The sequence below is a fragment of the Lathyrus oleraceus genome, chromosome 4 (assembly GCF_024323335.1).
Source record: "Lathyrus oleraceus cultivar Zhongwan6 chromosome 4, CAAS_Psat_ZW6_1.0, whole genome shotgun sequence".
Taxonomy (NCBI): Eukaryota; Viridiplantae; Streptophyta; class Magnoliopsida; order Fabales; family Fabaceae; genus Lathyrus; species Lathyrus oleraceus.
In genome coordinates this window covers 51,747,531-51,819,619 of record NC_066582.1, presented here as the reverse complement: position 1 = coordinate 51,819,619, position 72,089 = coordinate 51,747,531, and the positions used below count along the sequence as shown (strand labels likewise).

The 72,089-nt window shown below is 36.1% G+C and overlaps 3 protein-coding genes and 1 long non-coding RNA gene across 4 annotated transcripts; 3 read left to right on the top strand and 1 right to left on the bottom strand.

The window, feature by feature from the left end:
- The first annotated feature begins 15,012 nt into the window (after positions 1–15,012).
- LOC127073225 (uncharacterized) lies at positions 15,013–17,598 on the top strand. Its single transcript, XR_007785699.1, has 3 exons — positions 15,013–15,471; positions 16,529–16,599; positions 17,216–17,598. It is a non-coding gene; the product is annotated as an uncharacterized LOC127073225 (long non-coding RNA).
- A 1,156-nt stretch (positions 17,599–18,754) lies between these two features.
- On the top strand, positions 18,755–21,893 carry LOC127073219 (calmodulin-binding transcription activator 5). Its single transcript, XM_051014350.1, has 5 exons — positions 18,755–19,084; positions 19,627–20,321; positions 20,492–21,038; positions 21,270–21,578; positions 21,675–21,893. The coding sequence occupies exons 1-5, from the start codon at positions 18,785–18,787 to the stop codon at positions 21,735–21,737; spliced, it is 1,914 nt and encodes a 637-aa protein (XP_050870307.1). The 5' UTR covers positions 18,755–18,784; the 3' UTR covers positions 21,738–21,893.
- A 343-nt stretch (positions 21,894–22,236) lies between these two features.
- On the top strand, positions 22,237–22,569 carry LOC127135972 (cytochrome f-like). Its single transcript, XM_051062589.1, has one exon. It carries the CDS (start codon positions 22,237–22,239, stop codon positions 22,567–22,569), a length of 333 nt encoding a protein of 110 aa, XP_050918546.1.
- Positions 22,570–55,832: 33,263 nt separating this feature from the next.
- On the bottom strand, positions 55,833–57,905 carry LOC127073218 (GTP-binding protein SAR1A). Its single transcript, XM_051014349.1, has 3 exons — positions 57,668–57,905; positions 57,456–57,587; positions 55,833–56,356 (listed from the first exon to the last, which is right to left on the bottom strand). Exons 1-3 carry the CDS (start codon positions 57,794–57,796, stop codon positions 56,036–56,038), a joined length of 582 nt encoding a protein of 193 aa, XP_050870306.1. The 5' UTR covers positions 57,797–57,905; the 3' UTR covers positions 55,833–56,035.
- Positions 57,906–72,089: the final 14,184 nt, after the last annotated feature.

Below are 72,089 nucleotides of genomic sequence, written 5' to 3'. Positions count from 1 at the left end.
TTGTTTACTATAAGCTATATCAATAGAAACCACCTCAAACATTGATTATTTTTGGAGTTGGATTCAATTGTCCTTTGTTAATATTTGATGTTGTTTTATAAATCATTTCAAACTGATCGAACACCACATCTCTACTTAAAGTGTAATTCCTAATTTCCTATGGCCATCTTCCAAATACCATGACTTATAGTATTTCACTCATTTCACTCGACCCATTTCCTTGTTTACATAGCTCCACCCGACCTATTTCACTCACACACTTTAACTTTATATGTCACAACTTAGTTCTTGACATGTCTCTTATAGAAGATGAAGTTACTGGCCTAACTACTATCTCTCCTTCCGATGAGTACAACTCATGCTTCCTTACACCCCCCATAACAATCCTTTAGTCCTTCATAACCTCCAATATGACATTTCACCTCTAAATAGATAACCTTTTATATCTAGTTCACCAAGAGAAATTATATTTATCTTAAGGTCGTGAACAAATCTCACCTCTTGGATAATCCTTTCAATCATATCATAAAATTTGAACCCTTTTTATTAAATACCTTGAATCTTACATGACTAATGGTTTCCAATTAACATTTGTTGGACTTGAGACTTCACACACAAGAGAGGGAGTGGGGGGAATTGTGTGGATTGGAAAAACTTGGTTTTGAAAAATATTTCAAAAATAAAATCAGAGTTTGAAAACATTTTTAAAAACTTAGCAGCGGAAAATAAAATGCAGAAGATAAATTGCATAAATAAAATGAGTTAAGGGAAAAGAGGAACACCGAGAATTATAGAGGTTCGTTCAAAAACAAAATGACCTACTCCTCTCCCCAAGAAATGGCCTTGAGAGTTTGCAATAATACTTTGGGAGTTTTTAGCAAGAAAGACTCATGAATCCTCTTATACATAGAAATGGTGATTGATCTTTAATCATAATATACAAGATGATGGATGTGTGCGTTTGCGTCTTTTCTTCATAATTAGCTTGGGATTGAAGGGGTCAATCTTCCTTCTCAAATGGTGGATTAAAGTGGTTAGTCTTCTCTCCATAAACACAAACTTTAGAGCGGTTAGTTTTTAAGTTCCATAACCTTTGAGCTCAATACCTTGGCTTTAACCGGGATAACCAAAAACATGTGAGATTTTAACATTGGGCTGATCTCGAACCTGCGGAACTTTTAAGTATTGGGCTAAGCTTCAACCTATCTTGGTTTTAAAATTGGGCTGACCAAGAACCTAAGAGATTTTATACAGGTTGATCTCCAATCTAAACTAGGAATGAAATACCCAATCCCACACAAAAGCTTTTTACAAATTTAGATTTAACTCATACAAATCCCTAATTGGATAGTATTCAACCAAGGTATATGCAAAAGGTTCCTTTCGTGAATTTTACAATTCTACTCATTCTAGAATTACAAAAATAATCTCAGTCACAAAAGCACTTAGGCTAAAAACATAGTAAGAGAAAGTTAAAGAAATGTTTAGAGAGAGAGAGAGAGAGATAGTGAGAGATGAAAGTGTCAACACATGATTCTGGATGCTTTGAAACAAGAAATGGAACCTCTATTTATAGGCCTGAGGTTGGTTTAAGAAGGAAATTTCATTTAACGCATTTTGTAACAATCTAATCGATTATCACATATTCTTTATCGATTAGAAGATATAAATAATCATTTGTAAGTTCCTAAAAAGGAAGTTTAATATTTATAGTCGTTGTACAGAATTAAGGCGCCTTCAAGATAACTTGGGTCTTATGTTTGAACATTTCTAATCGATTAGATAATTGCTCTAATCAGTTAACTAAGTCAAACAATTGCATGTAACTGTTTTGACTGCTCCCTAATTCATCTTACACAACATCCAAATGTTTTTCAAAGTATTCTATTTTGGTTTGAAAAATATTTTGTGTGTGTGTGTGTACGTTTTAGCCTCATACTTTTATGATAAATTTGGTTTGAAAAATACTTTTATGACCAAAGTCATATATAGGTAAAAAAATTGGTTTTTTTGTATGTATTTTCTAGATTTGGATGTTGTAACATGGTTTGGTATTTATGTAATGAGAATGACTCTTTTGAAATGAATTGTAACTTATGTCCAAGCAAACCGTTTTCCTTCCACAAATTGAATTCAAATGAATGTCTGAATCTTGCATTTGAATGAATCTTCATGAATTTTGAACTTTAAACTGCAATGCCTTGAATCTAAATAAGAAAACCGGACAAACAAAGCCACGTGGGACATTCATAAAGACCAGTCAACAGAAAATCTACCTTAGAGTTGACCTTAATTGCCCAAAACAAAATTTGATAATTGCTTCCAAAGATCAATATCTTGATGCAAACCCTGGTGACCAAAGACCATATTCCGAGAATTAGGGTTCCAACAATCCATCCCAAGATCAAGATGCAAACCGCATGATCCACAAGCGTCAAAAATCAATAATTAGAGTTTCATGAATCTTGGTTCACAATGTAAGCTTCTCCACTTGAATACACCACCCAAGACACCTAGGGTTAGTTCTTGGGAAAACCCTAATCTCCAGTCAACTACAAGTAACATGAGCTTGAATCCATAATACTTGTTGACACAATGAATGATATAAATGTATTTTTCATGAATGTATGCATGGTTGTATCTAGATGAATGATTAATAAGAGAACTGTGTATGCATAGGAATGCAACAATAAGTCGGATAAAAAGTAAAAATATGGGGCAAATTTTGGAGTAATGCAATTGCCCCTATTTATTCTTCTTGAACTTGAATGCACGAATTGTGACAGCTTTTTGAATATTCAAGATAGAAGAGGATTAAATACAAGAATATTCAAAAATTTGTCCGTTGAGAATTGTGATATATTGAAATGAAGGTAAGTGTATTTATGGGATTAGTTTATTGGGGATATGGTCTGACAAACAACTTGTAGGTTGAATTGTTGGGAAATAGATTGACACGAACAAGCGTTGGAAAAATGATTAACACAGACGAGTGTCGGAAGTCAATACAAACGAGTATTGAAAATGTGAGATTAGCATGAGTGAATATTAAGAATCGGTACGAATGAGTACGAATGAGTCAACTTTAGATAACATTCCATTTTCCCAAGCAAAAGATGCCCTGTTTGGATATGCATTGAAAAACAGATTAAAGGAATGGCTTTCGGAAAAAAATGTTTTAGGATGTAAGACTACTACTGAATATGACGCACAAGGCCAAAGTGTCATCCATTTGTGTGCAATTTTGGGATATACATGGGCGGTTACTTTATTTTCATGTTCTATCCTTACTGTATTTGATACAAAAGTTGTGTCTTCAGTGAGAAAATGGTTGCAACTTTATTGTCAGTTGGGGCGAAGCCAAATTTGGTCACAGATCCAACTCACCAAAACCCTGGTGGATATACTGCCGCTGATCTTGCTCACACGAGGGGTTATCATGGCTTAGCAGCTTATCTTTCGGAAAAGTTTCTAGTTGAGCAGTTCAATGACATGAGCTTAGCTGGAAATACCAGTGGCTCACTGGATAGTAGTAAAATAAATTTGATTAATAATATGTAAAATATTAGATAATGAAGTTATGAAGTTAGTTAAATACTTTTAATTTTAAAAAACAAATTTAAAAATATTAAAAAGAAAAATTTATTATTATAATATTTCACTGTTTATTGTATTGGTGGACAATGTTTACGATAATGGTAGGTGTAATTTTTGTGTCAAAATAATGTTTTTGCTACACATTTATCGGTTATGGGTATGTAAGAAGTGAGGGATATTAGGGATACAAATGAATATTATTTAATAAATTAGTCATGGGTATGTATGATGTGAGGAATACAACGAATATTATTTAATAAATTAAGTATTTGAGGATGTGTTTATAATTTTTTTTCCCAACATCTCTTAACAATTTTTGTTTTTGGTGTGGGGGTAACAATCATTACAATTAAAATTAAAATCTAAAATAATTTTTTTCTATTTTGTGTTGACTTGAAACTTTAGAAATGTAATGAGTATGATGTTAACGATTTCTAGACTACCAAGTCAACAACACTTATTATTGATCTCTATTTTGCGTTGATTTGATAGTTTGGTTATTTAAAAACACCAACATTAATATCTAACTTTCCATTTTAAAAACATACTCTTAGAAGATAATCTAGAGAATTAATGTGTATGATTGTTTAATGTATCTTTATAGAACGGATGATATGATTTGGGCAATTAAAAAGATACCACAATGTTGTTGTTTTTTTTACATGTTATTGTGTAATGAATCTTTGATAAAAACACAATTGATCAAACACTTTAAGATCAAAAAAAATAAAATTTTAACAATACAGACTTAAAGAATAGAAGATAGAAAAAGAAAAATTTGAATGCAATAGTCACTTTCTTTTTTAATTGATGACAGGTATTAATACCACAAATTACAAAACTAATATAATATGAGATCGACATTAAAGAATTTATATACAAAGTAAATGATATTTACTAATCTTATTATAAATAGTAAACATTTAAGTGGTTAAAAAAAATGAACATGTCATCATAGTTTATTGGACCAATCCCTACAAATCTTTACCTTGGTTCAGTAACTATGACAATAAAAGATCAATAGTGATTGTTGTTTATCACACAGTGGACATAGGATCACTTAAGCTGAATCAAGTCCAAACACTTGATATAACTTGTTGCTTGGTAAAACTTTAATGATCATGTCAGTTAGATTATCTTCAATAGCAACTTTCTGAATAGTCACAACTTTCTGAATAGTCACAACTTCTTCTGAGGTGACTTATAAAAAAAGAATAGTTTGGTGTCCATATGTTTAGTTCTCTCATGATAGGCTAGATTTCCAGTCAAGTGTATTGAACTCTAGTTATCACAATGTATTGTGATAATCTGATCTTAAAGCTTGAGTTTTCGAGTTTTTCTTTTCACTAAAAGAACTTCATTTACAACCTTTGTTAGTGTAATATACTCTTCCTCTGTAGTGGATAAAGCAAATATCTTTTGCAGGATTTCTTTATAACGGATAGACGTATCAAATGTAGTAAAGATATACCTTATGAGTGACTTCCCGATGTCAAGGCAACCAACATAATTAGGGTCCACAAATCCCTTTATGGAAGATGAGATGTCACATTTCTTATCACCCCCACCATAAACAAGATCCTTCCCAAATGAATATTTGATTTATCTCATAATCCACTTCAAGACTTGTCAATCTACCTTATCTGAATTTGACATGAACCTGCTTACCAAACTTACTGAGTATGTTATACCAGGTAAAGTATATACCATGACATATATCATAAAGCATATTGCATTTGCATAAGGAATTTCATCCATAAATTATGTGTCTTCTTCTGAACTAAGTACTTGATCGTTACTCAAAGTAAACAGTTGGGATATAGGTATGGTTGGTGGCTTAGCTTCATACATTTTAAAATGTACAATACTTTATTTAAATGTGTCTCTTGAGATAGGAACAAGTACTTCTTGTTTCTGCCCCTTTTTATCTCAATTCCCAAAATCTTATTGGCAACGCTAAATGTAACACCCCAATTAAAATAAGATAATTATTTAATTTAAATTAATATTTTTTTTATTAATTTAATTGAATAATTGGAATTTTGGATTATTATTACTATTATTTTGGAATAATAATTATTGGGATAATTATTTATTGGAAATATATAAGTTGGAATTAAGGAAAAAATCCCATTTGGAGTAAAAAGGTTTTTACGTGAAAAACAGAGAAGCGATCGTGAAAGAGGAAAAGGGCAAAGGCAGAGCAAGAGGAAGAAGGTTGGAGAAGGGAAGAGCTTGAAGCTTGAGATTCGCCGGATTATTCAGGTAAGGGGGGTTTATCATCGGTTAAAGGGTATTATATGATAATATGTACTGGGTAGTGATAACCATTGTTTTATCTCTGATTAGATTGATGTATGATAAAATTGTGAAATAGTGGATGAATGAAATTGGATGATAATTGAAAAGGAATTCGTAGAAATTTAACATCTATGCACATAACAGCCAAATGACGTTCGCCATTATGCCTTCGGCGTTCGCCGTTTGGGTTTTTTTTTTCAGAATAAGAGCGTTTAACGCTAATGGCGTTCGCCATTAGCCTAATGGCGTTTGCCATATCAGTTTGACAGACAGTTTTTCCAGAATGAGAGCGTTTAACGCTAATGGCGTTCGCCATTAGCCTAATGGCGTTCGCCATATCAGTTTGAAGGACAGATTTCGCGTTTTAAACTCCCAGATGTGATATCGTGGTAATGTTGTTGTTGTTTTGTTGGGTCTTGAGTAGTATAGATATTAGTAGAGTGTGCTAATACTGTTTTTGATTATGTGGCATGATATGATATGCCGTTGTGATAAAATGTGTTAATGATGTGTGATGCTATGCATGATGCTGTGAATGTATCAATTATGTATGCATTGTGAATAGACTGCTTTGTGGCTTAGAGTGTGAGCATGTGTCTATTCTTGAAATTGTTGTTGATGTTGCATTTGCTAGGTAGCTAATTCCCATGGTGAGGAATTAGTGAGTTAGTCATTATTGGACTGTTGTTGATTGTTTGCATGCTAGGTGATTAGCGTGCATAGCATGGCCCTTGAGGGGTGGTAGCTAATTCCCGTGGTGAGGAATTAGTGAGTGAGTCACTAGGTCTCAAATGAGTGGGACTAGTTGGACTTGGTAGCCGTGCCTGGATTTGGACGGTGAGGTGAACTATATGTTCACAAATAGTCGGTACCGCATGCATAGAGTCTCATTGCATAATGAATGTATGGCATATAATATGAATGGATGTATTCCAGTATTATATGTGTGTTGTGTGTTGTGTTGTTGATGTTGAGTATGGTTGAGGTTATACATACGTTATATGTTACTGTTGAATATGATGTTTGAATGGATACTGCCGTTGCTGAGCGTGTAGTCTGGTTAGGGTGAATTAATGTGTTAATTACTTAACGTTACATGCTGTTGTATAATACTTATTATATTGATTGAGGAACTCACCCTTACAACTATTTTTCAGGTAACGAGCAGTGAGTTGAATAGAAGCTAGTGCTATGGAGTCTAGTGTAGTCTCCTTAGTGGGTCATGCTCTGGTAGATGTAACATCGGGAGGGAATGTTTTAATTGTTTTGTGGTTGGTTGTTGAACCATTTTACATGTAATATGCTACATGTTTTGCATGATTGAGTTGACCTCTATCCGCTGCGTTTTGTGCAAGTATTTTACGTTTTGAATTAAATAATGAGCATGACTAAGTATTTTGGTGCGAATTATTGTGTGACACCCTTGGTGCATAATTACTCTGATTAATATGTTGTTATTTTAATTGAAATATTTTGGGGTATTTAGAAGGGTGTTACATTAGTGGTATCAGAGCATAGTCGGTCGTGTCGAGTCGTAATTATTTTGTTTCCCCTGTACGGGATAGGTGTTGTGTAACCCTATCAGTACTTATTGTTTCATCTTGTTAGGTTCTCAGAATAGAGATGGCCGGAAGAAGTAGAGACGATGCTGTGATTGCTGAGGCTCTGGGTATGCTAGCTGGAGTACTTGGGGGAAATCCGAATGTTGTGGGAATGGGAGCTGCTCGTCAACTGAGTGAGTTCCAGAAGAACAATCCTCCAATGTTCAAGGGAGCATACGATCCAGATGGTGCTCAGAAGTGGTTGAAGGAGATCGAGAGGATCTTCCGAGTGACTGAGTGTGCCGATAACCAGAAGGTCAGGCTCGGTACGCATATGCTGACAGAGGAAGCAGATGATTGGTGGGTTGCTACCCGCACTGAGTTGGAAGCTGCCGGAAGTGCTGAGGTCACTTGGGCGGTGTTCAGAGAGAGATTTCTGAGGAAGTACCTTCCAGAGGAGGTCAGAGGAAGGAGAGAGAAAGAGTTCGTAGAATTGAAGCAGGGCAATCGGTCTGTTACTGAGTATGCTGCTAAGTTCACAGAGCTGTCGAAGTATTACATTCCCTATGATGAGGCTACTGGAGAATTTTCAAAATGCGTGAGGTTTGAGAACGGGTTACGTCCCGAGATCAAGCAGGCTATTGGGTATCAGCGGATTAGAGTGTTTTCTAATTTGGTCGACTGTTGCAGAATGTTTGAACGGGATACCAAGGCCAGAGCGGAAAGCTATCAGCAGAGGGTTGATAGGAAAGGCAAGAATCAGAATGATCGTGGGAAACCGTATGCAGCTGGCAAAGGTTTCCAGAGACAGAGTGGGATGAGGAGACCTAGTGGGGGAGACTCCAGTGTCCCTGCCAAATGTTATAGATGTGGTCAGGCTGGACATCGTTTCTATGAGTGTACCAGTGCTGAGAAGAAGTGTTTCAAGTGTGGAAAAGGTGGTCACTTGGCGGCAGAGTGCCGGTTGAAGACTGCGACTTGTTTCAACTGTGGAGAGGTGGGTCATATCAGTCCACGGTGTCCTAAGCCGAAGAAAGAGAATCAGTCGGAAGGCAAGGTCTTTGCTTTATCGGGTTCTGAGACTTCTGCAGATGATCGTTTGACCCGAGGTACGTGTTATATTAATGGCTTTTCTTTCGTAGCTATTATTGACACTGGTGAGACCCATTCCTTTATATCTTTGGATTGTGCTGTGCAACTTAAATTAGAGATATCTGAATGCATGGAAGTATGGTGATTGATACTCCTGCGAAGGGTTCAGTGACTACTACTTCAGTTTGTTTAAATTGTCCTTTGCGTATTTTTGGTAGAGACTTTGGATTGGACCTAGTGTGTCTTCCAATAGTGCAAATTGATGTTATCCTGGGTATGAACTGGTTGGTGTCTAACCGAGTTTATATCAACTGTTTTGATAAGACTGTGATCTTTCCTGAGATTGAGGAAGGAAAGAGTTTGTTTCTATCAGCTAGGCAGGTGAACGAGGAAGTAGCAGATGGGGCAGAGTTGTTTATGCTGTTAGCGACTTTGGAGGCTAAAGATAAATTGGTGATTTGCGATCTAGCCGTGGTGTGTGATTTTCCTGATGTGTTTCCTGAAGAAGTGAACAAATTACCGCCAGAGCGTGAAGTTGAGTTCTCGTTTGATTTGGTACCTGGTACTAGGCCGGCGTCGATGGCTCCATACCGTATGTCTGCTGTTGAGTTAACTGAATTGAAGAGTCAGTTGGAAGATCTGTTGGATAAGAAATTTATTCGTCCGAGGGTGTCACCGTGGGGTGCACCGGTGTGGTTGGTTAGAAGAAGTTAGTTTCCTGGTCATGTGATTTCAAGAGGTGGTGTTGCTGTTGATCCTTCTAAGATAGAAGCGGTATCTCAGTGAGAAGCTCCGAAGTCTGTTGCTGAGATTCGAAGTTTCCTTGGTTTGGCTGGTTATTATAGGAAGTTCATTGAGGGATTTTCTAAGTTGGCGTTACCGTTGACAATGTTGACTAAAAAGGGGCAAGCGTTTGTTTGGGACTCAAATGTGAAGAAGGTTTCCAAGAGTTAAAGAGAAGGTTGACTACTGCTCCTATTCTGATATTACCGAGTCCGTCGGAACCATTGAGGTTTCTGTGATGCGTCATTGTTGGGTTTGGGTGGTGTGTTGATGCAGAATAAGCAGGTTATAGCTTATGCTTCGAGACAACTGAGGGTTCATGAGAGGAACTATCCGACGCACGATTTAGAGTTGGCAGCTGTGGTTTTTGTTCTGAAGTTGTGGAGGCATTACTTGTACGGGTCAAGATTCGAGGTTTTCAGTGACCATAAAAGTTTAAAGTATTTGTTTGATCAGAAAGAGCTGAATATGAGACAGAGGAGATGGTTGGAGTTCTGGAGGATTATGACTTTGGTTTGAACTACCATCCGGGTAAAGAAAACGTAGTGGCTGATGCGTTGAGTCGGAAATCATTGAATATGTCTATGTTAATGGTTAAGGAATTGGATTTAATTGAGCAGTTTAGAGACTTGAGTTTGGTGTGTGAGAGTACTCACAATAGTGTTAAATTGGGAATGTTGAAGTTAACGAGTGGTATTCTGGATGAGATTAGAAAGGGTCAGAAACCTGATGTGCTTTTGGTTGATAAGTTGACTCTAGTGAATCAAGGTCAAGGTGGTGAATTCAGAATTGATGAGAATGGTGTTTTGAAATTTAGTAATCGGGTGTGTATTCCGGATGTTATCGAATTTAAGAAGAGTATTCTTGAGGAAGGACATCGTAGTGGCCTGAGTATTCATCCTGGAGCTACGAAGATGTATCATGATTTGAAAAGGTTATTTTGGTGGCCGAGAATGAAAAGAGAAATCGCGAGTTTTGTTTATTCTTGTTTGACTTGTCAGAAGTCAAAGATTGAGCATCAGAAGCCGTCTGGGCTAATGCAACCGTTGGCTATTCCAGAGTGGAAGTGGGATAGTATCAGTATGGATTTTGTTTCTGGTTTGCCGAGGACAAATAAGAATTTTGAGGCTATTTGGGTGATTATTGATAGATTGACAAAATCGGCTCATTTCATTCCGATCAGAATGGATTATCCGTTAGAGAGATTAGCCGAGTTGTATATTGAGAAGATTGTAAGTTTGCATGGTATTCCGTCGAGTATTGTTTCGGACAGAGATCCTAGATTTACATCGAAGTTTTGGGAAGGTTTGCAGAAGGCTTTGGGGACTAAGCTGAGATTGAGTTCTGCATATCATCCGCAGACTGATGGTCAGACTGAGAGGACGATTCAGTCACTAGAGGATCTTTTGAGAGCTTGTGTTTTAGAAAAGAGAGGTGCGTGGGATTGTTATTTACCGTTGATTGAGTTTACCTACAACAATAGTTTTCATTCGAGTATTGGTAGGGCACCGTTTGAAGCTTTGTATGGTAGGAGATGTCGGACACCTTTATGTTGGTATGAGTCCGGTGAGAGTGCTGTGGTTGGACCGGAGATTGTTCAACAAACTACGGACAAGATTAAGATGATTCAGGAGAAGATGAGAATTGCTCAGAGTCGACTGAAGAGTTATCATGATAAGAGGAGGAAGGCACTTGAGTTCCAAGAGGGAGATCATGTGTTTCTTCGTGTTACTCCGATAACTGGTGTTGGTCGAGCTTTGAAGTCAAAGAAGTTGACACCTCGATTTATTGGTCCCTATCAGATTTTAGAAAGGATAGGAGAGGTAGCCTATCGTATCGCTTTACCGCCGTCGCTTGCGAATTTGCATGATGTTTTTCATGTGTCTCAGTTGAGGAGATACATTCATGATCCGTCGCATGTAGTCCAAATAGATGATGTACAGGTGAGAGATAACCTGACTGTTGAAACATCACCTATGAGGATCGAGGATCGAGAGTTGAAGCAGTTGCGGGGTAAAGAGATTGCATTGGTGAAGGTAGCTTGGGGAGGACCAGCAGGTGGCAATGTGACCTGGGAACTTGAGAGTCAGATGAAGGAGTCTTATCCGGAGTTGTTCGCTTGAGGTATGTTTTCGAGGACGAAAACTCTTTTAGTGGGGGAGAGTTGTAACACCCCAATTAAAATAAGATAATTATTTAATTTAAATTAATATTTTTTTTATTAATTTAATTGAATAATTGGAATTTTGGATTATTATTACTATTATTTTGGAATAATAATTATTGGGATAATTATTTATTGGAAATATATAAGTTGGAATTAAGGAAAAAGTCCCATTTGGAGTAAAAAGGTTTTTACGTGAAAAACAGAGAAGCGATCGTGAAAGAGGAAAAGGGCAAAGGCAGAGCAAGAGGAAGAAGGTTGGAGAAGGGAAGAGCTTGAAGCTTGAGATTCGCCGGATTATTCAGGTAAGGGGGGTTTATCATCGGTTAAAGGGTATTATATGATAATATGTACTGGGTAGTGATAACCATTGTTTTATCTCTGATTAGATTGATGTATGATAAAATTGTGAAATAGTGGATGAATGAAATTGGATGATAATTGAAAAGGAATTCGTAGAAATTTAACATCTATGCACATAACAGCCAAATGACGTTCGCCATTATGCCTTCGGCGTTCGCCGTTTGGGTTTTTTTTTCAGAATAAGAGCGTTTAACGCTAATGGCGTTCGCCATTAGCCTAATGGCGTTCGCCATATCAGTTTGACAGACAGTTTTTCCAGAATGAGAGCGTTTAACGCTAATGGCGTTCGCCATTAGCCTAATGGCGTTCGCCATATCAGTTTGAAGGACAGATTTCGCGTTTTAAACTCCCAGATGTGATATCGTGGTAATGTTGTTGTTGTTTTGTTGGGTCTTGAGTAGTATAGATATTAGTAGAGTGTGCTAATACTGTTTTTGATTATGTGGCATGATATGATATGCCGTTGTGATAAAATGTGTTAATGATGTGTGATGCTATGCATGATGCTGTGAATGTATCAATTATGTATGCATTGTGAATAGACTGCTTTGTGGCTTAGAGTGTGAGCATGTGTCTATTCTTGAAATTGTTGTTGATGTTGCATTTGCTAGGTAGCTAATTCCCATGGTGAGGAATTAGTGAGTTAGTCATTATTGGACTGTTGTTGATTGTTTGCATGCTAGGTGATTAGCGTGCATAGCATGGCCCTTGAGGGGTGGTAGCTAATTCCCGTGGTGAGGAATTAGTGAGTGAGTCACTAGGTCTCAAATGAGTGGGACTAGTTGGACTTGGTAGCCGTGCCTGGATTTGGACGGTGAGGTGAACTATATGTTCACAAATAGTCGGTACCGCATGCATAGAGTCTCATTGCATAATGAATGTATGGCATATAATATGAATGGATGTATTCCAGTATTATATGTGTGTTGTGTGTTGTGTTGTTGATGTTGAGTATGGTTGAGGTTATACATACGTTATATGTTACTGTTGAATATGATGTTTGAATGGATACTGCCGTTGCTGAGCGTGTAGTCTGGTTAGGGTGAATTAATGTGTTAATTACTTAACGTTACATGCTGTTGTATAATACTTATTATATTGATTGAGGAACTCACCCTTACAACTATTTTTCAGGTAACGAGCAGTGAGTTGAATAGAAGCTAGTGCTATGGAGTCTAGTGTAGTCTCCTTAGTGGGTCATGCTCTGGTAGATGTAACATCGGGAGGGAATGTTTTAATTGTTTTGTGGTTGGTTGTTGAACCATTTTACATGTAATATGCTACATGTTTTGCATGATTGAGTTGACCTCTATCCGCTGCGTTTTGTGCAAGTATTTTACGTTTTGAATTAAATAATGAGCATGATTAAGTATTTTGGTGCGAATTATTGTGTGACACCCTTGGTGCATAATTACTCTGATTAATATGTTGTTATTTTAATTGAAATATTTTGGGGTATTTAGAAGGGTGTTACACTAAATCTTTCATTTCAAACTCCCTTTTAAGTTCAAATTTTACCTTTGTTAATTCACTCTCATCATTTCTTATTAATAAGATATCATCAACATATAATAGTATGAAAACATAGGTATTAGGCGTGATGAATTCAAAGTAAACACAATTGTCATTCTTACTTCTTTTGACCTTAATTCTTAACATGGAATCATCAAATGTTTTATTCAACTGTCTGGGAGATTGCTTCAGTCCACACAAGGATTTGTTTAGCTTATAGACAAGATTTTCCTTGCCTTTTGCTTCATATCATTTTGTTGTATCATGTATATAACCTCTTAAGGCTCTCCAAAAAAAATGTCTTCACGTCCATTTGTTCCAACTCAAAATCAAACTTTGCAATCACAACTAGGAGTATCTATATTGACCCGTGATTTTTTACTAGTGAGAATACATCGTTATACTCAATGTATTCTCTATGTGTGAAGTTTCTAGCACTAGCATTGCCTTAAACTTGCCTTGTTCAACTACTAGAATCCTCTCTTTCAACTTGAAGACCCATTTGCATCTTACTAACTTATAACCAACATGTTTCTTGACTAACTCCCACGTATGGTTGTCATGGAGTAATTTCATTTCCTCGTCCAAAACTTCATTAGAAGCTACAAAGGAGAAAGTCATTAAATCAGCAAAACCAATTTTGTTTGGTGGTTTGATATGTATCCTAGTCCTATCTTAAGCAAGGAGGTAGTCATTTTCCTCATATTCAACATTAGGTTGAGTTTCCTCTAGAAACTATTTCTCAGGTGGCTCGTTGTCATCTTGTTTACTCTAAGCTATATCAATAGAATCCACCTCAAACATTGATTTTTTGGAGTTGGGTCCAGTTGTCCTTTGTTAATATATGATGTTGTTTTATAAGCTATTTCAAACTCATTCAACACCACATCTCTACTTAAAATGTATTTCCTATGTCCATCTTCCAAATACCACAACTTATAGTATTTGACGCCTTTTGGATACCCTATAAACATGCACTTTAAGGCATTGGGTTCCAACTTGTCTTGTCTTATGTGTGCATAGACAACACTATCACATCCCAATTTTGTTCCTATCCCTCTTCATATCATCTGGCTATGGGCACTTGAATTTCATCTGATGCTAGGATGAAAGGTCCCTAGGTCATGGCTACAGATTCATTCCTCATAATCAAATATCATCTCATCACATCTTCATACAATATCGGTCAAAGTCAATATCAAAGGACTAAAAGTCAACAATTGATTTTGAAGACCATTTTGCTAATTTTATTTCATTTCATCCATCATCATGTTTCTCATTAATAAGAGATTATTTAAATTCAACCTATTGTTTCTTTCACCATCTATAATTAATAAAGCAAATATTAATCTCATTGTCATTAGGCCATACATTCATGCCATTATCTATATCATCATTTCATATATCTTTGAGTTTTAACTTTACAACATGCCATCACCATTTAAGAAAAACTAAATTTGAATTTCATGACATACATACATGAATCACATGACAAATTTGCACATGGATGTTTACATAAGGTCGTCACATGGTTTGTTCACACACTCGTCATACTACATTCCACATTTTATCCCCAATTCATTTGGAAAATTCAAATAAAAAAAAAATTGAACTTCAACAAGATTAACAAGAACTGAATTTTAATACATTTGAATTTACATTACAATTTGAGAATTACAACTTGCGCATGGACCACTAACAAACCATGCACGGTTTGCATCCCTATCCCACAAAATCCCTCAAATTCCTTCTCAAATTTCCACCTTGCACGTGATCATAACAGACTCACAATTCCCTCATTTTCCTCACACGATTCATCACACAAACTCAAAAAAAAACATTAAAAACAACCGTATCACTCTCCTCTCCCTCTATCTCAAGTCCGTTTTACCCAATTTCTAACGTAGAGACCAAATAGAGCAGATAAATGTAAGAACCCTAAAACGAAAATCAACAATTAAACGCTGCTCAAGAGGAATCTGAGTCCAAGATGTTGGGGCTTTGATTCCTCATGCCTCGGGCTACATGGTGGTAACGCACAATGGAAGAAAAAAGCTTACCTAGGAGGCGGCGCGGTGCTCCGGTGCGAGTTGAATTTGAAGGTGAAGATGAACTCAGGTATGCCTTCTACTCCTTCTTCGATCCTCTCTTCTTCCTCTGCTATCTTCTTCTCTTCTTTAGTCTGTAGGAGTGTTGCTTGCTGCATTGTTGTTGTTCTTGTTCAATGCCACGTGAGTGTAGAGTTGTGAGTAATTGAGAGTGATTTAATAGGGGAGGATTTCAATGGGAATTAGAGGATGAGTGTGATGATTGAATGTCATCGAAGGTGATTGAACTTTGAGATGTTTTGTGGATTCTGATCTCCCTCCCTGATTGAAGTGATGATGAGATGATTTATGGGGATTAGGATGTAACTGAATGGGGCAAGTTAGGGCAGAGTTAGCAACTAACTGAATTACATGGAGAAATTTGTTATGATGCTTAACAAAGTTAGAACATTTTGTTAAAGTCAGTCGGGTTAGTTAGATTCAATTAACTTATGTTAAAAAAAACGGTTAGGAATCAAGTATTTAGTTGAATTTTATTAACTGTTAGTTTGTTAGTTGGATTCTGTTAGGTTAGTATGCTTGTTGTCAACTCTGTTAGGATAGTTACTTAACTAATCTAGAGGTTAGTAGGAACATATTTGGTTAGTTAATTCTTGTTTAAAGTCTGAAATTGAATTAATGCCAGGAGAACTGGATTGGAAATTAGCTTGAACTGAACTTGTCAACTCCTTGTTCTATATCATTAGCATTATGAGCTCATGTTTGAATGTCCTTTTGGAATGATGTTAATAGTGATGAACTGAAATGACTTTTGGGCTAGTTAAATGTGATATTGGTTTGGAAATCAATTGTTATAAATTGCCATGAATTAGTTGATATTGGAGTGTGTTCAAACTTAGTCATGGTTAGTGATTGTTAGAGGTTGTGAACTGACTAAAATTGTATGTTAATGTATGAAATGTGGTATAGTTATTTGCTTGGAAACTAATTGTGTTAAGGCACTTGAATTGAACTGCCCTTGTTAGTTGATGAGAAAAGTGATTGGTGCTTAAAATGTTAGTTATGTTTGATGTTAGAGATGCATGCTATGCTATCTATAGTAATGTTTGGCATTTTAAATCATGTAGGCCATGCTTGAGAGGATCATCACTTTGACAATGGCATTGCAACTAAGTTGATTCTGGATTGTTGTTAGCAGGTATATTAGAAACAAAACTCAGCTGGTGGTTGTTATGTGTTAACCTGAATGGGAACTGTTAGTTCTGTTAGCTGCTCAATTGTTAGAGTGAGATTAATTTTTGTTGAAGTTACTTAAGGCATAGCCGTCATGTTAGAATGTTGATGCATTAGTTAAATCCAGTTGTGGCTTCCATTGCTAAATGGTTAGCTTTGGTTAGAAACTTGCTACTACTGTTAGTTAATCAAGTCAAGTTAATGTTTGAACAAAAAACTAGCTGATGAAAAGTATGATTAAAATGTTGTCAATGCACCTAATTTTGTTGTTCAAATTGGCTACGAATGTCTATGCTAAGAACTTGAGGGATTGACTTATGAATTGTGATGAATTGCTTGATTTGTATTATCCTAACTGAATGAGGTCTGTTATGAGAATGTTTGTTAGTGTTATGAAATTAGTCAATTAGATATTATCTCTGTTATGAGATGTTGCATTATGCCATGCTTGAATTGGTTTGATTTAGGATGAAGTTAATTGTTAGTGGCTTAAGGCTGTTAACTTGCTTTTTGACAGTGCCTGTGTATTAATCTGTCATGCTTGAAGTTGAATGAAGGCTGATGTTGTTTAATTGTTGCAGGGATGTTACAAGCTTAGAATGACATGGTGAGGGAAGTTGGCATGAAGATGATGAATGCTTGGAGGCAAAGTGGGAATCATGAAGTTTGGTCATGGATATTGATGGAATGGAGTTTGGACATGAAACTTGATAATGCAACCTGGCGATTAGGATGCTTATAGGTTTAGAGTTAAGGGTTTGATTTTGGCCAACTGGTTGACCAAAAAGTCAACAACTGACCAAAGTCATATGTAGGTCAAAAGTAAACTGACCAAAGTCATATGTAGCTCAAAAGTTTGGTTTTTTTTTATGTATTTTCAAGATTTGGATGTTGTAACATGGTTTGGTATTTATGTAATGAGAATGACTCTTTTGAAATGAATTGTAACTTATGTCCAAGCAAACCTTTTTCCTTCCACAAATTGAATTCAAATGAATGTTTGAATCTTGCATTTGAATTAATCTTCATGAATTTTGAGCTTTAAACTGCAATGCCTTGAATCTAAATAAGAAAACCGGACAAACAAAGCCACGTGGGATTTTCATAAAGAACAGTCAACAGAAAGTCAACCTTAGAGTTGACCTTAATTGCCCAAAACAAAATTTGATAATTGCTTCCAAAGATCAATATCTTGATGCAAACCCTGGTGACCAAAGATCATATTCCGAGAATTAGGGTTCCAACAATCCATCCCAAGATCAAGATGCAAACCGCATGATCCACAAGCGTCAAAAATCAATAATTAGAGTTTCATGAATCTTAGTTCACAATGTAAGCTTCTCCACTTGAATACACCACTCATGACACCTAGGGTTGGTTCTTGGGAAAACCCTAATCTCCAGTCAGCTACAAGTAACATGAGTTTGAATCCATAATACTTGTTGACGCAATGAACGATAAAAATGTATTTTTCATTAATGTATGCATGGTTGTATCTAGATGAATGATTAATAAGAGAACTATGTATGCAGAGGAATGCAACAATAAGTCGGATAAAAAGCAAAAATATGGGGCAAATTTTGGAGTATGACAGTTGCTCCTATTTATTCTTCTTGAACTTGAATGCATGAATTGCGACAGCTTTTTGAGTATTCAAGATAGAAGAGGATTAAATACAAAAATATTCAAAAATTTGTCCGTTGAGAACTGTGATATATTGAAATGAAGGTAAGTGTATTGATGGGATTAGTTTATTGGGGATATGGTCTGACAAACAACTTGTAGGTTGAATTGTTGGGGATTGACTGTAATAGATTGACACGAACAAGCGTTGGAAAAATGATTAACACAAACGAGTGTCGGAAGTCAATACAAACGAGTATTGAAAATGTGAGATTAGCATGAGTGAATATTGAGAATCGGTATGAACGAGTTCTTAAAAAGTAATGTCAACACATATGAGTGTTGAAAATCAATACTGACAAATACTGAAAAGAGGAATGTCAACTCAGATGAGTGTTAGAATCAATATAGATCAGTATTAAAAAAGGCATGAATAACACGAACGAGTGTTGAAGACTGACAAGTATTGAACGATTATTGAAAAAGTTTAAAAAAAATAAAAATAAAAATACTAGTGTTACAAAAATATGGTCAATAACACTTTGGTCAATGACAGATTTCCTGTCTCTTCAATTGGTGTTGATTCCTTAAACACTTTGATCAATAACAGATTTCAAAGTCAGGACAGCTTTGGAAAGTGGGCGAACCAAATCATGTCTGAATCCCTTTCTTCAGTTGATGGTTCGGCTCTCGTATCCTCAGTTTCATCCGGTCACAAATCCTATTCATCGTTGGTAGTTGAAAATCCGCAATTTTCCGTTCCAGAACAACTATTTAATCTCACCGATGTGTTCCCTGCATGGGTGTCTTCCACAGAGAAATCAAAGGTTTTCCTTTCCTTTGTCTGTGTATCTACGTACTAGCAATTATATCTATAACAGTTGTAACTAATATACAAATTGATTTCTTGCTTCTAGTTGATTCCTCTGTCCTTTCGTTCAATCTTAGCTGTAGAACTCCAAAGCTGTAAACTATGTAATATAAGCTCCAGGAAGAATATGCACATTTTAATGCTTACAATTTTGAACGAACACCTACTGTTGATACCAATAATAATTTTAGAAAATTAAAGTATTGAATGTAAATAAGAGAAGTTATTTAGAAAAATCTCAGGATTTGGTGAAAGTTGATCCATGTAGCCTACCCTATTTAGTGGGATAAGGCTTGGTTGTTGTTGTTATTGTTGTTGTGAATTATTGAATGTAACCACATTTTCCGTACACCAATTCATGTTGGATATCGGATATGCTTTCAGTATGAACTATTGATGTTACATATAAATCATTATCAAAGTCGGTAAATACATATGCTTACTAACTAATATTTTACAGTTGTTTCTAAGCTTTCTAGGTTCCTTCACTTCTTGCAGATCCTAGTGACTGGACTCTTTCAAATAGACTATCTACACATCTCAAAGTCCAATCTAGCATGTGTCTGTGGTGGTGAAGTCGTTCCTGCACAAATTGTTCAGGATGGGGTATATCGATGTTGGGTACCACCGCATTCTCCGGGAATCGTGGATCTCTACTTGAGCTTAGATGGTCATAATCCTATCAGCCAAGTTGTTAATTTTGAGTATCGCACTCCTGTTTTGCACAATCCAGTTGCTTCTGTGGAAGAAAAGAACAACTGGGACGAGTTTCAACTTCAGATGAGGCTTGCTTATTTGCTTTTTGCTAAACAGCAAAGCCTTGATGTCTTCTCTAGTAAAGTATCATCTAGTAGATTAAAGGAGGCAAGGGAATTCTCCTTAAAGACGTCATTTATTTCCAATACTTGGCAATACTTAATGGAGTCAACTTTAGATAACATTCCATTTTCCCAAGCAAAAGATGCCCTGTTTGGATATGCATTGAAAAACAGATTAAAGGAATGGCTTTCGGAAAAAATTGTTTTAGGATGTAAGACTACTGAATATGACGCACAAGGCCAAAGTGTCCTCCATTTGTGTGCAATTTTGGGATATACATGGGCAGTTACTTTATTTTCATGGTCAGGCTTGTCGCTAGATTTCCGGGACAAATTTGGATGGACTGCTCTTCATTGGGCCGCATATTATGGAAGGTATAATGCACAAACACCCCAATTGCTTAAACCTGTTAACTATCTGTTATAAAAACCATTCATATGTCTTACCTAATTGTGTACGTATTTAGGTAAAGTATGCTGCTGGAACTTTGAATGAAATATTTTGTTCTATCTTACTGTATTTGATATAAAAGTTGTGTCTTCAGTGAGAAAATGGTTGCAACTTTATTGTCAGTTGGGGCGAAGCCAAATTTGGTCACAGATCCAACTCACCAAAACCCTGGTGGATATACTGCCGCTGATCTTGCTCACACGAGGGGTTATCATGGCTTAGCAGGTTATCTTTCGGAAAAGTTTCTAGTTGAGCAGTTCAATGACATGAGCTTAGCTGGAAATAGCAGTGGCTCACTGGAAACTAGCACGGATGATCCAGTAAATTCCGAGAACCTTACTGAGGAGCAGCTCTACCTGAAAGATACATTGGCAGCTTACCGGACAGCCGCTGATGCAGCTGCACGCATACATGAAGCATATAGGGAACATTCCTTAAAGTTACAAATGAAGGCGGTTGAGTTTTCCTGCCCAGAAGCTGAAGAACGCAAAATAGTTGCAGCAATGAAGATTCAGCGTGCCTTCCGTAATTTTGAAACAAAGAAAGTCATGGCTTCTGCTGCTCGCATACAATATAGATCCCGTACACGGAAGATTTGTAAAGATTTCCTTAACATGCGCAGTCAAGTTATCAAGATTCAAGTAAGAGCTAGAGCTACACTTTCTGCCCTCACCATTAACAATTTTTCTTAGTAAGACATGTTATTTATTTGTCATTTTTAAACTGATCAAGTGACTCGAGATTGATTTCTTTTGGCATAAACATTGACGTGACTTTATTCACCAAGTATGGGCATAGTTTAGCTCATCATAGATTCTTTCGTCAGTCGGTTCATACAGATGAGATTTAACAAATTAATTGATACAATGCAGGCTGGTTTCCGGTGCTTTCAACAACGGAAACATTATCATAAAATTCTTTGGTCAGTTGGTGTGGTTGAGAAAGCAGTGCTTCGTTGGCGTTTAAAGAGAAAAGGCTTCCGTGGGCTCCAGCTTAATACTGCAGAAACAGAGGGAGATCAGAATCAGCAAAGTGATGCAGAAGAGGAATTCTTTAAAACTGGTAGGAAACAAGCTGAAGATCGCGTTGAGAGAAGTGTAATACGAGTGCAGGCTATGTTCCGTTCTAAGAAAATGCGAGAAGATTACAGGAGTATGAAGTTGGCACTTAATCAAGCAAAGGTAACATCTAATTTTTTTGTTTGATCCGTTATAGGAATAGGAGGATTTGCTTTTGCGCTGCGTGTGTTTTTATGTGTAGAATATTCCTTTGTGCAGATGGAACGGGAGGTTGAAGCTGATTATGTATATCAAATGGAGTTTGTAAATTCCCTTCTTTAACATCCTAGAATGGATTATGTATGAAGTTTTCATGAGTGATTGACCTCTCTATGTCGTCCCAAAGTCGAACAGAATAGATAACACCAAAATGACAAATGGTGGAAGTAAGTTAATGCTAATAAATGCATGAGATAAAGTCCCACATTGGAAGATTTACTCACTTTGTAAGTCCTTATAAAGAGTTAATATCATTAACTCAACCAAAGGACAAAAGAGGATAAAGTGTCAAATGAACACGTATGGTGGTCCCAAGCATTATGCAACTTGTCCCAACCTTACAACCACTCGCTGGTGTTGCTCCGACTCCAAGACTGGGTCCGTGGGCGTAGGGCGCTAGTGGTGTAAATGCATATCCCATTTTTGCCCAACAAGGTTATGAAAATCCTCGAGAAGCTACCGGCCGGATTGCTCCGACTCCAAAACCGGGTCCGTGGGCGTAGGGCGCTAGTGGTGTCTTGTAGACGGCACTTGAGCACGTCGCGTCGGAGCAATCGGGCTGATGAAAAATGCATATCCCATTTTTGCCCAACAAGGTTATGAAAATCCTCGAGAAGCTACCGACCGGATTGTATGTGCTAATTGCCATTTAGCTAATAAGCCCGTAGATATTGAGGTTCCACAAGCGGTACTTCCCGATACTGTATTTGAAGCAGTTGTTCGAATTCCTTATGATATGCAAGTGAAACAAGTTCTTGCTAATGGTAAAAAGGGGGCTTTGAATGTAGGAGTTGTTCTTATTTTACCAGAGGGTTTTGAATTGGCCCCTCCTCATCGTCTTTCGCCCCAAAGAAACGAAAAGAAGATGAACTGCTTTGTCACACTGATGAAGTAAAAAAGGAGAGAAAGAAACGAAAAGAAGATGAACTGCTTTGTCGTAAAATGACATTTCTCCTGACCGCCCTGAAAATTCAATATGTCTTGGATCCTGATCTGGAAGCAATTCCAGAACCAACTGAGAATGACACTGATGAAGTAAAAGGAGAGAAAGAAACGAATCCATAACCAACTGAGAATGACACTGATGAAGTAAAAAAGGAGAGAAAGAAACGAAAAGAAGATGAAACCAACTGAGAATGACACTGATGAAGTAAAAAAGGAGAGAAAGAAACGAAAAGAAGATGAACTGCTTTGTCGTGGACACATCTTGAACAAGTGTGTTCCAAAATGACAAATGGTGGAAGTGAGTTAATGCTAATAAATGCATGAGATAAAGTCCCACATTGGAAGATTTATTCACTTTGTAAGTCCTTATAAAGAGTTAATATCATTAACTCAACAAAAGGACAAAAGAGGATAAAGTGCCACATGAACACATATGGTGGTCCCAAGCATTATGCAACTTGTCCCAACCTTACAACCACTCGTCGGTATCGCCGGTGGCGACACTGGCTCCGACTCCGGGACCGGGATCGGGTTCGTGGGCGTAGGGCGCTAGTGGCGGCTTGTAGACGGCACTTGAAATTCGAAAATCCTCTAAATAATTCCAGGCATCTTCGATGCATTCGGGTTTTCGCCGGTCTTGCGCAAACTCGATAAGGCTGACCAGAAAGCTTGGTATGACCATGTTAATGGGCTTCTCCATTCCCTCGCACACAGTTGCACCTCAAAAAAATCAGAGGTGAAGCAACCAAAAATCAGTGACTAAGAATTTTTTTCACAATTGTATTGATATAAAGCTATTTCTCGCCAACATATCTTAAATATTAACCCGTGTGTAAGAACATTTTTATTTTTAGTATAGTACACACTACACATTATCAGTTATGGGTATGTAAGTTGTGAGGGATCCAAACGAATATTATTTAAGAAATACACTTGAGGATTAAAAATAAGTAGTAATATATTAAATATTTGAGGATGTGTTTATAGTATTTTTTGTTTATTTTTATTTTTTTTAAACATCTTTAACCATTTTTGTTCTTTGTATGGATGTAAGAGGTTCTTTGTCCGAACTACGCAAGCTCTATCTAACCAATCATCACATTTAATATAATCGATCATCGTATTCATTATTAAAATTTTAAATAAAATTCTCTATTTTGTGTTGATTTGGTAGTATGTAAATGTGGTGTTTAGAAACACATTCATTATTAAGATCTAAGATGAAACTCTTCATTGCGTTGACTTATAATCTAAAAAAATAGTTACTAAAATTGTTAAATGTGTTTCTATATATTGAGTGATAATATGAGTATTTAAAAGTACGGTTAATATTAAGATCTAATATGATATTTTTTATTTTTAAAGCATACTCTATTTTTAAAATATAGTCTAAAGGAGTAATGTGTACGATTATTTAATCTATCTTTATAGAATGAGTGATGATTTGGGTAATTAAAAATGCACAATGATGTTTTTTTGTGTGTTATTCTTTAATTTCCAACACATACAATTGATTTTACTCCATAAATATTTTATTTACAATTTTTACAGGGTAAAATTTTATATAATGTGTAATAAATCCTTGATCAATTTTTAAAGAGTAAAATATTATATAATGTGTAATGAATATTTGATGAAAACACATTTCATCAAATACTTTAAGATCATGACAAATAAAATTTTAACAATAAAGACTTAAAGAACATAAGATAAAAGAAGAGAAATTTGAATGCAATAGTCACTTTTTTTTATTGATGATGAATATTAATACTACATTACAATCTTGAAACATTATGGCTAGTTTTGTTAACAAAATTACAAAACTAATACAACGTAAGATCGACATTAAAGAATATACACAAAGTAAATGATATTTATTAATCTTACTAAGCATATTAGTAACAAGTTAAGTGGTTAAAAAAACAAATCAACATGTCATCATAGTTTCTTGGACTAATTTCTACAAAGCTTTCTATGTAGTGGATATTTGCAGAATTGCTTTACAACTGATAGACGTGTCAAATGTAGGAAAGATATACCTTATGAGTGACTTCCTGGTGTCAAGGCAATCAGCACAATCAAAGTCCAAAAATACCTCTATGGCAGATGATTTGTCGCATTTCTTATCCACTCCACCATAAACAAGATCCATCCCACGTGAACCTTTGGTGTATCTCAAAATCCACTTCAAGGCCTGTCAATCTACCTTATCTTAATTTGACATAAATCTACTCATCAAACTCATTGAGTATGTTATATCAAGTCAAGTACATATCATGACATATATAAAAAAGCATATTGCATTTACATAAGGAATTTCATCCATAAATTCCTTGTCTTCTTTTGAACTAGGTACTTGATCGTTGCTCAAATTAAATTGTTGGGGTATAGGTAGGGTTGAGGGCTTAGCTTCACACATTTCAAAATGTACAACACTTTATTTAAGTGTGTCTCTTAAGATAGGAATAAGTACTTCTTGTTACTACCCATTTTCATCTCAATTCCCAAAATTTTATTGGTAACACCTAAATCTTTCATTTCAAACTCCCTTTTAAGTTCAACTTTTACCTTTGTTAATTCACTCTCATCATTGCTTGTTAGTAAAATATCATCAACATATAACAATAAGAAAACAAAAGTATTAGGTGTGATGAATTCAAAGTAAACACAATGTCATACTTACTTTTGTTGAACTTAATTCTTAATATGACATCACCAAATATTCTATTCAACTATATGAAAGATTGATTTAGTCAATACAAGGATTTGTTTAGCTTATAGAAATGATCTTCTTTGCCTTTTACTTCATATCCTTTAGTTATCTCTTAAATCTCTCCATGCAAAAAAATTGTCTTCACATCCATTTTTTCCAACTCCAAATCAAACTTTTCAATCACAACTAGGAGTACCTAAATTGACCCGTAATTTTTGACCAATGAGAAAACATCATTGTAATCAATGTCTTCTTCCTGTGTGAAGCCCCTAGCAATTAGCCTTGCCTTAAACATGTCTTGCTTAACTACTAGAATCCTCTCTTTCAACTCTAAGACCCATGTACAACTTACTAACTTAAAACCAATAGGTTTCTTGACTAACTCCCGTGTATGGTTGTCATGGAGTAATTTCATTTCCTCGTCCAAAACTTCACTAGAAGTTATAAGGGAAAAAGTTATCAGATTAGCAAAACCAAATTTTTTGTGGTTTGATATGTATCCCAGTCCTATCTCAAACAAGCATGTAATCATTTGTCTCATCTTCAACATTAGGTTGAGTTTCCTCTAGACAATCTTCCTCGGGTGGCTTGTTGTCATCTTGTTTACTATAAGCTATATCAATAGAAACCACCTCAAACATTGATTTTTTTTTGGAGTTGGATTCAATTTTCCTTCGTTAATATTTGATGTTGTTTTATAAATCATTTCAAACTGATCGAACACCACATCTCTACTTAAAGTGTAATTCCTAATTTCATATGGCCATCTTCCAAATACCATGACTTATAGTATTTCACTCATTTCACTCACAGTTCACTCGACCCGTTTCCTTGTTTACATAGCTCCACCCGACCTATTTCACTCACACACTCTAACTTTATATGTCACAACTTAGTTCTTGACATATCTCTTATAGAAGATGAAGTTACTGGCCTAACTACTATCTCTCCTTCCGATGAGTACAACTTATGCTTCCTTACACCCCTAATAACAATCCTTTAGTCCTTCATAACCTCCAATATGAAATTTCACCTCTAAATAGATAACCTTTTCTATCTAGTTCACAAAGAGAAATTATATTTATCTTAAGGTCGTGAATAAATCTCACCTCTTGGATAATCCTTTCAATCATATCATAAAATTTGAACCCTTTTTATTAAATACCTTGAATCTTACATGACTAATGGTTTCCAATTAACATTTGTTGGACTTGAGACTTCACACACAAGAGAGGGGGTGAGGGGAATTGTGTGGATTGGAAAAACTTGGTTTTGAAAAAGATTTCAAAAATAAAATCAGAGTTTGAAAACATTTTTAAAAACTTAGCAGCGGAAAATAAAATGCAGAAGATAAATTGCAGAAATAAAATGAGTTAAGGGAAAATAGGAACACCAAGAATTATAGAGTTTCGGTCAAAAACAAAATGACCTACTCCTCTCCCCAAGAAATGGCCTTGAGAGTTTGCAATAATACTTTGAGAGCTTTTAGCAAGAAAGACTCATTAATCCTCTTATACATGGAAATGGTGATTGATCTTTAATCATAATATACAAGATGATGGATGTGTGCGTCTGCGTCTTTTCTTCATAATTAGCTTGGGATTGAAGGGGTCAATCTTCCTTCCCAAATGGTGGATTAAAGTGGTTAGTCTTCTCTCCATAAACACAAACTTTGGAGCGGTTAGTTTTTAAGTTCCATAACCTTTGAGCTCAATACCTTGGTTTTAACCGGGATAACCAAAAACATGTGAGATTTTAACATCGGGCTGATCTCGAACCTGCGAAACTTTTAAGTATTGGGCTAAGCTTCAACCTATCTTGGTTTTAAAATTGGGCTGACCAAGAACCTAAGAGATTTTATACAGGTTGATCTCCAATCTAAACTAGGAATGAAATACCCAATCCCATACAAAAGCTTTTTACAGATTTAGATTTAACTCATACAAATCCCTAATTGGATAGTATTCAACCAAGGTATATACAAAAGGTTCCTTTCGTGAATTTTATAATTCTACTCATTCTAGAATTACAAAAATAATCTCAGTCACAAAAGCACTTAGGCTAAAAACATAGTAAGAGAAAGTTAAAGAAATGTTTAGAGAGAGAGAGAGAGATAGTGAGAGATGAAAGTGTCAACGCATGATTCTGGATGCTTTGAAACAAGAAATGGAACCTCTATTTATAGGCCCGAGGTTGGTTTAAGAAGGAAATTTCATTTAACGCATTTTGTAACAATCTAATCGATTATCACATATTCTTTATCGATTAGAAGATATAAATAATCATTTGTAAGTTCCTAAAAAGGAAGTTTAATATTTATAGTCGTTGCACAGAATTAAGGCGCCTTCAAGATAACTTGGGCCTTATGTTTGAACATTTCTAATCGATTAGATAATTGCTCTAATCAGTTAACTAAGTCAAAAAATTGCCTGTAGCTGTTTTGACTGCTCCCTAATTCATCTTACACAACATCCAGATGTTTTTCAAAGTATTCTATTTTAGTTTGAAAAATATTTTTTGTGTATGTGTACGTTTTAGCCTCATACTTTTACGATAAAGTTCTTTTGCTTTTACAAACGTTCATTCATTACTAAAATAGGAGATCATTAATGCTAAGTTAGGAGGTCACCATATATTGCTTCAAGCATTTGTCATATATTACTCTTTATGTTGACATATGCTTGAGTGGCTTGATATGAGGCTTTAGTTGTACTCTTTGTTAGCCATCGTCGAATCTTCAAGTTTATCAAACCTTAATGATAGGTTTTTATATTTATCTGTTTAATCGTCCATGATTGACTTATTGTAATACTTTAGTTGTCATCATCAAAAGTTGATGTCCTTGTTAAAAGTATATCACATGCAAAATAAGGTTCCACATTCTCCCCCTTTTTTGATTATGACAACACATCTCTCAGAGGAGGTGGTAAATGAATTAATATAGATATATTTGGAGTGATAACTCTCCCTGAGTTAGATAGAGAGTATACCCTACCCCCTGAGAGTATACTTTCCCCCTTTGTCAAAATAAAAAATGTGACTAAAGATGCATTGCTAAAAGTAAATATGCAAGCATCGATGATTTAGGAAAAGGGAAACAAGCACTCATATTATTACTAAGGAATTTGAATTACAAGAATGGAAATTGCAGAAAGTTGAAAGTACATGAAGGGAAATATTGGAATTTTAAAATACAATGAGGGAAGATGTTGAATTGAAAGTTTTGAAAAACAAAAAAACTAATAAATCTAAGTGAGATTATTCTGCATCAAGATCATCATAGTGGAATATGTGATTTGGTACTTTGGTTTGGTTAGGAATGAAGTGGTGTACTATGAAGTTTATTTTGTCATTGAGTACATATATTTTTCCATTCAAGATTTTCATAAGGTCGTTGATTGTAAGTATCTAAGGGGAGTTGTGTTAGCTCTCGATCTCTATGGATATTTCCTGACTTTTGCTTTTTCTCTTCTTTTTATTTGATGATGCTTTTCAGTGATCTTTCCATCTTTTTGTTTGAAATGCATTGATGGTAGGACAAAGCGTCATATTATGGTTATTTTTTCCTTGAACTCTTTATCTTTAAAGTTGTATCATGTTTCTTCCAGTATTTTTGTGACTAAATTTCCATATGAAAGGTGTGTTCCTTTTGTCTTGCTTTCTATCATGTAGTCAATCAATTATTGTGCCTAGTTTACCTTGAATTTTTTCTTTATTAACCATATTTTTTTCTACATCTACTTGGTTTTAGAGATTGAAGTTGCCTTGTCTATGAAAGAATATGTGATTCATTACATAGTGAGTCATCTGAATTTCAGGATGGATGTATCCAGTAGTGAATGGGTAAGGTATGTGTGATGATGGTTCTTTCATAAGGGAAGATGCATTGGTGATGTAGTTGTGCATGTTGGATTTATCCCCAAGCTCAATGATTCTATCTTCATGGGAAAGGTTTGGAAAAATTCCTAATTCTTCCACCAAGAGATTTATCCTATGTTTTCTCTTTGCTTTGAAGTATTCCATCAGTGAGATGAAGGTTTGAAAAAAAAAATATTCACAAGGGAGGTGTAGATCCTTTTTGAAGGCATACAAAGAAATGTGAAAAGTTTGAGTTCTTCAAATTTTTTAAAGAATATGTATTCTTTGAAGTCTTATGGGGCTAAGGTATGAACTCTAATAATGGTTTGGTTGCAAAGTGTTGAAAGAATCTAATTTTTTATTGTTTGGTTATGAAATCATCAATGAGATGGCTGGAGGTGGAACTTAACCTTATGGGATTCATGATGTTTTTTCAAGAATAATCTCACTTATATGTTGAATAGAAGGTATGTGATGCAAAAAGAGTGAGAATAAGACACCTTTTTTATAACGTGATTTTCTGAGGATTTGATCATGTAGAATAAACAAGCTTTAAATGCAGATTATGCTGCTAAAAAATTAAATCCAAATTCTCCTTTTTTTAAGTCTCTTAATCGATTAGATTGTGACTCTAATCGATTATATTTTTCAATATCTAAGGATTTTGTTAGATCTTCATAAATGTTGAGATTTGGTTTGCTTGAGGCACGTGTTAAGCTTGTATCTAATCGAATTTAGTTGTTTTCACGCTTTTCTAATTGATTACCAACTTGTGCTAATCGATTGGGCTTGCATACTTTTGCCTTCTTGGTGAAACTTGGACCTTATTTTGATTTTTCTTATTTTAGTACCCCCAATTATCATTGTTTATACCCCTTATCTATAAAAACACTTAAAGGAACTCGTGTTTATAGGTTAGAAGCATTTAAAATTTGATGATTAAAATATAAGAAGTCTTATTTTAAGGTTTTAATTAGATTTCTCTGCTTATTTAAACCTTAAAATAATTTTACCTATTTTATCAATAAACCTTGATAAACAATTTTCAAGAGGGAAAACACCAGATGGTGTATTTTCCTCTACACATCGTTAGATGCGAGGGTTGGTAAAGTCACAAAATAAATATATCTATTACAAACATATTTATTCAAACTTATCATTATGAATCATATACTCTGAGATTTCTCTCAAAGGAAATGTTTTGATCACAACTGTTGCCATTTCTCATCATTGTTCATCTTCAAGATCAAATACTTTATCACATGTATACTTTTAAAAGTATATTATTGTTATGCACTGTTTTCAATAATACTCCCCATATCTCACAATAGTTGTCCTCTTTGAAATTCTTACACTTTTTAAATAATAATTAATTGTGATGATTTCAATGATAAAACGAGTGTTATTTACAAAAATAACCTTATTGGTAGAGTAGTTACATGAATTAAAATACAATAGGTAAGGGTAAGCTAGTAGAAAGAAATAATGAATACTATATTGGTATTCTAAAGGGACAAATAATTTGAGACAAATAAAAATAGGAAAGAGGACACCTGTTGTGAGACGGATGGAGTAATTATCAATAATTCCAAGCAATAAAATCTACCTGCAAAACACTAAGGTTTCACCTTTGGTGCATTAGTCACATAAGATCTAAGGTGAATACCTTTTAGATCCTTTCAACTTTGTTAAAACATAAATATTTTATTTTACCTAGTGATTATATATGTGGTGCTATTTTATGATCTATTTTCTCTTTCTTAAAACATATACTATAAGGGAATATTTGAATAGATAAATATAGATCAAGCTTTTCCTTTTTCTTTTGGTAAATTTTCCTAAGGTTTCTCGTAGGTCAACTGTTTCTTTTATAATGGAATCATATCACTTACATTCTCTTTTCAGTTTGGATTTTCTCACCTTTGAGTAGTTGGACTTGTTCGTTCATCTTCTCTATAATTTTTATCATTCTTGATTTTTTATGAAATTCATGAAAGTTCACATCTATTTATTTAAGAATTGGATTAAACTTCCAATACTTAATTCTAAGATTATTTGTTAGTAATACAATTTCCAGCAAACTTCTTAATACTTGTATATTTAAAAGAGCATCCAAGATTTGTTTTGCCTCATATGTTCATTTTCTCTTGTTTTATACTTGGAGAATCTTCATATATTAGTTTAAGAGAACCCCATATTTGGCAGTTTGGCAAAAATGAACATAGTGAAAAATTGTGTTATTTAAAAAAATCAAATTTTCTCTTTTTCTCTTTGGTCCAAAGAAAATTGGATTTATATACTATTTCACCATTCACTTGATGAGTAGGGATAAACAAACATTTTGATAATAGTTTCCCTTAACTCATAGTTTATGTTTTCAAGAGAAATTTTAAACCTAGCTTACAAAAATAAAATAAAATAAAATAATCTTGATATTTTTCAAAACAGCGTAAGTGTTTAGAAAGTCTCTTGTCGTAAGCCATCTTCCTCTCTTCCTCCCGAGACGATTAGTCCTTAAACAGAAGTTAGACTATGATGTCACTTATTGGACTTGAGACTTCACACACAAGAGAGGGGGGTGAATTGTGTTGATTGAAAAAACTTGATTTTGAAAAATATTTAAGAAATTAACTCAGAGTTTGAAAACATTTTTAAAAACTTAGCTACGAAAAATAAAATGCGAAAAATAAAATGCAGAAATAAAATGAGTTAAGAGAAAAGAGGAACACTAAGAATTATAGAGGTTCATTAAAAAGTAAAAGGACTCACTCCTCTCCCAAAGAATTAGTCTTGAGAGTCTCAATATTACTTTGAGAGTTTTTAGCAGAAAAACTCACGAACCCCCATATACAAGGAAATGGTGATTGATCTTCAATCACAATATATAAGACAATGTATGTGCTCATTTGCGTATTTTCTTGGCAATAAGCTTGAGAGTGAAGGGGTCAATCTTCCTTCCCAAACGTTGGATTGAAGCGGTTAGTCTTCTCTCCACATACACGAACCTTGAAGTGGTTAGTCTTCAAGTTCCATAACCTTTAATCTAAATACCTTGGTTTAAATAGGGCAAACTAAAAACCTGTAAGATTTTAACTTTGGGTTGATCTCGAACCTATAAAGATTTTAAGTATCGGGTTGAGCTTCAATCTATCTTGGTTTTAACATCGGGCTGACCAAGAACCTAGGAGATTTTATACAGGTTGATCTCCAACCTAAACTAGGACTGAAATTCTCAATCCCAAACAAAAGCTTTTTACGGTTTAAGCTTTAACCTATACAAATCCCTAATTGAGCAGTATTCAACCAAGGTATACACAAAAGGTTCCCTTTGTGTATTTTACAATTTTATCCATTCTAGAATTACAAAAATAATCTTACTCACAAAAGCACTTACACTAAAACATAGTGAGATAAAGTTAAAGAAATGTTTAGAGAGAGTTTGAGATATGAAAGTGTACAAACATGATTCTAGATACTTTGAAATGAGAAATGGAACCTCTATTTATAGGCCTAAGGTTGGCTCAAAAAGGATATTTCATTTAACATATTTAGTAACAATACAATTGATTAGCATATATTCCTAATCGATTAGAAAGAGATAATCGTTTGTAATTATTCAAAAAGGAAGTGTAGGATTTCTCGTCGTTGCACATAATTAAGGCGCCTTCAAGATAGCTTGGGCCTTAAGTTTGAGCATTTATAATTGATTATACAAATGTTTTAATTGATTAACTAAGTCAAAAAATTGCTTGTAGCTATTTTGACTGTTCAAAATTCATCTGACACAACTTTCAGATGTTTTTCAAACTATTTTCTTTTGGTAAAGTATTTTGAAAAGAGTTTAGTGTGTGTGTGTATGTGTGTGCACTTTAGCCTCATACTTTTACGATAAATTCTTTTTGCTTTCACAAGCGTTCACTCATTACTAAAATAGGAGATCATTAATGCTAAGTTAGAGGATTACCATATATTACTTCAAGTCTTTGTCGGGTATTACTCTTTATGTTGACATATGCTTGAGTAACTTGAGATGAGGCTTTAGTTGTTTTCTTTGTTTTCCATCATCGAATAGTTAAGTTTATCAAATCTAAAGATATATTTGCATCTTTATTCATTTAATCATTCATGCTTGACTTATTGTAATACTTTAGTTGTCATCATCAAAAGATGACGTACTTGTTAAAAACATATTGTAACACCTCAAAATTTGCCCTCCTCTCTTGGGACTAGCTTAACATATTGCATTTCATCTTGTAGGACATTAGTCATTGCATATTTGCATATCATGTGGAAATGATAAGCAAGTCATCCTCCTAGGTCTTTCTCAGAAGATAAAGAGGTTAAGAGATTCAAGCCTGAGGGTCTCATGGATTGACCACTAATCATCTGAGGATTGTGCTTCAATTAGGGTTTTCTTGGTTCCTCAAGGAGGTTGTTCTTTATCTTGGTTGAAATGGTACATCACCATCATCATGGTCTTATCATCACCAAGAGGTTCATTGTTCCTGATCATGTGCATTGGCATTAGGGTTTTGACCTCTGGTCAACCCTAATCAGTTGTATTGTGCCAATCAGGGTTTTTCAAGGAGAGGAGGTCTTCATTGAGATGGGGATCATCTTATGGTTTTAATGATCTTGTGTAAGCTAGGGTTTCATTTTTGAGCCATTTCATCAGGAGATTGAGGCTCAAATTCATCTGTGCATGACCAAGTCATCTGTCAACTGAAAAAGTCAACCAAAAGTCAACTGTTGGATTTGGAGGTGGGAAGTGGTTAGAAATACTTCATTCATGTTCAAACAAGTCTCATTTGACATTTCAAACATCAACATTGAAGAAAATAAAGTCAGGACAAAACTTTCCAAAAATAGAAAGTGACTTGTAATTCAAAATTGCCAAAAATGGAAAGGTTTTCTCCTCAAGATTACATCATCAAAAATTCTTCAAATGGAATTTTGTTGAACATGGAAGTTGTAGATCTTGTTCTCCCATTTCCAAAAAGTCCAAGATCATGAATTTCTCATGTATGGTTGAGAAGATATGGATCAATCATTGCCAAATGAATTTGAACTTCAAGCATGCATAACTTTTTAACCATAAGGCCAAATGAGATGGTTCTTTTTGCAACATTTCTCTCTTGACATGCACTATCCAATTCATGCATCATAAGCCATGCATTTTGATCACAAAAATATTTGCATTTTCATTTGAATTTTGGAGGGAAATTTCCAATTCAAAAATTATGCAGTATCCATATATTTTTCCACTTGCATTTGGCTCCACATAACATTTGGAAGGATTTCAAAACCAAAAACGTGCACTGTAGCATTGGCATGCATGCATAAGGGGTGAATTTGCAAATTTGGCATTACACTTGGTTTTCACTAATCCCTCGGCATTAGCTTAATTGTGATTAACAAACTTCATTAGCACATCATATATAAGGCTAAGCATAACAGAAAACAGGGTTAACACATCATAATTCTCAGATCTAGATCCATTTTCACAATTTTCTTCACATTGTGCTCTCAAATTCTTCTGCAAATTTCTTCAAAAACATTGCCTTGTTCTTGATTAATCCTTCATCCACAAGCATAATTGAACACTTTGGAAGCAAGATCCATCAAGTTTCATGCCAATTCGAAGCTGTTGAAGTTTGCATCCATTAATGGCAGTTGGAGATTTAAGCAATATCAAGCACGATTGAGCATTAAGCCTTCATCCAAATCATCATACAAGAGCTGAGGAAGAACTGTTTGTGCTTAACAAGGCTTAAATCAACCTGTTTCACTTCTGCATTTCCATTAAGGTCAGAACTCGACTCTCATGATTCACGAAATTGATAAATGCATGTTGTAGATCTTTCATTGGTGATTAATCTGAGCTTTGTTTCATTGATTTTCATGAAGTAATGAATTAGTTATGAGGATTTTAAGTTTGGCATGTGAGAATTCTTTTGCTCGAATCTTTTGATACATGTGAAATTAGGTTAAATTGAGCTTTGATCCATGATGTACGTTGGAAGATCTATTCAATGGTGTACTGGTTTTTGATTTCTGGACAGTTTTGTTCTTGAGCATATGAACACGATGAATATTGATGAAGAACCTAGGTTTTCTGTCCAGAAGCTTGTTTGATCTTTGATAGCGCGTTTTGCATGTGATTTTGTGTTATTGCCCATGCATTGGTCCAACTTGTCAGTCGCGTGGCACGTTGATTGGTCACCGTTCATTTGCCTTGCCACATAGACTTAATGAAACGGGGCGTTTCATTAGGGAACGCGCTCAATTCAGAAAGTGGCATGGTTCGTTTCCTGGTTGCCACGCTTTTCCAATTGCATTTTCATTATTTCATTGTTCTTCATGCCATTCATACCATGCTATATCATTGTTTTTTTTATTTTTTCATTCACTTCCAAAATTCATAACTCCATAAATAATGATCCAAATGACATGAGATTTTTTGCAACATGATCCTTATCATTTCTAGTTTTTTATGACTATTTTTCCACATTTTGTGCCTGGATGGATTTTAATTTGGCCTAGGGATTGTGTATGTGTGTGTTTTCTTGACCTACCTTGCCATATGCTTTGTGAAATGATGAGTTTTCATCCAATGCTTTTGAAATTTGGTATGCTTAAACTAGACATCTTGCTGGACATTTTGGTGTTGAGTTTGCATTTTTAGCATGTATGGTTGTTGAGATATGATCTGGTTAATGTAGGTGTGACAATGTGTGTCACACCATTGCTTGCTCAATTTGATGATTTTATTTGCCATGCCAAACAAATGCCAAATGATGTGATTTTTTGCATGATGCTTCTTCTGGATGTTAGGATTGATCATGAATATTTGTGGAATTTTTGGATTCATTTCTGATTTGTTTGGTATTTTTCTTTCTGGATGACCATTTGTGGACTTTTGAATAGTCATGAACTTCAATGATTTGTGAAATGTTGGTTGTGTATCATATGGATTTCAAATTGTGTTTTAGGCTTGTGTTAAGTTGATGTATTATATTGTGTCTCAATTGAGCTTGTTTGTGCTTACCTTGCCTTATGGAATTTGATTACCATGCTTATACTTGTCCAAATGCCTTGATTTTTGGTGTGTTGATCATGTTATATGTGCTTTTTAGCCATGATTTTTCTTGGGATTTATTGAGCCATTTTTGAATTAATGTGGATGTGTTCATTCTGTTGCTTCAATGAGCTTCTAACTTGCATGCTTTGTCTTATTTGATTTGTGAAATGAATTTGGTGCATGATATGGATGTGGAACCTTTTGGATGATGTTCTTATTGGATTGAAGTTGATTCATGTCAATTTTCATGTTCTGTTTTGAATTATTTCTCCCCCTTTGACCCTAGGCCTTGTCCTAGTGGTTTATGCTTATGTTTGAGCTTTGTTTTCAGGATAAGAAGCATGCGGCCATGAGAGGATTGATTCACATTGCTTGAATTGGATTACTTGGTTGATGTTGACTAATCTTGACTTGTTTTGTAGGTTGCTTTTATCTCATTTGAGTTGAGCTTGTGCCTTGTACATTATTGCCTTGCTTGTTGGACTGTGCCTTTTGACTGTTGACTGTTGGATTGTCTGTTTGACTTTTTGAGTTGTATACTGATTGAGTTAGATTGTTTTCAGGTACATTAGTTGCTTAAGTTCTTTTGAACTTGCTTTTGCTGTTGCTTGGTTGCTTAACCATTTGAGGTATAACTCACTGACTTCATGTAGTCTGAAAGACCTGTCCTGTTACTTGGGCAGGCACCTGTCTGAAGTCCTCCTTAAGAGGCAATGCTTGTGTTTGTTTATCTTTGTGCCAAGCAGGAAAAGACCTTTGATAAGGCAATTGGCAGATAAAAGAGATGTGTAATCCATCTCATGCTATTCAGATGTGTCATCCACTTTGTCTTGAAGCTCTCCCAGGCCAGGGATAAGAGCTGTGAGGTCTTACCCTCACTTCCCATATCATCTGCTTCACCCTAACTCTCAATGTTAGGGTTAAGAGCTAACATCACCCTGATACAGTGGCTTGTTTGTCGAGGTTGACATGACCCCTTGACTAAAGCCTAACCTTGTATGAGCCCAATTGATTGCATATAGTGTGTGTGATTGTTTATTGTGCTTGTGTTGTTTGCTTTGCCTGTTTAGGATAGCTTGCTGCCTGTGCAAGTTAGATAGAAACCTCAACCTAGGACCATTGTGGAATACATGATAACTATTAGGCTCGAGTCAGTCTCCCTTTTAGTTTGTCATTTCCCAGTCTCTGGTTAGGAGAAAGTTTCTCCCCTGTTAAGGGGAACTACGTTGCCCTGATCCTCATACCAGATGAGGTACGTAGGCAGGAGGTCGTACGAGATCTCTCCGTGCACCCTTTTTTTCTTTTTGTGTGTGTTTGCTTGACAGTTATTAGGCTCGAGTTCCAGACTCCCTATTAACTTGTTATTTGTTATCCTTCTTGTGTGTGGGAGATGGATGTAAGACCAGCGATTGGCATTCTGTATCCTATTGTTGTGTGCTTGGAGTCCGATATAAGTCCAGCAATTGGCATTTGGTTTCCAGGGTGTGTTTGTTGGTTCGGAGTCTGATGTAAGTCCAGCGATTGGCATTCGGTTTCCATGTTTTCCTGTGTGCATGTGTTTTGTTTCGGCGTGCGTGAGCCGAACTACGGTAGCTCTGATTCTCATTCCAGATGAGATACATAGGCATAGGATGCGATATCCTAGCGAGCCCTTTCCCCTCTTATCCCACCTGTGTTGTTTCCAGTGTGTGTGTGTGATGTTTGTGAGCTGTTTTAGCAACCTTATTCTTTCCTTTTGAGCGTGGATCCCGTCGAGTACGACAGATGCGTAGGGGTGCTAATACCTTCCCTTCGCATAACCGACTCCCGATCCCATCTCTCTTTGGTCGCGAGACCATGTCTTTTCCAGGTTTACTTCGAGCGTTTCCTTTCTCTCTTTTGGGATAAATAACGCACGGTGGCGGCTCTGTTTGTTTTGTTTTAGCCCGCCGGTTGTTTTTCGCGGATGCGACAGCTGGCGACTCTGCTGGGGACTATAGAAGTTGACCTATTGCTGGTCCATCTTCCCTAAGCGAGTCTCTCCTAGCGTTCTAGGATAGTTTAGGTTGCTTGTGTTGCTCTATTTATTGCATTTACTATTATTTTGCTGTGTATATATTTGCATAAATATTTGCATGCATTATACTATCATGTTGCTGTCCTCTGCACAGGTGGTTCCTATGATTTTGGGGTGGGTGTTCTGAGTGGGGCTAAAACCCAGGCCCGAGTATACACCTAGGATTAGTGTGGTCTCACGTTCCTCACATGCTGGTTGGGCATGTTGTTGCGACGTGACATACCACGAGCCGGACGAGGTTCATCTGAGAGTGCTCTTCCTTTGTGGGGTTTTCCACTTTGGTTGGGTTACCTCTTTTGAGCTATTGACTTCAGTGACCGATCTTTCCCGGATCTTTGGTTTAGATGATCTTAAGAGAGCTACAACGGCACACCCGAAAGGGCAAACCCGTTGAGTATCTTTGCCCGATTGTCGAGACCATTATCCGCCTTAGGATGACCTGATTAGAATTCACCTGTGAGGGGAGGGTTGATTCTTACAGATGCATGTTCTGATGGTGACGTTGATGGTGACTAATGGTTCCTTTGATCAGAGTACTATTTATAAGTCGGATTTATGGGCATTTATTTCTGAGACGCCGGAGTTCTGTCTGTGGTATTTATCAGTGGGGATCCGTTTATTTCAGGATTCCCTGGGTTGGTTCAGAGGGTCTTATGGTTATCTGTTCAGAGAATCCCTGGTGATGATGGTGATGTATCATTCAGTTCCGTTTATTTCAGAACCCCAAGTCGGATTTGTGGTTACATATTCCTTCAGATGGTTGTGATCAGTTCAGAGACCGTGACTCAGTGCAGTGAATGATCAGATGACTTGGAGGATGGCACAGTGCATTGCATTCATGCATCAGCATCATTCACATTTTGCATTTATCCGCATCTAACACATGTTTATCCATATGCAGGGGACATTCTTGATCGAGATCCTGGTTGAGAGACTTCTTTGTTCCAGACATGAGGCCCGACTTGAAAGACGATGTTGTCTATAGTTTCTTCAATCCAGAGATTGATGTGTTGAGGGATATGATAGCATTGATTACACCTGACCATGCGGGGTTGTTCTGTGAGTATTATGGTGGTATTCTGAAGTTGGTTTTCAGGCTCACAGACAGTGATAGGAGCGTCATCAATACTCTTCTCCAGTTTTATGACCCGGGCTTGAGGTGCTTTGTTTTCCCGGATTACTTATTGGGACCTTTGATGGAGGACTATGCTAGCATCCTGGGTATTCATATCCGAGATCAGATTCCTTTCTTTGTCACTAAGGGGGAGCCTGATGTTGCTGAGATTTCTCGTGCTCTTTATTTGAGCCCAGAGGTGACCAAGGGGGGTTTGAAGGAGAAGGGAAAGCTGCTTGGTTTTCATCTGAGTTTCTTGGAGGCTAAGGCCAAGGAGCATGCTGTTGTGGGTAATTGGAGGGCTGTCTGTGCTTTGATTGCTGTGATCATTTATGGGACCATCCTGTTTCCTAATCATAAGGACTTTGTAGACATTAATGCCATCAGGTTGTTTATACAGAGGAATCCTATCCTACTCTGGTTGGAGATGTCTATTACTCGGTCCATAATCGGAACGAGAAGCGGCGTGGGGGGTTGATTAGATGTTGTGTTCAACTGTTGCACAAATGGTTCATGGGGTATTTGCCGTCCAGAGGTGCCTTTAAAAGCTTTTGTTCTTCATGACCATACTATGAATTGGGCGACCAAGTTGATGGGTTTGCGAGCCAAGGACATAGCTTGGACTCACAATGGTGTGGCCGGACGAGATTTCATCTACAGTTGTGGGAGTTTTCCCAATGTGCCTCTCATAGGAGTTCAGGGTTGCGTTAATTACAACCCGACGCTTCTTAGGAGACAGATGGGGTTTGCTATGGAGGTTCCTCCTCTCGAGCGCGAGATTCAGGAGTCTTTCTATTTCCCGGCTGAGGGTAATCTGACACGGTTGAGGCAAGTGTCTGGGGCATGGCAAAATATTCAGAGGAAGGGCAAGGTTCCTTTTGGCAAGATTAATAGCAGGTCTCTTCCTCCATTTGATGATTGGCTTAGGAAGAGGATTGAGCTCACACATCTACCATTTCCTGGAGGTGATCCTTGGTGTCCTACGATTGAGGGGCCACGTCCTTCTGTCAGTATGGAAGAGTTCCTTAAGATGAAGAAATCCAGAGATCAGCTGCAAGCGGAGAAGACTGAATTGCAGATGAGTGTCGCCAGGATTCAGATGGCTAATCAGGAGATCAGAGGGAGAATGGAAGATCAGGATAAGAAACATGCCATGGAGGTGAAGCGCTTTGAGATAGACACCGTCTATTATGGCAAGATCAACCAAGCTTTGGAGTCATCTGCGAAGGAGCATGACCTTACCAAGGAGAAGCTAGCTAGAGCATTGAGGGTCATTGAGGATGAGAAGAGGAGACAAATCCTTGTGAGGGATCAGAGAGATACCCGAATTAGAGCCCTTATTGCTGAGTGGGAGGCAAAATTGAAGATTAAGGAAGCAGAGAACACGAAGATCATTGCTGAGAGAGATCATTATCTTAATGAGAGGGATCATTATTTCCGACAGATGAAGATTCACCAGAAGGAGATAGGGAGATTGCAGCAGGAGAACACTGAGCTCAGGTTTGCTGTGAAGTTCACCAGGATGGTTGATGATGCAGAACCTTCTGTGGGGCCTTCTTCAGTGTAGCCTCTTGTTATCATTTGTGTGGATTATCGTCAGGCATGTTGACGGAATTCACGTGCTTGTATTTTCTTCCTGATTCTGGAGAATTGTATTTGACTTGTATCAGCCTGATGTTTGACTTTTGCACTTGTAGTGCACTTTTGGTATACAGTGGTTATTATCATTCAGTGATTGATCTTCAAGTTTTATTTGCTTATCTGCACACTCACAGCACGCACATGGTCGGGTGATATCTTTGCTAAATCATAACTTCCTGCTCTGTATGGCAAAACCAGACGATTGATGTCAGAATGTTGTTGCTGAATTATTATCTGTCTCGATGAAACCAGGATCGAAAGACAGAGTGTTCCTCATACGGATAGACATTGCATTCATGTGTGAGTCATAATAACTGTCTTCTGTTTTGTAGGTGTCAGTTTCTAACATGTTTGATTGACATAGGAATGATGAATCCACCCAACACAGACATTCTCGAGCTGAAAGAGAAGATGGGAGAGCTGATCAATGTCATGCAAGAGTTCGCCTTGGGGCAGAAAGCAATTGCCGAGAAGGTGGGGAGGATTGAAGACTGGTTGAAGAAGGGGAAAATACCAGGAAACGCTTCGTCGTCTGGATCGAAGAAATCCTTTGGTAATGGTCAGCATAAGAAGGAGGATGGCGCGAGTGCTGTGTATGCCCATGCCCAGAGAGGATACGGTGGGGATCATTACTACCAGCACACTGCTGCGGTAACGATTCCTGCTAGTAATCAATTTGTACCACGGCAGCATCAGTTCCCTCAACAGAGAGCACAGAGAGCTGGATGCCAAGTGAGAGGAAAGGGGACTGATCGTCAGTTTGATAAGCCACCCATGATGTATGCTCTTCTGTTGAAGAAGTTGAAAGATCTCGGAATGGTACAATTGAGGACATTAGCTCCATTGAGATCAGATCAGAAGCCTCCTAATTATGATGAGAACGCCAAGTGTGAATTCCATTCTGGTGCCTCTGGACATAACATTGAGGGTTGTAGAGCCTTTAAGCATGCCGTCCAAGACCTGGTGGATTCCAAGGCCCTCAATTTTACACTGTCACTGAATGTTGGTGCTAATCCCATGCTGGCGCATGGTCAGGTGATGGTGGGTGCAATTGCTGAAGATTCAGATCGCGTCTGTGCGGTGGGTGAAGAGACTGACAATGACTGTGAACTTGACTCGTAGACAAAACCGTGCGTACCAGGGATGGAAGTCCAGAACTGGGAGGCCTAAAAGATCATCACTGTCACTCATCCTGAAGAGTAATGTTTCTGTTTTTCAATTCTATTTGCATGGATGCCATACGTTTTGCCCGAAACGTAATGGTCCATTGTAAGGGCCACCTCATGTGTTTCATTGTGCAACATTTTGCATCACTAATAAATGGATGTTTTTCACATTAAAAGCGGTGTTCCCTGTTTTTCATTTATTTTCGCAGTTTTAAAAAATAAATAAAAATGGCAATGTTTGTTTTCATTTTTCCCTTTTTTTGATTTGACTCGTTCCAACTTCGAAAAATAATTCTCCTGATCTCGTTGATAACAATTCGGTTACACCTCTGTATGACTTCGACAATCCGATCTATCATGCCGAAGAAGAAGGCGAAGAGGATTGTGATATGCTGGAAGATTAACCAGGTTGTTGAAACAAGAGGAGAAGGTGATTCAGCCGCACGTAAAGCGAGCTGAGATCGTTAATCCAGGCACCGAGAAGGTCAGGAAGGAAGTAAAGGTTGGGGCCGCCTTGGAGGCGAGTGTCAAGAGTGGAGGTGATGCCATTCGGTCTCAAGAACGTCGGTGATACTTATCAGAGAGCCATGGTGACTTTGTTTCATGATATGATTCATCCTGAAATTGAATGCTATGTTGATGACATGATAGCAAAGTCCCAAACAAAAGAGGGGAATCTGGTGGATCTGGCCAAGTTGGTCGACCGGTTGAGACAATTCAAACTGAGGTTGAATTCAAATAAGTGCACTTTCAGAGTGCGGTCCGGTAAGCTGCTGGGGTTCATTGTAAGAGAGGAATCGAGGTTGATCCTGCTAAAAAAAAGAAAGAAAAAAAAAGAAGAAGAAAAAAAGAAAAAAGTAATACAAGAAATGCCTGAACCGAGAACAAAGAAAGAGGTTTGTGGTTTCTTAGACAGATTGGACTGCATTTCACGGTTCACATCTCATCTAACAGCCACGTGTGAACCCATATTCAAGACGTTGAAAAATCAAATCAAACGGTCAGGTGGAGTAATGATTGCCAAGGGGCATTGAGAAATAAAAGAATAAGTTGCAGGAACCTCTGATTCTGATGCCTCCTGTGGAAAGAACGACTGTTAATCTGGTACTTGACAGCCCTTGAGGAGTCTATGAGGTGCGTATTGTGTCAGCATGACGAGTCTTGTCGAAAAGAGCATGCAATTTACCTTAGCAAAAAGTTTACCGACTGTGAAACAATACATTCACTGCTCGAGAAAACTTGTTGTACTTTGGCATAGGCTGCTCGCCGATTGAGACAGTGTATGCTGGTTCATACCACTTTGTGGATTTCAAGATGGATCTGATCAAGTACATATCTGAGAAGACAACATTGACCGGACGGGTTACGAGAGGGCAAATGATTTTGATTGAATACGATATTCAGTATACCTCTCAGAAAGCAATCGAGGGGAGTGTATTGTCTGATTACCTCGCCCAGCAACCCGTAGAGGATTATTAACCAAGGAAGTTTGAGTTCCCTGATGAGGACATCTCGAGGTGCTCAAATCGAAAGATTATGAGGAACCGATCCCGGAGGAGGGGCCTGACCCTAAATCCGAACGGATTCTGATGTCTGATGGGGAGGTTAATGTGGATGAGTTAGTGCCGTTCTGGTTGCGCCGAAGAGATCCCATATTCCTTTTGTTGCCCGGATAACATTTGAATGCACCAGCAAGGATGGCTGAGTACGAAGCCTGTATCCTGGGTACTGATCTTCGGTGCGTATGTCTACTGGGGCAACGCCTTTCTCTTTGGTATATGGAATGGAAGCCGTGTTACCGGTTGAGGTTCAAATTCCCTCTTTGAGAGTCCTGATGGACGTGAAGTTGCAAGAGGCGGAATGGGTAAAGACCCGGTACGAAGAGTTGAGCCTGATTAAGGAAAAGAGGTTGGCAGCCATTTGTCATGGGCAGTTGTATCAGCAACGGATGAAGCGTGCTTTTGACCGAAAGGTACGACCTCGAGTGTATCACGTGGGTGATATGGTACTGAAAAGGATCCTTCCTCCTCAAAACGATCGTAGGGGCAAGTGGACACCCAATTATGAAGGTCCATTCGTGGTCAAAAAGGTTTTCTTGGACAGAGCCTTGTTGTTGACGACCATGAATGACGAAGATTTTCCATCCCCTGTGAATGCGGACGCAGTTAAAAAATACTTCGTATAAAAAGACCCGTTGGACGAAAAGAATAAAATAGTCCAGGAAAAAATGGGCATCCCGGCGAACCGAAAAAAAAATGATGAAAAGGTTCGGGCAAAAATTAGGGATAAAAAGAAAAAACTGTACACCCGGCAAGTCGAAAACCTGAAAAGGCGACTTGGGCAAAAAAGGGTATCCCGGTGGACTGAAAACCCGAAAGGGCGGTCCAGGCAAAAGAGGGATTGAAACGAACAACTGCGTCTGGCATGATCGTTTGTACTTTGGATATGACATGGATAATCCCCGATAGGGATCAGTCGGAATTGTCTTGTTCAGAAGGCAGAAAGCAAGGAGAGTCTGAGGACATATAGGGTGTAACCGAGTTGGAACTCGATGAGATCGCGGTTTCACATTGCCATTAGGATAGATTTTCCTTTTATGTGCAATTACCTCTTTTCAGGAATTGCTTCCTTTGTATTGCTCAGTTTGAGCCACACTTTTTCAATCAATAAAATGCATATTCAGTCAAATAATTTTGTTTTTGTTTTTCTTTACCGCTTTGATTGCAAAAACATCCAATTGTTTGTGATAAAGAATCTTGTATTTTAAGACATACAGGTCCCTTCCAATGCATGTTTATAAGATTGAAAACTTGAAATCTTATTCGGAAGGTTGAGTGACCCAAGTGTTGAAATCTCGACACGCCTGGGGCACGTTTTTATCTAACGATCTCGTTTGCAGGTACTGTTAGATATTTTTCACTCACTTGCAGGTTGTGATGTGGAAGCTTTTGACGAAAGATCCCCGAGGAGTCCAATCAGGGACGAATGAATGGAAGAATGGTGAAAAGACGGCGAAAGACGTACGACGATCCTTGAGAATTAATCAAGAAGACTCTTCAAAGTCTGAGATTGGAAAATTTGTATAAATTCAAAGAGTTCGATCTCCGTCGAGAACGGAGGAGTCGGAAATACAAGGTGATGAATCAGAAAAGTCCATACGAGTCTGGGAGCTCTCAAAAGTGGAAAGCTGACATTGGATTTGGATGGTGAATGCCATGGTTCGACGAGTCGACAGGCGTTCAGTGCCAGAACTTCTTGGTTTCCCCAAGCAGAGTTGGGATTGTTACCTCCTCAGCAGATTCAAGGTCTGTGACTTCCCTAGCAGGGTCATGATGGTTATTTCCCCGGCAAGTTTGAGATTTGTGTTTCCTCAGCAGCCAGGCCTGAAGGTTGCTGTTTCCCAGCGGAGGTATCTGTTGGTAGTGGTTTCCCCTAGCAGAGCCGGGATTGTTATATCCCTAGCAAGTCAGAGACTGTTGTTTCCCCACAGAGTGCGTTGGTGGTTTATTCCCCAACGAAGTCCCCAAGCGGGTTGAGTTCAGTGGAGGTCATCCTTGGAAAAGGTGGTCCTTTCCCCAGCAGCAGTGCTATTCCCCAACAGGATGGAGATTGGAGTGTTGATGAGTTCCTCAGCAGAGTGCCTCGAGCTCCCCAGAAGAGTCCCTTGAGGGGGATACTTTTTATGCATTCATCATGTAGATAAGCATAGCATATTGCATAATTAATTGCGTAGCATTTCCATGATTATGGAGCATTACGCTGAAAAATATCATGCATCAGCATTGCAAGCATAGGCTAGTCTCAAGCTGTGGTTATTGTTTGAGAGGTGGTTTCGCCAGAAGGTGAAGATGTTACTCCGAGGAGTTTGGCGTCATGATTCTAATCCACGGTATTCCCCAGTAGTGCGATATTGGAGGAAGGGCTTCTGTCGGGCGGAGATGGAATGATGATCAGAAAAGTTTCGGGGTCTAAGAAAAGAACAAAAAGTAAAGAAAAGAGAAGGAGATAATCCCCAGCTGAGCGCAGATTGTTCGTTCACAGTGGATTAAGTAGGAATGGCATGCTCATGGCTTATTATTCCCAACATAAGTCGTTGGCCCACGTGCCGTCTCATTCAGACCAGTTTCCGATTTTCAGATCGAGGAAGTTTCCGATGTTCAGGTCGAAGGACTTGTGGCACTCAGGCCAGTTTTCCGGTGCTCAGACCGAGGTGGGTATTCAGACCAGTTTCTGATTTTCAGATCGAAGAAGTTTCCGACGATCAGGTCGAAGTACTTATGGCAGTCAGGCCAGTTTTCTGGTGTTCAGACCGAGGCGGGTGTTCAGACCGATATGGCAGTCAGGCCAATTTCCAATATTCAGATCGAAGAAGTTTCAAATTTTCAGATCGAAGAAGTTTTCGACGATAAGGTCGACGCACTTGTGGCATTCACGCCAAGTTCCGATTTTCAGATCGAAGAAGCTTCCGAAGTTCAGATCGATGCAACTTGTGGTTTTCAGGCCAATCTTCCGGTATTCAGACCGAAGTGGTGTTCAGACCAAAGTGGTGTTCAGACCAAAGTGGCATTCAGGCCAGTTGTTGGGCATTCAGGTCAATCTCCCGGTATTCAGACCGATATCAATACTCTCATATTCTGATGTTCAGTATTCAGACTGACGGGCGGCGTTCAGTCCATGGTTATTCCTGTGTTACCATTTATGTTGGTATACAGGTCAACTTTCTGTTTCGGTGTTCAGGCCGACTGTTCTCCGTACCAGACGGATGTTCTTTTGAGATTGCTTCTTTGCCGATTCTGACAGGCATTGTTAATTATTTTCCCATTAGAGTGCAAATTGTTCGTCTGTTCTTGGTATTCAATCACTCTTCACCCTGATCATCTGAAAGTCGAGGCTATTCATATCGACAGGTTCACAGTGGATTGAATAGGGGCAGCTGTAACACCTCAAAATTTGCCCTCCTCTCTTGGGACTAGCTTAACATATTGCATTTCATCTTGTAGGACATTATTCATTGCATATTTGCATATCATGTGGAAATGATAAGCAAGTCATCCTCCTAGGTCTTTCTCAGAAGATAAAGAGGTTAAGAGATTCAAGCCTGAGGGTCTCATGGATTGACCACTAATCATCTGAGGATTGTGCTTCAATTAGGGTTTTCTTGGTTCCTCAAGGAGGTTATTCTTTATCTTGGTTGAAATGGTACATCACCATCATCATGGTCTTATCATCACCAAGAGGTTCATTGTTCCTGATCATGTGCATTGGGATTAGGGTTTTGACCTCTGGTCAACCCTAATCAGTTGTATTGTGCCAATCAGGGTTTTTCAAGGAGAGGAGGTCTTCATTGAGATGGGGATCATCTTATGGTTTTAATGAGCTTTTGTAAGCTAGGGTTTCATTTTTGAGTCATTTCATCAGGAGATTGAGGCTCAAATTCATCTGTGCATGACCAAGTCATCTGTCAACTGAAAAAGTCAACCAAAAGTCAACTGTTGGATTTGGAGGTGGGAAGTGGTTAGAAATACTTCATTCATGTTCAAACAAGTCTCATTTGACATTTCAAACATCAACATTGAAGAAAATAAAGTCAGGACAAAACTTTCCAAAAATAGAAAGTGACTTGTAATTCAAAATTGCCAAAAATGGAAAGGTTTTCTCCTCAAGATTACATCATCAAAAATTCTTCAAATGGAATTTTGTTGAACATGGAAGTTGTAGATCTTGTTCTCCCATTTCCAAAAAGTCCAAGATCATGAATTTCTCATGTATGGTTGAGAAGATATGGATCAATCATTGCCAAATGAATTTGAACTTCAAGCATGCATAACTTTTTAACCATAAGGCCAAATGAGATGGTTCTTTTTGCAACATTTCTCTCTTGACATGCACTATCCAATTCATGCATCATAAGCCATGCATTTTGATCACAAAAATATTTGCATTTTCATTTGAATTTTGGAGGGAAATTTCCAATTCAAAAATTATGCAGTATCCATATATTTTTCCACTTGCATTTGGCTCCACATAACATTTGGAAGGATTTCAAAACCAAAAACGTGCACTGTAGCATTGGCATGCATGCATAAGGGGTGAATTTGCAAATTTGGCATTACACTTGGTTTTCACTAATCCCTCGGCATTAGCTTAATTGTGATTAACAAACTTCATTAGCACATCATATATAAGGCTAAGCATAACAGAAAACAGGGTTAACACATCATAATTCTCAGATCTAGATCCATTTTCACAATTTTCTTCACATTGTGCTCTCAAATTCTTCTGCAAATTTCTTCAAAAACATTGCCTTGTTCTTGATTAATCCTTCATCCACAAGCATAATTGAACACTTTGGAAGCAAGATCCATCAAGTTTCATGCCAATTCGAAGCTGTTGAAGTTTGCATCCATTAATGGCAGTTGGAGATTTAAGCAATATCAAGCACGATTGAGCATTAAGCCTTCATCCAAATCATCATACAAGAGCTGAGGAAGAACTGTTTGTGCTTAACAAGGCTTAAATCAACCTGTTTCACTTCTGCATTTCCATTAAGGTCAGAACTCGACTCTCATGATTCACGAAACTGATAAATGCATGTTGTAGATCTTTCATTGGTGATTAATCTGAGCTTTGTTTCATTGATTTTCATGAAGTAATGAATTAGTTATGAGGATTTTAAGTTTGGCATGTGAGAATTCTTTTGCTCAAATCTTTTGATACATGTGAAATTAGGTTAAATTGAGCTTTGATCCATGATGTACGTTGGAAGATCTATTCAATGGTGTACTGGTTTTTGATTTCTGGACAGTTTTGTTCTTGAGCATATGAACACGATGAATATTGATGAAGAACCTAGGTTTTCTGTCCAGAAGCTTGTTTGATCTTTGATAGCGCGTTTTGCATGTGATTTTGTGTTATTGCCCATGCATTGGTCCAACTTGTCAGTCGCGTGGCACGTTGATTGGTCACCGTTCATTTGCCTTGCCACATAGACTTAATGAAACGGGGCGTTTCATTAGGGAACGCGCTCAATTCAGAAAGTGGCATGGTTCGTTTCCTGGTTGCCACGCTTTTCCAATTGCATTTTCATTATTTCATTGTTCTTCATGCCATTCATACCATGCTATATCATTGTTTTTTTTATTTTTTCATTCACTTCCAAAATTCATAACTCCATAAATAATGATCCAAATGACATGAGATTTTTTGCAACATGATCCTTATCATTTCTAGTTTTTTATGACTATTTTTCCACATTTTGTGCCTGGATGGATTTTAATTTGGCCTAGGGATTGTGTATGTGTGTGTTTTCTTGACCTACCTTGCCATATGCTTTGTGAAATGATGAGTTTTCATCCAATGCTTTTGAAATTTGGTATGCTTAAACTAGACATCTTGCTGGACATTTTGGTGTTGAGTTTGCATTTTTAGCATGTATGGTTGTTGAGATATGATCTGGTTAATGTAGGTGTGACAATGTGTGTCACACCATTGCTTGCTCAATTTGATGATTTTATTTGCCATGCCAAACAAATGCCAAATGATGTGATTTTTTGCATGATGCTTCTTCTGGATGTTAGGATTGATCATGAATATTTGTGGAATTTTTGGATTCATTTCTGATTTGTTTGGTATTTTTCTTTCTGGATGACCATTTGTGGACTTTTGAATAGTCATGAACTTCAATGATTTGTGAAATGTTGGTTGTGTATCATATGGATTTCAAATTGTGTTTTAGGCTTGTGTTAAGTTGATGTATTATATTGTGTCTCAATTGAGCTTGTTTGTGCTTACCTTGCCTTATGGAATTTGATTACCATGCTTATACTTGTCCAAATGCCTTGATTTTTGGTGTGTTGATCATGTTATATGTGCTTTTTAGCCATGATTTTTCTTGGGATTTATTGAGCCATTTTTGAATTAATGTGGATGTGTTCATTCTGTTGCTTCAATGAGCTTCTAACTTGCATGCTTTGTCTTATTTGATTTGTGAAATGAATTTGGTGCATGATATGGATGTGGAACCTTTTGGATGATGTTCTTATTGGATTGAAGTTGATTCATGTCAATTTTCATGTTCTGTTTTGAATTATTTCTCCCCCTTTGACCCTAGGCCTTGTCCTAGTGGTTTATGCTTATGTTTGAGCTTTGTTTTCAGGATAAGAAGCATGCGGCCATGAGAGGATTGATTCACATTGCTTGAATTGGATTATTTGGTTGATGTTGACTAATCTTGACTTGTTTTGTAGGTTGCTTTTATCTCATTTGAGTTGAGCTTGTGCCTTGTACATTATTGCCTTGCTTGTTGGACTGTGCCTTTTGACTGTTGACTGTTGGATTGTCTGTTTGACTTTTTGAGTTGTATACTGATTGAGTTAGATTGTTTTCAGGTACATTAGTTGCTTAAGTTCTTTTGAACTTGCTTTTGCTGTTGCTTGGTTGCTTAACCATTTGAGGTATAACTCACTGACTTCATGTAGTCTGAAAGACCTGTCCTGTTACTTGGGCAGGCACCTGTCTGAAGTCCTCCTTAAGAGGCAATGCTTGTGTTTGTTTATCTTTGTGCCAAGCAGGAAAAGACCTTTGATAAGGCAATTGGCAGATAAAAGAGATGTGTAATCCATCTCATGCTATTCAGTGTGTCATCCACTTTGCTCACACACCTTGTGTTGATGCATTGTGGATACTAACCCAAGATCTTTGTTGAGTCAGTCATGTGGAGAAGAGTTCCAACTTTCTGAACTCCCACACCTTCTTTGTCTTGAAGCTCTCCCAGGCCAGGGATAAGAGCTGTGAGGTCTTACCCTCACTTCCCATATCATCTGCTTCACCCTAACTCTCAATGTTAGGGTTAAGAGCTAACATCACCCTGATACAGTGGCTTGTTTGTCGAGGTTGACATGACCCCTTGACTAAAGCCTAACCTTGTATGAGCCCAATTGATTGCATATAGTGTGTGTGATTGTTTATTGTGCTTGTGTTGTTTGCTTTGCCTGTTTAGGATAGCTTGCTGCCTGTGTAAGTTAGATTGAAACCTCAACCTAGGACCATTGTGGAATACATGATAACTATTAGGCTCGAGTCAGTCTCCCTTTTAGTTTGTCATTTCCCAGTCTCTGGTTAGGAGAAAGTTTCTCCCCTGTTAAGGGGAACTACGTTGCCCTGATCCTCATACCAGATGAGGTACGTAGGCAGGAGGTCGTACGAGAACTCTCCGGGCACCCTTTTTTCTTTTTGTGTGTGTTTGTTTGACAGTTATTAGGCTCGAGTTCCAGACTCCCTATTAACTTGTTGTTTGTTATCCTTCTTGTGTGTGGGAGATGGATGTAAGACCAGCGATTGGCATTCCGTATCCTATTGTTGTGTGCTTGGAGTCCGATATAAGTCCAGCAATTGGCATTTGGTTTCCAGGGTGTGTTTGTTGGTTCGGAGTCTGATGTAAGTCCAGCGATTGGCATTCGGTTTCCATGTTTGCCTGTGTGCGTGTGTTTTGTTTCGGCGTGCGTGAGCCGAACTACGGTAGCTCTGATTCTCATTCCAGATGAGATACGTAGGCATAGGATGCGATATCCTAGTGAGCCCTTTCCCCTCTTATCCCACCTGTGTTGTTTCCAGTGTGTGTGTGTGATGTTTGTGAGCTGTTTTAGCAACCTTATTCTTTCCTTTTGAGCGTGGATCCCGTCGAGTACGACGGATGCGTAGGGGTGCTAATACCTTCCCTTCGCATAACCGACTCCCGATCCCATCTCTCTTTGGTCGCGAGACCATGTCTTTTCTAGGTTTACTTCGAGCGTTTCCTTTCCCTCTTTTGGGATAAATAACGCACGGTGGCGGCTCTGTTTGTTTTGTTTTAGCCCGCCGGTTGTTTTTCGCGGATGCGACACATATCACCTGCAAAACAAAGTTCCACAACATTGACCCTCCTTGTAGATCAATGAACTTCTCAAACCATGACTTATTTTGTGTCATATTCTCCATCAAATTTATGAAAGATCACCATTAAAGTTTCTACAAATTGATACCCATCTTAGACTATAATTGCATTTCCTTATTCTTTTAATTTGTGATAATTGTAACCATTATTCCTTTTAAGACAAAATCTTCAAGTGTGACCTTCCTGGTAACATCTTATATTAGGCACATTACCATTATTTTCAGTGACTTTGAGTTATTCTTCTCCAGGGGTGTTCATGAGTGTGGATCGACCCGCTGATCCCTTACCCAATCTATTAACTATCAAAACTCGTTTATATATGGGTATACCTCATCCAACCTAACTCGTGACATCCCGTATAGATTTGATTCGGATATTGAATTTTTTTAACATGTTGACCTGTTTATGTAAAATTAATTATTTACTATTATTTTAAATAAAATAAAATAAAAATAGTATACGACTACAAGCTAATTTCATATCCTAATATTTTTACTTACCGTCAATAATTCTACTAGACCAATACTCGATCAATAAGTTTATGTAGTTATAATACTAATGTGGTTACTTATTTGATTTTGTATCATTTCCAAATTATGAAATTTATGGAAATGACATGTTTTTTGGAATTCGATACTAGTATTAAGTGTATTATATATTAATGAATTTTATTTGACATTATATGACGTGCTTCATCTAATTTCTTTTTTGAAAAATTGTGCAATTGTATTGAATTGTGTCACATTATTTTTAGAATTATAAAAAAATTATCAAAAAATTATTTTTTATTTTATATACAACCCGTGAACCCAACCCGTAAATGATTGGGTTGGTCCGGGTCTGTTTTTGATCGGGTTGGAGGATGAACCCAACCCTTTAAAAGTTTAATTGATTGGATAACTCGTTAGACCAAACTCGGTTCAACCTAACTTGTGTACACCTCTATTCTTCTCATGATGCTTTTTTTCCCCGAACTATTAAACCTACACCACTCAACGAAGTCTTTTGCTCATTTCTTTCATTCAATTCCTGTGAGTTCAAGGTTGCTTGAACTTTACCAGGATAAAGATTCTCATCCATACAAGACAGTTTCTTTGAAATGGGAGAAAGACTCAGGTAAAGCACACAGTAGCAACATGGCATGAACTTCATATCAATAGTCACGTCTAGATTTTTTATATCAAGAATCGGTTTATTGAAGATATTCAGCTGAGATTCAATAATATTATATTTTTGCATATTAAATGAATATGAGGTTTGTTTAACATAAAGATGATTTACCAATAATTTGGTCATGTACAAACCTTCAAGTGTTGACTGAATTTTAGTTGTTGTCTTCTCCTTCGAGGCATGTCTCAATAACTTGTCTCCAAGACTTAAGAAGAATGCACTATGATCCTTATCCATCAAGATCTTCTTTTCCCGTTTCTCCAGTTTCACGTCAAGAACTGTTTCACGTTCCAAACCTTCTCCAATACCTGTTTTAAGAAGCAATGCTCACATCTTCGATCGCCCTAAGCCAAAATCATTTTGGCCTATGAATTTTTCAACCTTATACTTTGCAGGTGCCATGGTTGAGTGATCCACGCTCACTACATCAATTTATTATAAATCTTTTATCATATCATAATTGATTAAACACTTTAAGATCAAGACAAATAAAACTTTAACAATAAAGACCTAAAGAATAGAAAATAGAAGAAGAGAAATTTGAATGAAATTAATACTTTTTTATGATGAATACTAATACCACATACAATCTTGAAATACTATATAATTTTATATACAAGATTACAAAATTACAATGTGAAATAGACATTAAAGAATATTTATTTTAATAAAATTGTTGATTTATAAATATCAACAACTTATTTATATAATATTTATAATTTTACAACTAACTATACTTAGTTAACCTTGTTAAAAATAACAAACAGTTAAGTGATTAAATAAAACATAAATAAACGGATCGTGATAGTTTATTAGATTAATTTTTACATAATATATTTTAGTTTTTAAAAAATATTGATAAAAATAATGTTAATAAATAAATAAAATAGAAAAAAAAATTTAAGGACATATTTTTCTCTTAGAACTAAATTTTCTATTTTAATATTGTTAGATGATAATTTGAAATTGATTATTTTCTTTTCTTTTATGTGGGAATGGATATGTCATTTCATTTTTATAGGAAGGAATCAAATTAAATCTCATAGTTTTTATGGAGTTAGTGTAATAAAAAATAGAACTAAAGTATATAATAATATATGTTTGGCAATAATTAATCACAAATCTTTTAACTTAATGTTTAAATTACAGGGTTTTATTTAAAACAAAACCCCCTTGAGTTTAAACAGTATTTCAATTTTTAACTACACAAGTTGATTCAGATAAGCCGTATATCATCATAACGTCATGCCATCATATCATCATAACTTCACGTTTTTTTGCCAACAATAATAAAAAGGGGATAAATTTAAAACGTTTTTTTAGTTAAAAAACTAAAATAAATCATTAAATTAAGTTATAAGATTAAAACATATAATTATGTACGAAATTCAAAAACAAAAGTAGTAAATCAATATAGATTTTTTATTTGAAACGGACTATTAGATTTAATGTAAATGTTATTGTTGTATTTGTAACAAAATTATACTTAATTTGCTAAAAAAACTAAATTTAGTGTTTGTAGTGTCAGAAAAAAATACTAATTTAGTTCCTTAAATTCTGAGTCCTGGTGTATATAAGGATTAGGGGTGGCAAAATGAATGGATTGGATGGATATGGATTGGATCGTTAATGGATGGATCAAAACAATCAATTATCCATTAACAATCCACTAAATTTTTTTTAAAAATATTCAATCCAATTCATCCATTAAGAATAAAAATCCATCAAATCCATCCATTATCATATTTTTAGTGGATGGATATCCATCCATCCATTTTTTTTCCTTTGAAATTTATTTTTTTTTAAAAGTTTTTTTAATAAAACAATATCAGTTTTTTTTTTCAAAAAAAAATATATCTTTTTCTTTTGAAAAAAATAATTAATTTTTTTTTTTTATATTCGTAAAAAAAATTAATTTTAAAATAATTTTTTTTATATTCATGAAAAAACAATATCAGTTTTCTAATTTAAAAATAAGAATTTTTTTTATTTTTAAATTTTTGAAAAAAATCGATTTTTTGTATTTTCAAAAAAAAAAGATTTTTTTTCGAAAAAAAAAATATTTTTTATTTTTTATAAAAAAAATTTAATATTTGAAAAAAAATATTTTTTTAAAATTAGATAAAAAAAATCCATTGGATCATTAAAATGTGTTAGATGGATTGGATCAAACCATACTTATAAATGGATGGATTGGATCAATCCATTAACTTAATTTTTTATGTAGTGGATGGATTGGATGGATTTTTTGATGGATGGATTGGATGGATTTTCTTTTAATGGATCCAATTGCCACCCCAATTTACGACGGTGGAGCAAACTGTCATACATTTAGGCAGATGCCTAGTTATCTAAATGTAAATTGAATTTCTAACTTAAACCAAAACATTTCAAAATAACACTACTTAAACCAAAACATTTGGCTTCTGAACATACATTATTAAACACATTTCTAGGATATTCTTAACCAAAAGTAAAAACACTTTCCAACAATCATTTTTATAACATTCAAGCTAAACAGATATAACTTCCCAACACAAAATTTCCAACTCCTACTACATGCATGTTTTCTAACTAAGAAAAGTAAAACTAGCATTTAAGTATTATTATCCAATTTACATGAGCAAAGTATCAAACTACAATGCTAATGTTGATACTATCAAGTACTAAGAGCACACTTCTTTCCCTATTTGATATACTGAGAAAGCCACTGAAAGCCTTCACCATATCCCATCTTGCGGACAATACTGCACATGAATACCTCCATAGGACGGACATTGGAGCCAGAAAGATTAACCTTGCCCTTGCCTGTAGTGAAGTTTGTGAGGCCCAGATGATAACGTAACTCATCCTCTGAGGAAGCATAAGGAATGTCAATCTTGTTTCCTAAGATAAGGAATGGTACATCTGCAAGTGACCCATCAGAAAGAAGAGCATTCAGCTCCTTCTTTGATTCCGGAAATCTTTCCTTGTCATATGCATCAACCAGATAGATTACAGCATCCACCTGTATACCATATACAATTTATAATTAACATAAAACCCTGTAGACTTTGAATTCAAATTAAAGACAATCCAGTTAAAGACATGCCAAATATCTTTAGCACACTGGCACTATACCAACATATGTGAGTGAATTCAATTACTCCATTAACTATTTTTATTGAAAACTTTGTATCCCGCCCTTAGGACCAATTAATCCGGAGACCAATCCCATTACACACTAGCGGGAGGCCCAATTACAGCCAAAGTAAAACTATGTATGGACTGTCTCAACCCAGAAATTGTTAACATCTAGCCAGAGGTAAAAACACCCTAAGGTCTCATGCCTTCACCAACAGCAACCCCGAGAGGTCAATAACTCCTTTAACTTAATTTAATATCGGTGTCTTCATGTGAGTAGATTCAATCACTCCATTAACTTAATTCATTATTGGTGTCTACATGTAGGTACCTGTGCAGTGTGCATCATATCTCAGTTCACACTGCATCTATAAAACCAGAGACTCTAGAGATACTATAAGACAAAACCTATAGATTTCTAGAGACTTTATAGCTCAGTTCACACTATACCTATAAAACCAGGAGACTCTGTATGTTTGGTTTCTATTTTGGAAGTGAAAAAAAATAATAATTGTAGAATTTTGATTTGTTTGGTTCATAAAAAATAGAGCCAATTATAACCTCCAAAATTAAATCTACTCGAAGATAGGATTTGTAGTTTGAGTGTAAAAAAAATTTCCATCAAATTCAATGTTTTAACTCACTTTTTGAATGAATGTGTCCAAACATAAATCACTCAAGCTTCAACTCACTTTTAACCAAAATCAAAATTCAGGATCAATTCATTCAAACTCAATTTTCATAGTATATCCAAATATAAGCTTTATAGAGATAATATTCCGTAGGCAGCCATGAAGCCAAGCATAAGCATAAGGGTTTTGAAAAGGAAAAGTATACCGAAGCATAACATGAAACCAAAGACATTAATCAAACTATACAGTGATGCCAAATTAATCAGATTTTCTTCAATTTCAAAGATCAAATCAAAACCACCTAACAATTTCAAGTTCTAAATCAACAGAAATAAAATGCACAAAACAAACCTGAGCATAATAATCACTCCAAACCCTACGAGCAATCTGGTGACCACCCAAATCAAAAGCTTTAAACTTAATCTTCCCAATACTCAATTCCTCCGATGTTGGATGTTGAGTTGGTTGATGCTGTGCTAATCTCTACAACATTTCAATTTCTCATCAACAATAATCCTACAATAAAAAATTGTCACAAAAGCAAAGTAAAATCAAATACAAACCTCGTCTTTGAGCATGTGAAGCAACGTGGTTTTCCCAGCATTATCTAACCCTAGAAACAAAATCTTCGCCTCTTTTTGCCACAAACCAAGCGTGGCAAGAATTCCATAGAACCAATCAAACAGAAACATTTTACTCAACGGAAATTTTCCGTCGCAGTCACGGTTACCGGTACTATAACCGGAGAAGAAACACTCACTTTTTTCTTTTCTATATTATTTTTGTCTTAAGTTTTTTTTTATAGTGGAGGTGAATAAAGACTTGTTACCGGTTTGGCCAGTAAACCATACGAAGAGTGTGGGTTTGGAAACCGACAAAATTGCTGATGTGAGCAAGGGCGAGACTGGCTTAGCCGGTTATTGTGAAGAAATTCCAGATGTGCGAGTTTGATTGGTTGGTACGCGTCATTGTGAGTAATTATTATTGAAATTAAAACCAATATTGCGTCAACAACAAAAATAAAATATCATAGTTTTTTTTTTTAATTATTATTATTATTATTTACGGTGAGAAAGGTGATTATGCCATAAAATTTGTTTTGGATGTATTTGTTACCTCTCTAAGAAAAGAATAAGTTGGATAAAGTAAAATGTGTTTGAATTATTATCCATAAAAAGCGTTTCAATTCCATTTTAAATCCATGGAGTCCATCTTGAGATTTATATTGAGAAAAAAATTCTTAGGCTTTAATTTTGTAAAAAATATAAAAGTCGAAATGGTTTTAAATATATAAAATGAAAAATCACCTTTCTATTTAATATGGTACTATCAAAGTCTTTTAATTTTAAAATATACATTAAATTCCTTTTAAGAATCATGAAATATGAAATAGAGAAATATTAATCTTTTTTATTAACACTTTAAATAATAGAGAATGATAATTTTATATGAAAATATAAAAATGAATCTGAATCATTAAATTTAAAATAAATAAATGAGAGAATAGAGAATTTTGATGGTTAAAAATATAATATTTTAATTTAAATAATTTATTTTAATAATTAAGGAAAGAGAAAATTGATTGAGAATAAAAATAATACATATTTCAACTATTTATTTTAAATCAAATGATTCATATTTATTCGCATATTTACATAAAATTATCACTTTATATATATATTTTTAGAATTTATTTATCTTTATTTGTGATATTATGTTTAGATGACTTTTTGTTCTCTAATTTCATAAGTAATGAAGTGATGGATAAACCAGAGTTATGAACCACACAAAAGAAAAAGAAAAATTGCACAGAGATTTTAAAGTTAAATATTTGATGACAAGAGTTAAATATTATAGAGTACAACAATTAATTTTAGCACAATTAAATAAGTTAAAGACACCTTTGAAATGACCTATAAAGATTTTACTGAGATCAAAAGGGAAATGATCAACTCATTAGACCAACAATAAGAGATGTAGAATGAAAATGAAAAAAAATATTTAAAAATGGTTCTCAAATGTTAAATTTTCTAACAAATAATTAAGATTTTAGTTGGTGTTGAAAATTTAACTTAATACTAAAATTAATGATACAAACATTGTTGATAATTTACAGAAAATGTTAAATAAGTTAAAGATTGCCAAAAAAAAATTCAAAAAAGAATTAGTACATACATTCTAAAATGAGATAGAATAATACAACACACTTTTTTTTTAAAGATTAAAATTCATATTTATCTAAAGACTCAAATGAAAATATAAGCATTGGTCTATAACAAATTATGAAGATGATAAGTAACAACTTTTTCTTATAAATAAATATATGATCTAATTATAAAGGTTATATAATAAAATTATAAGTTAGAAAAAAAATTATGAGATACTCCCTCTTTTCCTTTTTAATTTATTTTTATTTATTTTTTATGCACATCAATGAAACTAATCAAATTTACTATTTTTTAAATAATAATTATCTTTTTACCTATGATATCCATATTTATTTATTTATACATTTAACTTTTTTTCTCTCTTTAATAAATAATCATGGACAATTTTGACAAAATGACAATTGATGTTATCTTGAATTTTGAAAATAACATTTAAAATAAAACAAATTTTTTATACAAAAGAGATATTTTAAAAAAAATGGAGAGAGTATTATAAAAATCATGTTACATATCTAAAAGATGAAAAATGAAAGAATCATAGATGAAATGAATGCTTAAAAAAAACATCTTGAAAATTGGGAACATAAATTATAAAACATGTTATTCTCTAAAAACTAAAATAAAAAATTTGTATGAAACTTTAAGCAAGATCACTAAAAAAAACATATTATCTTAACATGATTATATCTAGTCAGAGAGAATCTTAAAATGAAGCAGGTCTAGGAAATCAACATGATAATAACGCTACACATTTCAAGAATATTTGTCTTTTTAAAAAGAAGACAAATCATACTATTTACAAATTACTTTAAAATTAAACAAAACAATAGAAGAGAGAAAGAGAAGAAGAATGTGTATTGTATTATTCTCATCATAAATGTTTATTTAAAATATAATATGAATCTTATTTATACGACATATCATGAATAGAGAATCAACGTGAAATTCTCTCATTAATGGACATCTATAATCATTCAATTTATAACATTCTTGCTTGGATGTCCATCAAGAATATGGCTAATTAAAACCTTATTAGAAAAAATTCTATGAGAAAAATCTCAGTGAAGAAAAAAGAGTACTGAAGGTGTGAAAAACACAAGAAATAAAAATTTGAATTGGGTTTTACAAGCAAAAAACATTCAAAACAAAAACACCACTAACAAGTTAATAATAAAGAGATAAAAATACAAGTATTTTTATCCTGGTTCGCTTGAAACTCAAAGCTACTCCAATCCATCCGCCAATATGATTTTTCCTTATACACAAGGATTTAATCCACTATAATCAACATATTACAATAATCACAAAGAACACTCATTTTTATCTTCTCAATGATCCAACTATACCATAGTCTCCTTAAGGACTCACAAATAATAATATTCTTTGTCTTCTCACGGATAACCTCCTTAAGGAATCAAACAAACAGCTTGAATAATATTATGTGTGTTACAAGTTGTTTTTATACAAGCAGATTTTACACAAATGATAAACAAACACTTAAAGAAAAACTGCGTACAAAAGAATGATAGTTTTTCACAAAGAAACAGACTTGTCAAAATATTGTATCACCGGTGACTTTTCTTCAAGTCTCCAAGTCTCACTTATATAGCATAAGAAGAATACCTTTTGAGGAAAAAATGGGGAAAGTTTATAGAGCGGCTGTCCACTATTGGATGGTGATAGGAGTTATATTGTGTATTATCCTTCGCCCAGAAAATCAGTGACAAGTGTGATATATATAGAGCTGTCAATTTAGGGGATCGGAGCCTAACTTTTAAGGCCCCCAAAATATAGGGGGCCCAAAATTCTAAAATTAAATGAGTCCCAAAATATATAGGCCCCTTAAACTAAATGCCCATAAAATTCAAGTAAAGCCTTAAGGCCCCATCGTTTTTTAAAGTTGACTTTTTAAAGAAAAATAGACTTTTTTTCTCGAAAAAAATCGATGGTTTATTTCAAAAAAAATCGACATTCTTTTTCGAAAAAAATAATTTTTATTTAAAAAAAATTGACTTTTTTTTTCGAAAAAAGAAGTTTTTTTATTTTAAAAAAAATGCCTTTCTCATTTTAAAAAATTAATGAAAAAAATCTATTTATTTTTTTGAATTTTTTTTTTCAAAAATATCAATTTTTTTAAAAAAAACTAAAAATTTTAATACTTTCAAAAAAATCGATTTTGTTTATTTTTTAAAAAAAATAAAATATGTTGTTTCAAATAAATTATATTTTGAGCCCCTCATTTAGGCCCTTTAAAAAACAAAAATATGAGGGGGCTTAAAAATAAGGGGTCAAACAGTTATTGATTTAGTAGGGGCCCTAAAAAAATGGGGCCAAATAGGGGGCTTAATTGTTAGGGCTTTCTCATTTATGGCTTCTTTGACCCCTCTAGATGTATAGTACTGTCATTTACCCATGAAATCAGGTAGTGGAAATGATATTCAATTTGTATTATGTAATATTTGATCATGTTCCCATTTGATCTTATCTTCAAATTCATTGGTCTCTGATGAAAGTTGATGAAGCATGAAATGAAGAAACATAGAGTTGGATTCATAAACTTCAGAATCTTTGGTCAGAACCTTGACAATGTCAATAGTCTGGTTTGAAATCTTCAGAATCTACCGTCAGAACCTTGATAACCTCAATCGTCTGGCTTGAGACCTTCAAAATCTTCAGCTACGTAACACAACTTCATAAGCTTGCCATTCTTCAGAAGTTTTATGATCAGGATCACGTTCAGAAGCACGAACTGAGAGAACATTGCAGCAACAACATAGCGTTTCTTCAGAAGGTTCTTAGGAGTGAATCAGCACAGAAGTAGAAAGATCCTTGTGGAGTTAGCAGAAATATACCCAAACGTATCGTGCGCTCGAACGTACAACAAAGTCACCATCGAACTTTATTTATTCCCGAACGAATGGGAAAACATCGATAAAACCGGGGGGAAAGAGATATGTTGGGTAAGGAAGTAGGTTATGTAAGGGGAAGGTATTAGCATCCTTAACATCCATGATACTCCATGGGAACCGTTTTTATTGTTCATGCTGGAATAGATGTTATAACTGAAGATTACTCGCAAAAGAATGAGGGAAAAGGAAAAGAAATAGATATAGTGCTCGGTGAAGATTAGGGTCCTCATGCCTACGTATCCTCATAGTACAATGAGGAATTCAGAGCTCTGTAGTTCAAAGAACTAGTGGCGGGAGATGAAAAGAATTGTGATAACAGTATGGTCTAAACCAAATGGTTATGTGATTTGAACTCCAAAAAAGGGGTGAAAACATGAACCCAAGAGTAAAACTGACATTAACTGATATGTGAATTGTCTGAACATTCACCATTATATGGTATAGCCGAAGACAAGGTGAATTAAGTGTTTGGGGATAATCCAAACATCTTTTGGTTCACAAAGGAAGTTCAAGACGGGGCTCAAAGAGATAATGTACTTGGCTTAAAGATAAAGTGTATCACATGAAGTGAATGAAGGTAGATTATGAATGCACCATGGATATGAGTGGAGGAATGCCCAAAGGCAGGAATAATAAATAAGTATACTCGTGGAGAATTCGAACCCTCGTGCCTACGTATTCTCATCGTTCAATGAGAAAATCAAAGCAATCTTAGTTCAACCTACTATGGATGAAAACAAAGAGAGAGATATTTGATAGGATTGCCCAGAGGCACGACAGTTAGATGAATCAAAGGTTGCCAGAGTCTGAACTCTATGGGCAAGATGTGTACGTGTGACATAGTCTGAACGATATAAGGCAAATGAACTGATTTGAATGCCAGAGACTGAACTCCAAAAGGGAAAAAGAGTATGATGCCAAAGTCTAAACTATAAGGCAGTGAAAGAGGTAGTCAAAGTCTAAACTCAATGGGATGGATGAATGAATGCCAAAGTCTGATCTGAATGCCAGAGTCTGAACTCCATGGGTAAAGGAGGTTGCCAAGGTCTGCACCTTGAGGGCAAGAAGTAAAGCGAGAGTCTGAACTCTATTGGCTAAAAGTAGTTTCCAAGGTCTTCACCTTGAGGAAAAGGATAAAGCCAGAGTCTGAACTCCATAGGTTAAAAAAAGTTATCAAGGTCTTCACCTTGAGGGCAAACAACAGAGTATGCCATAGTCCAAACTGATAGGCAACGCATGAAGCAATGATTGATAAATGGGTATGTGACCCCAAGATAATGACGTATGAGCTGTTGGTGTAAGCCCTAGAGGCCAATACTTTTGGTACTTGTATCGAATTATTTATTAATAATAAAAGGCTTTTTCTTTATTACGTTTGTTTAATAAAGTCCCTAGAATAGCTAGTCTGTCTAATGTATCAAGTATGACTTAATCATGAGATCACATTAAACATAAGGACACTATTCTTAAAGTATCCGTAGTCGAGCTTTAGTGTGAAGTGGGATAACATTAAAGCATTAAGACTATTATGTTTGTAGACTGATGATCACATCTCATGGATCATGGATAAAGAGTTATCAGGTCTTAAACATAGGTATGAATATTAGGAGTAATATTTATACCGGATTGACCCGCTATGAGAATACTATATAGAAAGTTATGCAAAGTGTCATAAGTTATTCTCATGGTGATAATGGTGTATACCACTCTTCGACCTGAAACCACTATGGATCCTAGATGTAGAGTCGAGTGCTTTATTGCTGATCAAACGTTGTCCGTAAATGGATAACCATAAAGACAGTTGATGGGTACTCCACGAAGCATGCTGAGGGACATGAGTGACCTAGATGGAATTTGTCCATCCTGTATAACAGGATAAATGTCTATGGGCCCAATATTGAACTGGACAAGGATGACATGGTCTATGCCTTGTGTTCAATATAGACATAAGGGTAAAAGGGTAATTATACACATAAGTATTATCACAGAAGGAATTGTCAGATCACATGACATTTTCGTGTCTTGGGTAGCAGTGATGTGTTGCTAGATACCGCTCACTGTTTATTATGTTAAATGCGTGATTTAATATAATTGCCAACGTCACGAAAACCTACAGGGTCACACACAAAGGACGGATTGATGAGAGATAGAGTAACTAAGGAATACCATAAGGTACGGTGCCCTTAAGTGAATTATAGAACATCGTAAGGTACGGTGTACTTGAGTAGAATACGAAATATGGTAAGGTACCATGGGCTTAAGTGATTTTGGGCATATTATAAGATATGGGCCAAAATACACTTAAGTGGGCTTTTAGCTTGAAGCCCACACAAGTGGTTCTATAAATAGAACTCTTGTGCAGAAGCATTCATTGCGGTTGCATTACTTTCGTTTTCTCTTTCTCTCTCTCTCACACTCAAAGCCTTCATTCGTACCAGCTAGCACTGAGATTGAAGGAATCCGTTCATGTGGACTGAGTAGAGACGTTGTCATCGTTCAATGTTCGTGATCGCTCCGTGGATCTGCATCAAAGGTTTTGATCGTCACAAGAGATCTGCACCAAAGGTTTTAATCGTCACAAGAGGTAAATATTCTATCACTGATCATGACCATTCGTAAGGATCTCTAAAGGAGAAAATTTTAATTTCCGCTGCGTTTTGGATCGCAATTCTCCTTCATGAGCATCCAGGGGGGAGTCTGGTACTGAATCTGAGAAGAGGGTAATTGTGCTTCACTATTGAAGGAGGATTGATGTGCAACAATGCTTCGTTATTGAAGTGTTGAATGATTGATTCTTGCTTGAAGAAGAAGGCTTGTCAATTGCATGATTTAAGTTGCACCAAAATCTATGAACAAAGGTGAATACCTTGAGTAAATGTGTCATTCATCTCGTACCCAAGGATATTCTAGACAAGGATAGGAATTCTCAACTCTCATCATTCTTCGTTTCTTAAGGCTCATAACGCGCAACTCGAATCAAAATTGACAAGTCGCTGATAGGAGATCCTACATGTTGATCTTATTGATGTTGGGTCATTTGTTGTGGAAGAAGACTCGACAATTATGTAATTCAAATTGTGTTAAAGTCTATGAATAAAGGTGAATACGATGAGCCACGGGCCAAACGTCCTGCACCCAAAGATATCCAGGATGAGTGTAGGAAAACTCCAATCGCATCCCTTCTCTATTGCTTAAGGCTCATGCCACACACTTTGAATTATGATTGATGAGTGGTTGGTGTAGTCTTTTGCTTATTGCACTAATGCTTTGTGCAGAGAGACTTGACAATCGTATGACTCGAATTGTGCTAAAGTCTATAAATAGAGGTGAATACGATGAGCATTGGGTCATTCATCCCACACCCAAAGATATTCAGAATGGGGGTAGAAATTCTCCAGTCACATTCCTTCTCTATTACTTAAGGCTCATGCCATACAATTCTAACTTTTATTTCACAAGTGTTAATACCTTTGTTGTGCTGGAGAATATAGTCCACTTTGCTAGCTATGCTTAATTGATGTTGACTTGAAGTCTTGATCTTGCATTTGAGCCTTGAGGTCTCGAGCTCCTGAGATTCAGCGTATCCACAATAGCTTGAGCGCAATGAACTTGTCATATCAAGTGATCAAGGATCTTTTGGTCACATGGAATAGGCTTGAGGCTTACACCATGATTACAAAGGATTTGGTTGACCAAAGTTTCATCTGGTCAACATTAATCAATGTGCTTAAAATAATAGTTGAATTATATACAATAGTAAATACTATTAAATTAATCAACATATTAGACAATTCTAATTAAAAACCCTAAACTAGGGGAACATGTCTTGGAAATCAAGATTTTTCTACGTAGGGGCAAAATAGTCATTATGCAAAAAATGGGATAATAGGAAAATAAAGTTCTAACAATCAATAATTAATTAGATACTAAATGATCCTACTTATATTTAATCATGCAAAAACAATTAACACGATTATTCTAATCATTCCCTAATTCTAAAACTAAATTATTCTAAAAGGAAAATCTAATTCTAATTAAAATGATAAATCAAGATTAATCCTAATTAATCTAGAAGGCTATTAATAAAACTGGTATTTTCTTCTAATGTTAAAATTAATCACATGAATTAACATTAATCAAGTCATAATCCTACAATTAATCAAGCAAAACCATAATTAAATCCTAATCAAAATTGTTTCAAGATTAAATGCCAAATTAGAAGGGTGCAAGAACCTGGATGGTGGTGTATACAACAATGGCTCCTCAAACGGGCCTTAGGCCCAGAATCTTTTCAAAAAGCTTCAAAGGTTGAAAGGCTATGGATAGACTCAGGGAAGTGTAGAAGAGAATGTGCTCAGAAGGGAAAATTTTATCCTATACCCCTACAATTATACCCACACCCCTACATTTAAATTTTTTTGACCAAAATACCCTCATATAAATAGGGTATATTTTCCCTTTCAATTTTTTTTTACCATTTTCGTTGAAGACTTCCGGAGAAGACAAATATTTGGCTTTTTTGCATTGTATACCGGAACACTTAAGAGTATGTCTTCCGGTTCATTAATTGTATACCGGAACACTTCTCTATAGAGTTCCAGTTTGTTGTCTTTAAGGGACACTGAACCGGAAGTCTTTTAGAAAGTCTTCCGGTTTGTATAGTTGTATACCGGAAGTCTTTCTTAAAGACTTCCGGTTTGGATGATGTATACTGGAACTCTTGAAGAAAGTGTTCCGGAAGGCTTTTTGTGTTTTTTACTAACCGGAACTCTTCTTTGAAGTGTTCCGATACGTAATTTTTTTTTTTTTAATTTTAATTATTTTTTTAAACATTGTTTTTGCAGTGGTTCGAAGACGAGGTGCAGATGGCCGGATTCCAGTCCGCACGTTAGACCGGGGTGCATCTTCATCTGCAGCTGCAACTGAGCCGACTGGATATCCAGGAGGGCCGTACGATACGTCTCTTTTGGTGAAGTACGAGCATCATGTTGCTCGACATATATGGTTCGGTGAGGTAAGTAAACGGGCTATATTTGAAAATGAATAATAGTTGAATATTTTATCATTTGTTTTCTAATATGTATTTTAATTGTTTTTAGGAAAGAGGACCAAAGAAAGAGTTGAAGGTTGCCGGACATGGACTGAAGTTGACTTCTAGGGTTCCATTGGCTCTTCCACCACAGATGGAGAGTTGGGTATCTAGATCCGGTTTAGCTTCACTGCAGAGAACCAGTCTGAACAAGATAGACACAAATCTTGTCTCTGCATTTGTGGAAAGATGGCATCTAGAGACATCTTCATTTCACATGTCGTTTGGTGAAATGAGCATTACTTTAGATGATGTCGCATGTCTACTTCACTTGCCCATTAGGGGTATCTTTTGGAGTCCTCAGGATGTGACTGAAGAGCTAGCTGTTGAACTTGCTGTTGACTACCTAGGAGTGTCACAGGGTCAGGCACAGTCACATGTTCGTAGCTGTAGGGGGTCGTATTACAAGTTGGAGTGGTTATATGATTTATTCGTACATCATAGGGCTGCTTCCAGCTGGGCATATGCGACTAGAGCATATCTATTGATGTTGGTGGGTTCCACCATATTTGCTGATAAGACCTTTACACTTGTAGAGGCATGATACCTCCTCCTGTTTAGGGACTTGGATGGATGTTCAGGATATAGTTGGGGAGCAGCTGCACTAGTTACCCTTTACCGATATCTTGGAGATGCGTCCATGTACAGTTGCAAACAGCTCGGTGGATATCCTACTCTCCTACAGGTATATAATTTAATTTTGTTAATTAAGTGTTGGATTCATTTTATAAAATATGGTAACTTAATTTGTTTTATTTATTATGTTTGTATTTTGTAACAGTGTTGGATTCACGAGTATTTTCCAACTGTTGGAAAAAGAGGGGAGAATTGGAAACCTGCTGAAAACTGTGGTCTTCCCCGAGCGATGAGATGGTCGTATAGACAGGGAGTCCTGAAGGTCGATGATTTACGACCTATTTTGGACGAGCTGACACCTACCGACGTCATCTGGCGACCATTTGAGGATCATAGAGCATGGCGTGTATTTGATGAGATATGTCTTTACAGGGGCTGTTTGAAGTGGGGTGAAACAGTTGTTCCATACTTGCCTGATAGATGTTTACGTCAGTTCGGGTATAGGCAGTATGTTCCATCCCCACCTCTGGATTGTATGATGGCGACGGATATTGATGTTGATTGGATCAGTTACCATCAGAGTGTTATCGCTGTGATCGATTCATCTACCGTGGCCACCACTCCATCTGAGGTAGAAGACGGTTATCTGGAGTGGTATTATCGTGTTTCCCATCCACGGTTGGTCCCTCCCCATCGTGACGCTCCTAGAGAGGTACCCGTTCCTGTATATGACGCCGGGCCATCTGATCCTGATTGGGCTCGTGTATCTACATTGATTCATCGCTATTTGAGACAGGTTAATGCCGAAGACGAAGATCCACAGTTTTCTGATTTATTTGAAGCTTTGCATATTTCTCGTTCACATTGATTATATGTATTAAGCTTTGAATATAATAGACATAATAATATAGAATTCATGTTTTGATTACATATTTATGTTTTGATTACATAATCATGCTAATACAGGTATAAGTAATTGCCAATGTTGCATACGTCCTGCAAATCCTAGCATCCAAGTAGTTGCTATATGAGAACGAAAATTCTTCCAATCTAATGTGACCGGTGGCAATGGAAACCCCTCTTTCATGTTAACCTGATAAAGTAAAATAATTAAAAGATTAAGTCATATAACATAAAATATTAACTGAAATAATTAAAAAATTTAGTCATATAAATACGTACCTGAACCCAATGATTGTGGTTAACAAAACCAATGCAATAAATAGAGACATTTGGTGAATGTGAACTTGTCATTGGAAAGAAAGTGATGCACGGATTGCCTAAACAGACAAGTACAACATTATAGCGATTCGCTATCAAGTAACCCATATCTGGTAGACTCATCCATTTTTCAGGTGGCTGTGAACCAAACGATTCTATCATCAAAGATTCTCTCACTGCTGACAACCGATTAGAAAATAACTTGTCATACAAAGTTGACATATCCTTGTCTATTATTTCCAACCCCAACTCTCTGCGAACCATTGGCCAACCATCCTCACCATATCCATGCAATGATGCAATGACTCTAAATCCACAATTACCATCTGATTCAACATTAACTACATCTTCAATGTATGACCTAATATGATTAGGAAATTGAAGAATGAATTGTGGTTGCTTCTTTGATAATTTGATCTTCTTGGAAGTCTGTGATGGTTGAGATTGCCTTTGTGAAGATTGAGATGCCTTATCAACATACTCATGATACGAAGGGTCCCTATAAATATCATAATCTGCTGGTTTTTTCCCTTTCTTCTTCACTCCTCCTTTGGTTTTTATTTTCTCAGGTGGTGGACACAATGTTGTCATTGTTGGGTATGCTAGTTCACATACCCTACTCCTTAATGCCCTTTTCCCAATAACATCTAATGACCTAAATCGTCTCCACAACTCATCCATTGCAGAAGTCATATCCACCTCTGATCCATCATCTTCACCTACCTCTAACTCAACTTCCATAGTTAGTTTCCTCCAATGAACATGAACAACATCAATGGGTATCGGTATACCACCTACTCTGTATCTTCCTAACTCACAAGCACAAGGTAACCCATAAGATGTTCTAAGAGTACAACCACATATTTGCCTGTTAGTTCCAACATAATCAACTCTTAATAACTCTTCAGCAATACGTCTCAAAGCAGCTCGAGATACGGAACCACGCAAATAACCATAAAAGGGACTTACGTGCGCGTGCTCAACTTCGTAAAAACTCTTTTGAAATGAAGCTCTAATGTTTCCCAGTTGTAACCTCAAGTTGTTATTCATGGCTTCCCAACATTTGACCATGTCACCTATACTGTTTCCTAACATCTGCTTTAACTTCAATGAGCAGATTCAACCCTAAAAATATCAGATATAAAAAATACCATTAGATATTGAAAATATCAAATATTAAAAATATCAGATATTGAAAATAACACATAAAAAATACATAAAAATAATATCAGATATAAAAATAACACATACAAAATTACAAGACGTACCGATTAGTCGTTGTGTTACCCAAATGTAGCACTCGATTAATCCATGCTCCAACAAATCTATGCCTATGTGGAGTCAACCATGTGTCTTTCACATAATTAATAAATCCACTATAATCAACACATGCTTGCTCAAGTTGATGCAACCGCTGACCATACTCAACCTCATCACTAGCCCAGACAACTTTCATCCATAATGTGTCTATCGTCTTTTGCAGGTCATTCACCACATGTTGTTTGCATTTGGCACCAACGTTTTTGTTAATGTGAAATCTACATAGCAAATTAATCGAGTTGGGAAACACAACTTCAATTGCTTTCATCAAAGCAAGATCTCTATCTGTCAAAATCACTTGTGGACACATGTCTTTCTTCACAAACAACTCTTTTAATTTCTCCAATACCCAGCAAAAATTCTCTGTTTGCTCAGACTCCATATATGCAAATCCAACAGCAAAAGTCAACTCAGTCGATGTCATGCCAACAATTTCAAACAAAGGTTGTCTATATTTGTTTGTCTTGTAGGTGCTATCCATGACTAACACAATCGGAAATATATTCAACAACTTAACTGAATCAGGATGTGCCCAAAATATCTCTCTCACCACTTCCGAGTCATCCTTTTTTCTACTCCAATACACATATCCTGCATCCTCAATAAGCTTAAACAGATGTTGTATCTCACTCCTTGGACCTCTTATCTCTTTTTCTATCACACTCTTATGCTTGTATACTTGCGTAATCCGAGTGACATTCTCAGGAAATTTGTCTTGCAAGGAAAGCAAAATGTTTCTAGGTGCTACATGTCTCTTTGCCAAATCAGCGACATGTTGCTTCTCATCTGTGGTCAACCTACCAATAAACGAATGACCTTCTAATCTATCAGGTAAACCATGATTATGTAACCCACATTTTACATCAATCTTCCAACCAGATCCATCTTTCGCCGGAGTCGACCTGATTTTAAATGGACATCCACATTTCTTGGACGCACTTTGGGTACCACTATCACTAATATTGTGTTTCCCACCTTTATCACAACCAAATATTATTTTGTTACTTCTCCCTCTCTTCCCCGTTTCAGTATCTGAACGACTGATAATAACAGTTACTTTATTGTCGATTCCAACCTCTTTAATCTATCTGATAACCTCTTCTCGTGTACCAAATCTTTCCGTCGTCATAAATGCATCAGTAGTATCTACACATATTTTGGGAAGATTTTCCATTTCTGCAAAAAAAAAAAATTAAAAAAAAAACAAAAAAAAAATGTACCGGAAGACTTAAAGAAAGACTTCCGGAACACACATAATACATACCGGAACACTTCTCCAAAGAGTTCCGGTATGTAAAATTTGTTCACCGGAACTCTTTTAAGAAGTGTTCCGGTTTTGTAAATTTTTTTTAATTGAACCGGAACTCTTTCATGAAGTGTTCTGGTTTGCTTTTTTGTGTGTTCCGGAAGTCATTCCTAAAGTCTTCCGGTTTGAAAAAATACATACCGGAAGTCTTTTTGCAGGAGTTCCGGTGCGAGGGGTGTGAAAGTGTAATTTCTGAAATTTTCAACTGAATGGTAAAAATGAAATGGTAAATTGGTTAAAACCAATTAAGGGTAAAATGGGAATTTTTAAAATTTTGTAGGGGTATGGGGCTAATTGTAGGGGTACAAGGTAAAATTTTCAGCTCCTTAATGTGAACGACTTTATGCTAAATCCGCGGTGTAACATGAAGAAGCAGTCCACTTCAAATTCAAAATC

Excerpts from the sequence above, each read along its gene's own strand:
- LOC127073219 (XM_051014350.1), top strand. The coding sequence starts at position 18,785 with ATGGTCAATAACACTTTGGTCAATGACAGATTTCCTGTCTCTTCAATT. Across the intron at positions 19,085-19,626 it reads CTTCCACAGAGAAATCAAAG|ATCCTAGTGACTGGACTCTT; the intron begins GTTTTCCTTTCC and ends CACTTCTTGCAG. Across the intron at positions 21,579-21,674 it reads TGGCACTTAATCAAGCAAAG|ATGGAACGGGAGGTTGAAGC; the intron begins GTAACATCTAAT and ends TCCTTTGTGCAG.
- LOC127135972 (XM_051062589.1), top strand. The coding sequence starts at position 22,237 with ATGAAAAATGCATATCCCATTTTTGCCCAACAAGGTTATGAAAATCCT.
- LOC127073218 (XM_051014349.1), bottom strand. The coding sequence starts at position 57,796 with ATGTTTCTGTTTGATTGGTTCTATGGAATTCTTGCCACGCTTGGTTTG. Across the intron at positions 57,588-57,667 it reads TTCACATGCTCAAAGACGAG|AGATTAGCACAGCATCAACC; the intron begins GTTTGTATTTGA and ends GAAATGTTGTAG. Across the intron at positions 56,357-57,455 it reads GGAGTGATTATTATGCTCAG|GTGGATGCTGTAATCTATCT; the intron begins GTTTGTTTTGTG and ends TATGGTATACAG.